Source organism: Hyperolius riggenbachi, chromosome 2 (genome assembly GCF_040937935.1).
Source record: "Hyperolius riggenbachi isolate aHypRig1 chromosome 2, aHypRig1.pri, whole genome shotgun sequence".
NCBI classification, from domain to species: Eukaryota; Metazoa; Chordata; class Amphibia; order Anura; family Hyperoliidae; genus Hyperolius; species Hyperolius riggenbachi.
In genome coordinates this window covers 30,538,996-30,596,205 of record NC_090647.1, presented here as the reverse complement: position 1 = coordinate 30,596,205, position 57,210 = coordinate 30,538,996, and the positions used below count along the sequence as shown (strand labels likewise).

Here is a 57,210-nt window from a genome sequence, read left to right as displayed (position 1 = left end):
ACTAATTACCCATCAATCACCCCCTATCACCACCTGTCACTTTTACCTATCAGATCAGACCCTAATCTGCCCCTTGCGGGCACCCAATCACCCGCCAACACGCTCAGATTGCCCTCTGACCCCCCCTTATCAATTCGCCAGTGCATTAATTACATCTGTTCTTCCCTGTAATAACCCACTGATCACCTGTCAATCACCTGCCAATCACCTATCACCCATCAATCACCCCCTGTCACTGCCACCCATCAATCAGCCCCTAACCTGCCCCTTGCGGGCAATCTGATCACCCACCCACACCATCCGATCGCCTGCAGACCCGCAGTCAGATCACCTCCCAAGTGCATTGCATCTGTTCTCTCCTCTAAACACCCACTAATTACCCATCAATCACCCCCTGTCACTGCTACCCATCAGATTAGACCCCCATCTGCCCCTAGGGCACCCAATCACCCGCCCACACCCTCAGACCCCAGCCCTGATCACCTCGCCATTGCATTACTTGCATCTATTCCCCCCACTAATCACACCTTGAGACACCCATCAATCACCTCCTGTCACTACCTGTCACCCCCTAGCACACCTACCCATCAGATCAGGCCCTAATTTGCCCCGTGTGGGCTCCTGATCACTCGGCCAAACCCTCAGATCCCCCTCAGACCCCCTTCCGATCACCTCCCCAGTGCATTGAGTGCATCTATTTTCCCCTCTAATCACCCCCTGAGACACCCATCAATCACCTCCTGTCACCCCCCTAGCACTCCTATCCATCAGATCAGGCCCAATACAACCTGTCATCTAAAAGGCCACCCTGCTTATGACCGGTTCCACAAAATTCGGCTCCTCATAGACCACCTGTCATCAAAATTTGCAGATGCTTATACCCCTGAACAGTCATTTTGAGACATTTGGTTTCCAGACTACTCACGGTTTTGGGCCCGTAAAATGCCAGGGCGGTATAGGAACCCCACAAGTGACCCCATTTTAGAAAAAAGACACCCCAAGGTATTCTGTTAGGTGTATGACGAGTTCATAGAAGATTTTATTTTTTGTCAAAAGTTAGCGGAAATTGATTTTTATTGGGTTTTTTTCACAAAGTGTCATTTTTCACTAACTTGTGACTAAAAATAAAATCTTCGATGACCTCGCCATACACCTAATGGAATACCTTGGGGTGTCTTCTTTCTAAAATGGGGTCACTTGTGGGGTTCCTATACTGCCCTGGCATTTTAGGGGCCCTAAACCGTGAGGAGTAGTCTAGAAAACAAATGCCTCAAAATGACCTGTGAATAGGACGTTGGGCCCCTTAGCGCACCTAGGCTGCAAAAAAAGTGTCACACATGTGGTATCGCCGTACTCAGGAGAAGTAGTATAATGTGTTTTGGGGTGTATTTTTACACATACCCATGCTGGGTGGGAGAAATCTCTCTGTAAATGGACAATTGTGTGTAAAAAAAATCAAACAATTGTCATGTACAGAGATATTTCTACCACCCAGCATGGGTATGTGTAAAAATACACCACAAAACACATTATACTACTTCTCCTGAGTACGGCGGTACCACATGTGTGGCACTTTTTTACACCCTAAGTGCGCTAAGGGGCCCAAAGTCCAATGAGTACCTTTAGGATTTCACAGGTCATTTTGCGACATTTAGTTTCAAGACTACTCCTCGCGGTTTAGGGCCCCTAAAATGCCAGGGCAGTATAGAAACCCCACAAATGACCCCATTCTAGAAAGGAGACACCCAAAGGTATTCCGTTAGGAGTATGGTGAGTTCATAGAAGATTTTATTTTTTGTCACAAGTTAGCGGAATATGACACTTTGTGAAGAAAAACAATTCAAATCAATTTCCGCTAACTTGTGGCAAAAAATAAAATCTTCTATGAACTCACCATACTCCTAACGGAATACCTTGGGGTGTATTCTTTGTAAAATGGGGTCATTAGTGGGGTTCCTATACTGCCCTGGCATTTTAGGGGCCCTAAACCGTGAGGAGTAGTCTTGAAACAAAAATGACCTGTGAAATCCTAAAGGTACTCATTGGACTTTGGGCCCTTTAGCGCAGTTAGGGTGCAAAAAAGTGCCACACATGTGGTATTGCCGTACTCGGGAGAAGTAGTATAATGTGTTTTGGGGTGTATTTTTACACATACCCATGCTGGGTGGGAGAAATACCTCTGTAAATGACAATCTTTTGATTTTTTTACACACAATTGTCCATTTACAGAGTTATTTCTCCCACCCAGCATGGGTATGTGTAAAAATACACCCCAAAACACATTGTACTACTTCTCCCGAGTACGGCGATACCACATGTGTGGCACTTTTTTGCACCCTAACTGCGCTAAAGGGCCCAAAGTCCAATGAGTACCTTTAGGATTTCACAGGTCATTTTGAGAAATTTCGTATCAAGACTACTCCTCACGGTTTAGGGCCCCTTAAATGCCAGGGCAGTATAGGAACCCCACAAATGACCCCATTTTAGAAAGAAGACACCCCAAGGTATTCCGTTAGTAGTATGGCGAGTTCATAGAAGATTTTATTTTTTGTCACAAGTTAGCGGAAATTGATTTTAATTGTGTTTTTTCACAAAGTGTCATTTTCCGCTAACTTTTGACAAAAAATAAAATCTTCTATAAACTCACCATACTCCTAACGGAATACCTTGGGGTGTCTTCTTTCTAAAATGGGGTCATTTGTGGGGTTCCTATACTGCCCTGGCATTTTAGGGGCCCTAAACCGTGAGGAGTAGTCTTGAAACGAAATTTCTCAAAATGACCTGTGAAATCCTAAAGGTACTCATTGGACTTTGGGCCCTTTAGCGCAGTTAGGGTGCAAAAAAGTGCCACACATGTGGTATTGCCGTACTCAGGAGAAGTAGTATAATGTGTTTTGTGGTGTATTTTTACACATACCCATGCTGAGTGGGAGAAAGATCTCTGTAAATGAACAATTGTGTGTAAAAAAAATTAACAAATTGTCATTTACAGAGATATTTCTCCCACCCAGCATGGGTATGTGTAAAAATACACCCCAAAACACATTATACTACTTCTCCTGAGTACGGCAATACCACATGTGTGGCACTTTTTTGCAGCCTAACTGCGCTAAGGGGTCCAAAGTCCAATAAGCACCTTTAGGCTTTACAGGGGTGCTTACAATTTAGCACCCCCCAAAATGTCAGGACAGTAAACACACCCCACAAATGACCCCATTTTGGAAAGTAGACCCTTCAAGGTATTCAGAGAGGGGCATGGTGAGTCCGTGGCAGATTTCATTTTTTTTTTTGTCGCAAGTTAGAAGAAATGGAAACTTTTTTTTTTTTCTCACAAAGTGTCATTTTCCGCTTACTTGTGACAAAAAATAATATCTTCTATGAACTCACTATGCCTCTCAGTGAATACTTTGGGATGTCTTCTTTCCAAAATGGGGTCATTTGGGGGGTATTTATACTATCCTGGAATTCTAGCCCCTCATGAAACATGACAGGGGGTCAGAAAAGTCAGAGATGCTTGAAAATTGGAAAATTCACTTTTTGCACCATAGTTTGTAAACGCTATAACTTTTACCCAAACCAATAAATATACACTGAATGGGGTTTTTTTTATCAAAAACATGTTTGTCCACATTTTTCGCGCTGCATGTATACAGAAATTTTACTTTATTTGAAAAATGTCAGCACAGAAAGTTAAAAAAATCATTTTTTTTGCCAAAATTCATGTCTTTTTTGATGAATATAATAAAAAGTAAAAATCGCAGGAGCAATCAAATAGCACCAAAAGAAAGCTTTATTAGTGACAAGAAAAGGAGCCAAAATTCATTTAGGTGGTAGGTTGTATGAGCGAGCAATAAACCGTGAAAGCTGCAGTGGTCTGAATGGAAAAAAAGTGGCCGGTCCTTAAGGGGTAGAAAGCCCTAGGTCCTCAAGTGGTTAAAACCATTAAAACCAAAACTGGTGAGTACATGGAGCATTTCTAACCATATCTTCTTCCTTCTCCCCACTGTCTCAGTGATGGTTACTCTTAAAAATGATCGCCCAGCCGCAGCCTATGCAGATCACATTGGTCCACCAATCACTCTCTGACATATGTGGGCCCACCACCAGCGCACACCCCGAGGCCTCCACTCACACACTGCTATATGGCCATCAACGTTGTATGTAACCTTGTCACTTTTAAGCTGTTTCAACAAGAGGCCTCCACTCCAAAAAACTTTTGCTTTCTTAAATGTCCCAGCATGGTGTCTCTACTGCGCAGTAGTATGTTGCTAACAGTCAAACTTGTTGAGAGTCCTGTTGATTCTAGCCCCAGTTTGCTGTGAAACAACCCTCTGCATACGTCACCGCTCATCCATGGGCATCAGTGTGGCCATTTCATGAAGCAAAAGTCCTGTATATACAGCACGACAACTCTGGCAATCAAGCAGCCTTTAGCCCGCATGTGTAGGAGGCTTTGGTTGGCACTTACGTTACCGGCATTCACCGCTTCTCCTTACGGGGGAGCTCCGCTCAGGGCGCATCTCCAGAAGCTCGCCCGACCTCTTCGTCACCCCGCTGCTTGAAGCCGGTCCGTCACACAACTCTTCCCCCAGGAGTTCGGGAGTGTACGCTGATGGTTCCACTTCGTGAGCGCTCACATGACTTGACCAGGGTCCTCCCGCTGACGCGTTTTGCCCCGCCCACGGGGCTTTTTCAAAGCGTAATGGGTTACGGCTGTTTGATACACACTTCCCTTTTATTTGATCACAATCTCCTCCCTCTGTTTAACCCTCCACGGGCTGTCAGGCAATATTACAAGTTTATGGCTATAGTTAGTCCTCAGTAATCACAAGACTTCTTCATTCCTGGGGGTTGCACAGTTCACTATACAGTATATTCTATATTTTTGATCTCACCTACTACCGCACAGGCCGATGTTCCCTTGCAGAGTATATTTTATATCATTTAACTGTTTCACTCACTTTAAACATCCACGGCCCATCATTTATTTTAGGAGATACATCGTATGATCAACTTTCAGGGTATGCATAATACAGGTGATATTACAATTTTCTAATCAAGGAAATATACCATATTAATATCAGAATTTAGTCCTTGGGGGATTTTTGTACCCAAACGGTATATCCACCTAGTTTCAATTTTATAGAGTTCCTCCTCAATATCTCCTCCTCTCCTTGGGACTTTTTGTTTCAAAATTCCCTTAAAGCGCAGTCCCGAGGGGTCTCTGTTATGGTACCTCTCAAAATGTGTACCCAAGGGGCTATCTTTCTCTGCTTTTTCAATATTTTTTACATGCTCCCCAATTCTCGCTCCCAAACGTCTTTTTGTTTTACCAATATAGAGTAGATTACAGGGACACGTGATACAATACACCACTCTCTCAGAATTACAATTAATGTTCTCTCTGATTTCATAAGTTCTAGTACCCTTTGCATTCATAAAGGTTTTTGTTTTTTCAACCAGATTGCATACACAGCAATTGCCACAACTAAACATTCCAAATTTCTGGGGAAACTGTCCCAACTAGTGATGCTCAAATACCCCTTTTTAAAATTCGAGTTTGGTCGAATTCGAATAGTAAATTATTCGAGGTCAGTCGAATATTCGAGTCGAATAATTTTTACTATTCGATTCGACCTCGGACTTCGAGCTCACTATTCGAGTCGGTATTCGAGCTCACTATTCGAGCTGACTATTCGAATTGGCCTTAAATAGCTTCCAACACTTGTTTTGAGGGTGAATGATGCAAGAAACATCTTTTTTTCCAAGTAACAACAGCAAGTGATTATGTGGGGATGTTCCTTTAAAAAAAAAGGTGGAAAGAGAAGTTGTGTCCTTAATTTTGTTCAGTAGTGTTACTGTATATACTTGTTCTTCTTCTTCTTTATCTTTCTTCTTCTTCTTCTAGATCTTCTTCTTCTATATCTTCTTCTTCTTCTTCTATATTGTCTTCTTTTTCTTCTTCTTCTTCTTCTTCATCATCTTCTTCTTCTTCTTCTTCATCATCTTCTTCTTCTTCATCATCTTCTTCTTCTTCATCTTCTTCATCTTCTTCTTCTTCTTCATCTTCATCTTCTTCTTCTTCTTCATCTTCATCTTCTTCATCTTCTTCTTCTTCATCTTCTTCTTCTTCTTCATCTTCTTCTTCTTCTTCTTCATCTTCTTCTTCTTCTTCTTCTTCATCTTCTTCATCTTCTTCTTCTTCTTCATCTTCTTCTTCTTCTTCATCTTCATCTTCTTCTTCTTCATCTTCTTCTTCTTCATCTTCTTCATCTTTTTCTTCTTTTTCATCTTCTTCTTCATCATCTTCTTCATCTTCTTCTTCATCTTCTTCTTCATCTTCATCTTCTCCTTCTCCTTCTTTTTCAATATCGTCTTCTTCTTCTTCACGTATTTCTCTTTTCAATTTTTTTTTTAAAGAAATGCAGCTATTTTTGAGCGTAACAAATAGCTGGTGGGCGCACGCATGTTGGAAGCGCCATTGTATGTGCTCCCTGGCAGTGGAAACACAAAGACAGCAGGAGGTAAATTCAGCAGCAGGAGGAGGAGGATGAGTGTGTGGCAGCAGGCAGTCAATGAGGCAGGCAGCTCGCCGTGACATAATAGCCCTGGTACCTAGCGGTGATACCAGGGCTGTAAATAAACACAACAGGAGGTCCCAGACAGCGGTCGTGCAGCCCACATTGTGTCCAATACACAACTGGGACAACACAGTTTTCAACCCGGGCACCTCAGAAAAATTAAACCTTTTTTTTTTTTTTTTTAATGGTTTGTTTGGTTTTGGTTTTGCAACCAATATAGCTATTGTTTGACGTAATAGCTGGTGGCAGAGTGGCAGCAGAAGGTAATTCTGTGTACCCTGGCAGTGGGAAACACAGACAGACAGCAACAGCAGCAGGAGGAATGGAGGAGTAGGCGAGCAGCTATTGTTTGACGTAATAGCTGGTGGCAGAGTGGCAGCAGAAGGTAAATCATCTGTGTAGTGTACCCTGGCAGTGGGAAACACAGACAGACAGCAGCAGCAGCAGCAGGAGGAGGTATGGAGGAGCAGTGTGAGTGTGGCAGCAGGTAGGCAGCGTGACATAATAGCCCTGGTACCTAGCGGTGATACCAGGGCTGTAAATAAACACAACAGGAGGTCCAAGACAGCGGTCGTGCAGCCCACATTGTGTCCAATACACAACTGGGACAACACAGTTTTCAACCCGGGCACCTCAGAAAAATTAAACCTTTTTTTTTTTTTTATGGTTTTTTGGTTTTTGGTTTTACAACCAATATAGCTATTGTTTGACGTAATAGCTGGTGGCAGAGTGGCAGCAGAAGAAGGTAATTCTGTGTACCCTGGCAGTGGGAAACACAGACAGACAGCAGCAGCAGGAGGAGGAATGGAGGAGTAGGCGAGCAGCTATTGTTTGACGTAATAGCTGGTGGCAGAGTGGCAGCAGAAGGTAAATTATCTGTGTACCCTGGCAGTGGGAAACACAGACAGACAGCAGCAGCAGCAGCAGGAGGAGGTATGGAGGAGCAGTGTGAGTGTGGCAGCAGGTAGGCAGCGTGACATAATAGCCCTGGTACCTAGCGGTGATACCAGGGCTGTAAATAAACACAACAGGAGGTCCCAGACAGCGGTCGTGCAGCCCACATTGTGTCCAATACACAACTGGGACAACACAGTTTTCAACCCGGGCACCTCAGAAAAATTAAACCTTTTTTTTTTTTTTTTTAATGGTTTGTTTGGTTTTGGTTTTGCAACCAATATAGCTATTGTTTGACGTAATAGCTGGTGGCAGAGTGGCAGCAGAAGGTAATTCTGTGTACCCTGGCAGTGGGAAACACAGACAGACAGCAACAGCAGCAGGAGGAATGGAGGAGTAGGCGAGCAGCTATTGTTTGACGTAATAGCTGGTGGCAGAGTGGCAGCAGAAGGTAAATCATCTGTGTAGTGTACCCTGGCAGTGGGAAACACAGACAGACAGCAGCAGCAGCAGCAGGAGGAGGTATGGAGGAGCAGTGTGAGTGTGGCAGCAGGTAGGCAGCGTGACATAATAGCCCTGGTACCTAGCGGTGATACCAGGGCTGTAAATAAACACAACAGGAGGTCCCAGACAGCGGTCGTGCAGCCCACATTGTGTCCAATACACAACTGGGACAACACAGTTTTCAACCCGGGCACCTCAGAAAAATTAAACCTTTTTTTTTTTTTATGGTTTTTTGGTTTTTGGTTTTACAACCAATATAGCTATTGTTTGACGTAATAGCTGGTGGCAGAGTGGCAGCAGAAGAAGGTAATTCTGTGTACCCTGGCAGTGGGAAACACAGACAGACAGCAGCAGCAGGAGGAGGAATGGAGGAGTAGGCGAGCAGCTATTGTTTGACGTAATAGCTGGTGGCAGAGTGGCAGCAGAAGGTAAATCATCTGTGTACCCTGGCAGTGGGAAACACAGACAGACAGCAGCAGCAGGAGGAGGAATGGAGGAGTAGGCGAGCAGCTATTGTTTGACGTAATAGCTGGTGGCAGAGTGGCAGCAGAAGGTAAATCATCTGTGTACCCTGGCAGTGGGAAACACAGACAGACAGCAGCAGCAGGAGGAGGAGGAATGGAGGAGTAGGCGAGCAGCTATTGTTTGACGTAATAGCTGGTGGCAGAGTGGCAGCAGAAGGTAAATCATCTGTGTACCCTGGCAGTGGGAAACACAGACAGACAGCAGCAGCAGCAGCAGGAGGAGGTATGGAGGAGCAGTGTGAGTGTGGCAGCAGGTAGGCAGCGTGACATAATAGCCCTGGTACCTAGCGGTGATACCAGGGCTGTAAATAAACACAACAGGAGGTCCCAGACAGCGGTCGTGCAGCCCACATTGTGTCCAATACACAACTGGAACAACACAGTTTTCAACCCGGGCACCTCAGAAAAATTAAACCTTTTTTTTTTTTTAATGGTTTGTTTGGTTTTGGTTTTGCAACCAATATAGCTATTGTTTGACGTAATAGCTGGTGGCAGAGTGGCAGCAGAAGAAGGTAATTCTGTGTACCCTGGCAGTGGGAAACACAGACAGACAGCAGAAGGGCAGTACACAGCAGCCCACTGTAGGTGTAAAATGTGTGGCTGCAGGCGACGTAATAGTCAAAGTGAACCAGGCTGGCTTAGTGAGCAGGAGCCAGGAGGTGGTAAAGGGTGGTAAGGCACATTAACGATGGTTCCGGCAGCCAGTTCATGTCCCCCTCTCGCCGACAACAGGGGCCAGGAACTCGCCTTCCACCCACGCCTGGTTCATCTTGAGAAACGTCAGTCTGTCCACAGACTTGTGAGACAGACGTGAGCGTTTCTCGGTGACCACGCCACCAGCTGCACTGAAGCAGCGCTCGGACAGCACGCTGGAAGGGGGGCAGGACAGCACTTCCAGGGCGTACTGCGCCAGCTCGCTCCAGATCTCCATGCGCTTGACCCAATACTCCATGGGATCAACAGGGGCATCGCTGTCAAGCCCGCTGTACGACCCCATGTAGTCAGCCACCATGCGGGTCAGGCGCTGGCTGTGACCGGAGGAGGATGCTGCTGCATGCATCTCCTCTCTAGTCACTGCTGCCGGAGCCTCTACAGTCCTGTAGAGCTCGTGGCTGAGAGACAGCAGGTCTGTGGGGCGCTTGCTGCTGCTGGATGCAGGCACCTGCTGCTGCCTCTGTGCTGGCTGCTGGACAGTGGGGGTGGAAGGCTGGGGGAAGGCTTCCTCCAAGCGCTCAACAAGGGCCTGCTGCAAGCTCCTTATTTGTTGCGCTGGGTCTCCTCCTGCAGGCGGCAGGAACTGGCTCAACTTCCCCTTGAGGCGTGGGTCCAACATCATGCTGATCCAGATGTCCTCCCTCTGCTTCATCTGGATCACCCTGGGGTCCCTGCGCAGGCACGTCAGCATGTGCGCTGCCATTGGGAAGAGGCGGGCCACGTCTGCTGGCACATCGACGTCAGTGCTGTCCTCATCCTCCTCCTCTGCCGCCTCATCCTCTCTCCACCCCCGCACCAACTCAGCTGCGCTGTGCTGATCCCCCTCATCAGCAGCCAGGTCAGGGACCTCCACCAAGTCCTCCTCCTCCTCCCCCTCAGAGGTGGACTGCGCAGCTGGTTGCCGCTCCTGCTGGTCCAAGGCTGCCGCTCCCTGTTCCAGCAAAGCATCGAGGGCCCTGTTCAGCAGAGAAACCAGGGGCACCCACTCGCAGACCATAGCATGGTCCCTGCTCACCATGTTTGTGGCCTGCAGGAAGGGAGCCAGCACTAAGCACACCTGCTGCATGTGCCTCCAGTCATCATCGGGGACGATGGACGGGATGTTGCTGGTCTTGTCCCTTCTCTGAGCTGCGGAAACAGTGGCCAGGGCAAGGTACTGTTTGACAGCGTGCCTCTGTTCAACCAGACGCTCCAACATCGCCAGGGTGGAGTTCCAGCGAGTCGGAACGTCAAGGATCAGCCGATGGCGTGGCAGATCCAGCTCCTTTTGCACGTCTTCCAGGCTCACACAGGCTGCAGCCGAGCGCCGGAAGTGACGCACAACATTCCTTGCCGTTTCCAGCAGTTCGCCCATCCCCTGGTAGGTGCGCAGGAACTTCTGCACCACCAGGTTCAGCACGTGGGCAAGACAGGGGATGTGGGTCAGGTTTCCCCTGTCTATTGCGGCAACCAGATTGGCCCCATTGTCGGCCACCACCTCTCCGACTCTGAGGCCTCTGGGGGTCAGCCAAATCCTCTCCTGCTCCTGGAGTTTGGCCAACACATGGGTTGCCGTCAGCTTGGTCTTCCCAAGGCTGACCAAGTGCAGCAGCGCTTGGCAGTGGCGGGCCTTCACGCTGCTGCTGAGGCGGGGGGTTTGGCCAGGTGTGCCGGAGGATGGCAGAGGATCGGAGGAACCTGCTGCAGTTCCCCTGACCCTGCGGGGTGGCACCACCCACTGTGTTGCTGCTGCTGCTGTGCCCGCTGCTGCTCTCCCATCCTCACCCCCTTCCACCAAGCTGACCCAGTGGACAGTGAAGGACAGGTAGCGGCCTGTCCCGAAGCGGCTGCTCCAGGAGTCCATGGTGACGTGGACCCTTTCACCAACCGCGTGCTCCAGCCCTCGCTCCACATTGGCCATCACAAAGCGGTGCAGTGCAGGAATGGCCTTGCGGGCAAAGAAGTGTCTGCTGGGGAGCTGCCAGTCTGGGGCTGCGCAAGCAAGCAGCGCACGAATGTCGCTCCCCTCCTGCACGAGCGTGTACGGCAGGAGTTGGGAGCACATGGCCCGTGCCAGCAAGCCGTTCAGCTGCCGCACGCGACGGCTGCTGGGAGGCAGAGCCCTAACCACCCCCTGGAAGGACTCGCTCAAAAGGCTCTGGCGTGGCCTTTTGCTGACACGGGAATCAGCAGACACAGCAGAGGAGGCCACTGAGGACTGGCTGCCAGAACAGGCCTCAGTGTCGGCGGCAGGAGTTGCAGAGGGGGGAGGAGCAGTGCGTTTCCGCACTCCTGCTGGTGCTGCTGGAGGAGCAGGAGGGCGGGTGGCTGCTGTTGCTGCTGCTGCTGCTGAAGGCTGTGCAGTGATGGGTGTGGTGCCACTGCCAGCAGCAGATGCCTTCAGCCTCTGGAACTCCTCATGCTGGTGGAAATGTTTAGCCGCAAGGTGGTTGATGAGCGAGCTGGTGCTGAACTTTAAGGGGTCTGCACCTCTGCTCAACTTCCGCTGACAGTGGTTGCAAGTGGCGTACTTGCTGTACACAGTGGGCATGGTGAAAAACCGCCAGATTGGTGACAGAAACTTCCCCCTACGGCATGGAAGCGCTGCTGCCTGTCTCCCTGTGGTGGTTGGGGGGGGGGGGCTTGGGTGCGGCTGGTGGTGGTACTGGCTGATGCTGCTGCTGCTGCTGCTGAGCCTGAGACACCAGCAGGCTGTGGGACGCTGCCAATGCTTGCAATGATGCGCCTCCTTGCAAGGCCCACAAGCGCATCCTCCTCCTCCTCCCCAGAGCTGCTGAGGACGACATCCCCTGGAGGTGGTGGCACCCAGTCTCTGTCTGTCACCGGGTCATCATCATCCTCCCCCTCCTGAAACATGTCCTGCTGGGATGAGGACCCCCCAAACTCCTCTCCTGATGCATGGATGGGCTGCTTGACTGTCGCCACAGTCTTGCTGTCCAATCCCTCATCCCCCAAAGTGCCCATCAGCATCTCCTCCTCAAGATCGCCAACAACAGCAGACAATTTACTCATGATGCCTGGGGTCAAAAGACTGCTGAATGACAGGTCGGCGAGTGACGGTGAACTGGCCTCCTCCCCAGACCCTGCTGGGCGGCTGCTGCGAACAGGGGTGGTGGTGGTGGTGGTGGTGAGGGTGGAGGCCTCGGATGCAGAGCTGATGGCGGGCTGCTCATCCTCCGTCATGAGTTGCACCACAGTGTCTGCATCCTTTTCCTCAATGGGACGTTTCCGACCCGGCTGGAGGAAAATGGGAGCAGGTGCTACACGCTGCTGCTGCTGTGTCTCTGCAGCGTGAGTTGCAGATGCTCCTGCTGGGCGGCGCCCAAGGCGTCCACGGCCAGTGGCTATGGGAGGAATGTTAGCCACTGACGCTGCTGCTGCTGCTGCGGAACTGTGCATGGTGGCGCGCCCGCGGCCGCGGCTTGCCACAATGCTGCTCCCTCTCCTCCTGATTCCCTTGCTGCCCTTCCCCTTGCCCAAACCGCGCTGGCTGCCACTTCCAAACATCTTCAATGTTTTGGGCGTATAGACAAAAGTTTTTTAAAAGGGCGGGTGAAAAGTGGGGTACTTTAATGGAGTGGGTTGGTTGGTGAGGTGACTGAGTGAGTGTCCCCTAGTACAGTAAGTAAGTAGTAACAGTCAGGAAGTACAACTAGCAGTTACAATAATCAGTAGTAATCACAAGTAAATTTAGTGTGTGTACACTCAGACAGTGAGTGCACGCACGCAGGAGCTAGTAGCCTATGAACACAGTGACTGAGTGTCCTAGACTCCTAGTACAGTAAGAGTAAGTAGTAACAGTAAGTAGAACTAACTAATTACAATAATCAATCAGCGATCAGAAGGAAATGGAGTGTGGGTGTGTGTACACTCAGACAGTGAGTGCACGCACGCAGGAGCTAGTAGCCTATGAACACAGTGACTGAGTGTCCTAGACTCCTAGTACAGTAAGAGTAAGTAGTAACAGTAAGTAGAACTAACTAATTACAATAATCAATCAGCGATCAGAAGGAAATGGAGTGTGGGTGTGTGTACACTCAGACAGTGAGTGCACGCACGCAGGAGCTAGTAGCCTATGAACACAGTGACTGAGTGTCCTAGACTCCTAGTACAGTAAGAGTAAGTAGTAACAGTAAGTAGAACTAACTAATTACAATAATCAATCAGCGATCAGAAGGAAATGGAGTGTGGGTGTGTGTACACTCAGACAGTGAGTGCACGCACGCAGGAGCTAGTAGCCTATGAACACAGTGACTGAGTGTCCTAGACTCCTAGTACAGTAAGAGTAAGTAGTAACAGTAAGTAGAACTAACTAATTACAATAATCAATCAGCGATCAGAAGGAAATGGAGTGTGGGTGGTGTGTGTACACTCAGACAGTGAGTGCACGCACGCAGGAGCTAGTAGCCTATGAACACAGTGACTGAGTGTCCTAGACTCCTAGTACAGTAAGAGTAAGTAGTAACAGTAAGTAGAACTAACTAATTACAATAATCAATCAGCGATCAGAAGGAAATGGAGTGTGGGTGTGTGTACACTCAGACAGTGATTGCACGCACGCAGGAGCTAGTAGCCTATGAACACAGTGACTGAGTGTCCTAGACTCCTAGTACAGTAAGAGTAAGTAGTAACAGTAAGTAGAACTAACTAATTACAATAATCAATCAGCGATCAGAAGGAAATGGAGTGTCGGTGTGTGTACACTCAGACAGTGAGTGCACGCACGCAGGAGCTAGTAGCCTATGAACACAGTGACTGAGTGTCCTAGACTCCTAGTACAGTAAGAGTAAGTAGTAACAGTAAGTAGAACTAACTAATTACAATAATCAATCAGCGATCAGAAGGAAATGGAGTGTGGGTGGTGTGTGTACACTCAGACAGTGAGTGCACGCACGCAGGAGCTAGTAGCCTATGAACACAGTGACTGAGTGTCCTAGACTCCTAGTACAGTAAGAGTAAGTAGTAACAGTAAGTAGAACTAACTAATTACAATAATCAATCAGCGATCAGAAGGAAATGGAGTGTGGGTGTGTGTACACTCAGACAGTGAGTGCACGCACGCAGGAGCTAGTAGCCTATGAACACAGTGACTGAGTGTCCTAGACTCCTAGTACAGTAAGAGTAAGTAGTAACAGTAAGTAGAACTAACTAATTACAATAATCAATCAGCGATCAGAAGGAAATGGAGTGTGGGTGGTGTGTGTACACTCAGACAGTGAGTGCACGCACGCAGGAGCTAGTAGCCTATGAACACAGTGACTGAGTGTCCTAGACTCCTAGTACAGTAAGAGTAAGTAGTAACAGTAAGTAGAACTAACTAATTACAATAATCAATCAGCGATCAGAAGGAAATGGAGTGTGGGTGGTGTGTGTACACTCAGACAGTGAGTGCACGCACGCAGGAGCTAGTAGCCTATGAACACAGTGACTGAGTGTCCTAGACTCCTAGTACAGTAAGAGTAAGTAGTAACAGTAAGTAGAACTAACTAATTACGATAATCAATCAGCGATCAGAAGGAAATGGAGTGTGGGTGTGTGTACACTCAGACAGTGAGTGCACGCACGCAGGAGCTAGTAGCCTATGGACAGTGACTGAGTGTCCTAGACTCCTAGTACAGTAAGAGTAAGTAGTAACAGTAAGTACAACTAACTAATTACGATAATCAATCAGCGATCAGAAGGAAATAGAGTGTGTGTTGTGTGTGTACACTCAGACAGTGAGTGCAGTGCGCACACGCAGGAGCTAGTAGCCTATATGAACAGTGACAGTGAGTGTCCCTACGGGTACAGTAAGAGTAAGTAGTAAGTAAGTACAACTAACTAACAATAATCTATCAGTAATCAGAAGGAAATAGAGTGTGTGTACACACAGACAGTGAGTGAGTGCACACACGCAGGAGCTAGCTAGTAGCCTATAAACAGTGACAGTCAGTGAGTGTCCTACTCCTAGTACAGTATAACTACAATACTATTAGTAAAGGACAGCAGAAATACTGGTATAGATGAGAGAAATAAACAGAGGACAGCTGCCCACAGAGGCAAGGCCCCCCTGAGGCCTAAACCTGTAAGCTTGCAGCAGCTGCCTGTCTCTAATGTAACACACAAGCTACTAACTAAAATACAATGTCTAAATAACTAACAACAATATAGGTGTGTATAGGAGGTGTATGTGAGCAAAAACGCTAGGTAAATGACCACAATAGAGCTCTTCCTAAGCCAAAGCACAAAGGAGCAACTCTCTCTCTGTACAAGTCTCAGGCAAGCACGGAGAAACGGAACATGGCGGCCGCTATTTATAGGGTAGGGGCTGGCCAGGGTCCCCCTCTGTGATTGGCTGCCGTCAGAGGGCCTGGGAGCCCTCTGATTGGCTCTAAGGACATCAATCTGGGCTATGACGCTATTCGAGCTCGGTACCGAGCTCGAATAGCGCCGGGTTGCTCGAATAGCTCGAATAGTGAATGGGCTATTCGAGTGTACTCGGATAGCCCATTCGAATAGCTCCAGCTATTCGGAGCTCGAATACCGAGCTCGAATAGCTGAAAAAGAGCTCGAATATTCGAGCTACTCGAATATTCGAGCTCTGCTGAGCACCACTGGTCCCAACCATGTTTCTTTCGGAATACTATTGAACTCAGATCTCACTAACAAGTTTTTTAGATTTTGTACCCTTTTGGCTGTCATATACGGTCTGTCCCCAACAATCCTGGCAATTCTCTGATCTAACAACAGTATGTTCCAGTGTTTCTGCAATACTTTCTGTAGACTATACCAGTGGGATCCATACATAGTCACAAATCTAATTGGGTCCTTTTTCCCAGCAACATTCCTGATCTTTTTCTTTGGTGAGCGTCCCCCACGGACCTCATCCCTCTCTTTCTCTCGTATCTTTTGAAATTCTTGTTCAATTAGTTCCTCTGGGTACCCCCTTTGTTTCAATCGCTCTCCCAACTCTCGACCCTCTCTTTCAAAATCGCTATCCAATGTACAATTCCTTCTGTGTCTATAGAACTGGCCTCTTGGTACCGCTTTCTTTTGGGACGCTAAGTGATGGCTACTGTAATGCAACAAGGTGTTACCCGCCGTGGGTTTCCTATAAGTCATTGTAACCATTCTGTCTCCCTCCTTTTTAATCTTTAGGTCCAAAAAAGTCAGTTCCCTCTCGTCCACATCAAAAGTGAACTTCAGGTTCCTTTCATTTCTCCCCAATTCATGCATGAACTGGTCAAGCTGGTCCCTGGTCCCCCGCCAGACCAGGAGCACGTCATCTATGAACCTCAGCCACAGGCGCACATGCCGCTGGAAGAGACCCATAGGGTAGACGTCCTGCCGTTCCCACAGCCCCAGGTGTAGACAAGCGTAGGCCGGGGCACAAGACGCCCCCATCGACGTGCCCCTGGTCTGGCGGTAGAACCGACCATCAAACACAAAGCAATTGTATTTCAAAACACATTCCAAGGCTTCAATCAGAAACTCATTGTGCAAGGGGGAGTCTGGGTAATGCTCCTTTAGGAAGAAGGCCACAGCTGCCAGTTTTGGTTTTAATGGTTTTAAGGGGAGGGTTCCATGTGACAAATTGCTGGGGAGTTTTTGTATGTCATCAATAAAGTATATTTTGTAATAGCACATGAAGAGAGGAAGGTTTTTTTTTTTGTGGTGGTTACTGGAATTGTATTACCAGAATCTCTCCTCAGAAGACTAAGTGGTGCTACAATTGAATTGGTTGGCCACCCGATCCTAGTTGTTGTGTATATAATAAAAAAAAGTGCTTAATTTTTACAATAATTATGTATAAATGATTTAGTCAGTGTTTGCCCATTGTAAACTCTTTTAAATCCCTGATTTACATTCTTACATTTATCACAAGGTGACATTTTTACTGCTGGCAGGTGATGTCAGTGGAAGGAGATGCTTTTTTGGTGGTTGGAAACAGCTCTATGCAGCTATTTCCCACAATGCAGCAAGGTTCACAGACAGGAAACTGCCAGGAGTACCACGGTCCTCAGAGTGTCTTGTGGGAGGAGTTTCACCACAATATCAGTCATACAGCGCCCCCTGATGGTCTGTTTTTGAAAAGGAATAGATTTGGGGGTATCAGCTACTAATTGGGATGAAGTTCAATTCTTGGTCGGAGTTTCTCTTTAACTCTCTATGGAGGTCACTAAAGTGTCACAGATTGCCCCTGGAATCCTCTTCCACTCCTGCATGATGAAGCTGGTGGATGTTAGTGACCTTGTGCTCCTCCACCTTCTGTTTGAAGATGCCCCACAGAGGCTCAATAGGGTTTAGGTCTGGAGACATGCTTGGCCAGTAGTCCAGCACCTTTACCCTCAGTTTCTTTACCAAGACAGTGGTCATCTTGGAGGTGTATCTGGGGTCATTGTATGAAAGTGTATCACAGTGTCACATCTTCTGTGTTGTCCCGTAAACATTTATATTAAAATATTTACAGATATGTGAGTGGTGTACTGACCCTTGGGAGGAACTGTACATATCTGTGGTGTACTGTATTCCAGCAGTTGCTGGATGACTGTTAGTGCTGGAGGGATTTGTGCTGTTTATCATTAGGCAGAGGACAAAAAAATTATCTGCGTCGGACATTTTTAGCTGTAGGAATTGAGCTGGTTGATAGAATTGAGAAGAATTTCTCCCAATAAGAGGATGGCAGAGAGTATGAAGTCTAGAATTACTAAGGGCAGGGAGCGTAGGTTGCCATTTATCACCTTAGTGCTGCTGTTCTTGCCCAGGCAATAAGCGAACAGCAGCGAAAAGCCAAATCTGCAAGCTATCGCACTTTAGGAATAGTGGCAAGCTGCTATTGCAGCGAACATGAAACCAGGAACCAGTACATGTGTTATTATACATCCCCAACCATAGGGGGCAGCCTGCTCACCTGTTCACCAAGTAAACCTGTGGAGGTCGGACAGCGTAGCAGGTTTGTGGACTCTGCTATTAACAGTGTAAGAATGGCAGCAATTTAATTCCTGGTATTCTCCTTGAAAATCAAAAGGTGAATTTTGATTGACTGTTGTAGGCTCCTCCCACTTATCTGCCTATTAATCTCAGTCATGCAGTGACCAACTGTGCCAAGTTTGGGGACTATTGTAAGAATGGCAGCCTTTTAAAATGTTCCCATTCATGTGAATGGGTGAAATCTGATTGGCTGTTTGTGGTTACGCCCAGGTGTGCAGGGGGGACGCGAGACCCCCAGAACATATCTTCCCAGGTAGTAAGGGATCTATCTGTATACCAAGTTTTGTTTAAATCGGTCAAGGCGTTTTTGGATCACACATGAACAGAGCACTTATATAAGATCATGTAACATTCCTCCCAACTGTCCCTTTTTCAGAAGGACAGTCCCTCAGGAATCAGTTCCCTCCGTCACTCTCTCTTCTTCATTTGTAACTCTTTTGGGACTGATCTACACAGATGCAGCTATGCAAATATTTCTCATTGACAAGAGTTAATATGAAGAAAAACTAATGATGATTGAAAAAAACTGTGTGGTTTCAATTACAGTATCTAAATGAGGCAATAGTGGCAATAAATGAGACAGGGTACATGTAATGGGATGTATATTGATGGACAAGTGTCTGCAACAGACAACACAACTAATGGACTCACTATAGAACACTATTATTATTGACAGGGCCGGATTTGCACTTTTTACTGCCCAAGGCCCACTATCACCAGCTGCCCCCTGATAACAGTATCCAACCCCCCCCCCCCCCCCCCCCCCAACACATCAGGGGTTAGATTGTAGGCTCCTCAAAGACAATTAGTGAAGTGATAGCAGGGATTACATTATAAGCTCCTCTGAGGACAGTTAGTGACATGATGGCAGGGACTAGATTGTAAGCTCCTCGGCGAGTGGCACATTCAGTGAGTGCCAGGCAGTTCAGAAATCACTGTAAGTGTCTGTTCGCTGCCCCTTCATCCCCTGAGTGCCAGTTCCAACTGTTGGTAGCCGCCCACCACTATGTGCAAACTCTATGTAGCAGGATGAATGTTTAGCAAGCTAATTGCTACTACCACGCTGCTGCCCACAGCCCGCCCCTCACTTTCCTGGTGCCCTAGGCCATGGCCTATGTGGCCTTGCCTGAAATCCGGCCATGATTATTAATTTATAAAGCACCAACACATTCCGTGGCGCTGTGCAAAGTAAACATTCGTAGCGATTACATGTTGATGCCATCTCTACAACCTAGTGGGCTGGTCTTGTGCTGGTCTAGTGATTGGCCAATCAAAATTGAATGTGTGTACACACCCTAAAGGTGCCCATGGACCTGACGATTATGGGCAGAATCGACAAAGAGACAACTTTATCTCAAATCGATACCTGCCCATACACTACAGGCCGATTCTCGTCCAATTTTAGCATGAAATCTTCAGGGAATCAGCTGAGCCTGCCGTGTCCGCACCGCCGCCGCCCCTCAATGTATAATTGTGCCCCCCAGTGTGTGCATTTATACATTAGGTGTCCTGTAGCAGCCTCCTTGTGGTGACTGTCCATGCTGGGTAACAGCCACGTACACGCTAGCGTCAGACACTCTCCACCGCTAGCGTGTATGAGTGTATGCGGAACCCGGCGAGATGGACGGAAACCGCGTGGAGGCTGACACTGGAAAGGTAATGCATAAATGCACACACATTTATACATTGTGGCGGCAGCAGCAGGGGTTTCATCATTTCGGCGCTTGTTCTAAAATCGGCCGCCGTACCGACTAACCAATTTCGGCCCAAAATCTTGCAGCATGCGCGATTGACCATGCGACCAATTGCCGTCCGCGAAATGAATCGCTTTGTCGGTTGGGCATGCACTTGGCGGCACCAACTTTCATCCAATTCGATTATAATAATCGAATTGGATGGTCGATCGGCCACCAATTCGCCTGATGTATGGCCACCTTAAGATTGTACAGCCATTAGTGGGCAGCTTAATGGTGAAATAAACAGAAAGAACAATCTGTGAGGCCCAGTGCACACCAAGCGGTTTTTGGAGCGATCCGCCGGCCGCATCCGCCTGTAAAAACGCTTGGCTAAGGTATTGCAATGGGATGGTGCACACTGGCGGTTTGAGGTTATTGACAAGCCGCAAACGCGCCTCCTGCTGCACATTTGCGGTTTTCGGAAGCGTTTCGTCCTCAATGTAAAGTATAGGAAAAACGCAAACCACTCTGAAAAACGCTACTTCAGAGCGATTTGCCAGGCGTTTTTGTTACAGAAGAAGTTCAGGAACAGCTTTTACTGTAACAATATGTGTAATCTGCTACACAAAAACGCACCCAAAACCGCTAGGTATGTTTAGAAAACCTCTCTAAACATACCTAGAATCGCTCTGAAATCGGCTCCCAAAACCGCTAGCATATTGCGGATCTGCTAGCGGTTGTGGTGTGCACTGGGCCTTAGGCCTGGTGCACACCAGAGGAGTTTTTCTGAGCGTTTTGAGTTTTTAAATCTGCTGCTAATGTTATCCTATGTGTCTGTGCACACTGGAGGTATGAGGTTTTGTGAAAAAACCCCATAGCATTACATTGGGAAGAGCTTTTGAAACCTCTAAAAGCTCTTCCCAATGTAATGCTATGGGGTTTTTTACAAAACCTCATTGCTTCAGTGTGCACAGACACATAGGATAATATTAGCAGCAGATTTATAAACTCAAAACGCTCAGAAAAACTCCTCTGGTGCAGAGCCGGGACAAGGTCCTTCAGCACCCAAGGCTGAGACCCCAAAGTGCGCCCCTCCATCCCTCCCACCAGTGGTGCTCACCGACAGGTCGTGATCACGCTTACGCGTGGATTCACGACCATTTTGACGCATTCCGCCTCGGACACGCTAAGCCGTGAATAGATTTTCAACCACGAAAATCTGCTTCGGCTTCGCGTGAATGCGGACAGAAATCCGCATTCACGCTCGTGAAACCCGGTGCTGAAGTCGTGGTTTGCGGAAATGCGTCAAACTATGCGGAAGTGACACATTGCAGGCCAATCAGAGTGCCCCAGCCAGGCCCTAGCAACCAATCACAGGAGGGGAGCTATGCCCTCCCCTCCTGAATATAAAGCGGTGGCCATGATGGAAAAGCTCTGTCCTTGCTAGACTGTGGTGCTGAGAGAATTATCTCCAGGCCATTGTTGTTTGAGCAAGTGCATTTATTGTGTTAAAAACAAAGCGTTTTTTTTGCTAACACTGCTCTTATACTGTACACAGTTAGCTAGTCAGTGAGTGATTGCTGTAGTTAGTTGTAGTCAGTGTAGTGTAGTGGGAGTGTGGGAGTCTAGTGATTATTTAACTGTGTGTAGTGCAGGCAGGTTCAGTGCTGCAGTGTAGTCAGTGTAGTGGGAGTGGGGATTATCTGTGTGTAGTGCAGGCAGGCAGGTTAGTGCAGCTGCAGTGTTCACTTGCATATTCCAGTGACAGTTATACACTTGTACTATTTGCAGGCAGCCAGTCACACCGCCGGCGCCGCCACTCTCTGCCAGCGCTGTTCATTCATTCTGTCAGTGACCTTGTGCCGTGCCCAGTGCCCACTGCTCGCTCGCTGGCATATAAGCATCTCATTACACACTTGTATATTATTTCAGTGACAGTTACACACTTCACTTGTACTATTTGCAGGCAGCCAGTCACACCGCCGGCGCCGCCACTCTCTGCCAGCGCTGTTCATTCATTCTGTCAGTGACCTTGTGCCGTGCCCAGTGCCCACTGCTCGCTCGCTGGCATATGAGCATCTCATTACACAGTGTGACATCCTTGTGTGCCCACTGCATCCTTCAGTGACCTAGTTGTATATCCAGTGCCCACTGCTGTGCCCACTGCATCCTTCAGTGACCTTGTACTGTGCCCACTGCATCCTTCAGTGACCTAGTTGTATATCCAGTGCCCACTGCTGTGCCCACTGCATCCTTCAGTGACCTTGTACTGTGCCCACTGCATCCTTCAGTGACCTAGTTGTATATCCAGTGCCCACTGCTGTGCCCACTGCATCCTTCAGTGACCTTGTACTGTGCCCACTGCATCCTTCAGTGACCTAGTTGTATATCCAGTGCCCACTGCTGTGCCCACTGCATCCTTCAGTGACCTTGTACTGTGCCCACTGCATCCTTCAGTGACCTTGTACTGTGCCCACTGCATCCTTCAGTGACCTAGTTGTATATCCAGTGCCCACTGCTGTGCCCACTGCATCCTTCAGTGACCTTTACTGTGCCCACTGCATCCTTCAGTGACCTAGTTGTATATCCAGTGCCCACTGCTGTGCCCACTGCATCCTTCAGTGACCTTGTACTGTGCCCACTGCATCCTTCAGTGCCGTTGTACTGTGCCTGGTGCATCCTTCAGTGACCTTGTACTGTGCCCACTGCATCCAGTGATTCATTACTAGCAACATGTCTGGCAGGGTTTCGCGGGGTGAGAGGAAAGGGAGTTCAATTGCCTCAGCCACTTCTGGGACTGCTCCACGTCCAGGGAGAGGACGCCCAGCTGTACGTGGTCGTGATGCAGCAGAAAGGGGGGCAGCAAAGCCTGGGCCGAGTCAGCGGACGCCATTCTCCAAATATTTTAAAGTTTCTGGTCCCCGTGTGGTGGTTGAGCAAATGGAACCTGACGTACTCATGGACATCATGACTTCCTCCCAGACCTCTACTGTGAGCACCACTCCAAGCAGCAGCAGCAGCAGCCAACGTCCCACGCTTGTTGTGACATCCACCCCAGCACCCACTGGTCAGCAGCCCTCCCAGGATGACAGCGTTCTGTCCCTCAGTCCGGCTTCTGGGAACCTGCTGATGCAAGAAGCTCAGGACTTACTGGGGACTGATGTGGCAGAGATTGAGATCGGGCCACAATCACAAGCGTTGTTGAGTTCTGGTGATGAAGAAGAGGGGTCTGTGTCTGGGGATGTAGGGACAGAAGAGGAGGCGGGGGAGTCAGAGGAAGAGCTGGATTATGATGATGCTGCTGATGATGACGACGTTGTGGACCCTAACTATGTGCAGCCTGCTGAGTCCGTGGAAGAATGGTCAGAGGCAGAGCAGGATGACGAGTCACCTCGGCCTAGGCAAGGATATCGCCATATGTCAGGCAGGGGCAGGGGCATCGGCAGCAGTGGGCGTGGAGGAAGTAGACAGGACACTGCTTCAGCCGGCACCACCACCATGCAACCCCCGGCAACTACTACCACACATTGTTCCGCTGCACCCTCTGCTAGTGGGGGCCGCAGTAAATTAAAGTCACCAGTGTGGGATTGCTTTGAGGAATGTACTGATGACAAAAGGTATGGGGTGTGCAGGTTATGCAGCAAAAGATTGAGCAGTGGGAAAAGTCTGAGCAAGATGGGTACCTCATCCCTCCAGGGCCACCTGAGAAGCCGCCACTGCCACGAGTATGCGGAGTTTAAGAGGAAGCAGGCACTGCTGGCAGGGGTTCCTGAGAGCAGAAGGCCCACCAGCGCAGCAGCATCATCCCTCCCTCAGGGTCGTGAATCTCCCACAGCAGCAGAAGTAGTAGCACGCAAGCGCTCTTCCACCTCGGCTACTCAGGACACAGACATTGAGGCTGGCAGCCAGTGTTCGTCTCTCTCCTCTGTCTCCCCTGCATCCCAGCGTCGTCAGACCCTGCTGAGCGACACCTTTCAGGGTCTGACCAAGCCTCTGCCTCCAAGCCACAGGCGGATCCGCAAACTAAATGGCTTGCTGGCCCGGGCCATGGCATCACAGCTGCTTCCCTACTCCCTGGTGCAGGAGGGGAGCGCCATGCGGACGCTGCTCCAATTTGGCATCCCCGAGTGGCAAGTCCCCAGTCGCCACTATTTCAGCAGGAGCGCGATCCCAGCACTCCACAAGTTTGCGGTGGAAAACGTGGCCCGTTCCCTGGACTACTCTGTGGGCAAGCGGGTCCACGTGACCATGGACTCGTGGAGTAGCAGATTTGGGACAGGTCGCTACCTGTCCTTTACGGCCCACTGGGTGACACTGATGGAAGGGAGGGAGGACAAGAGTGCATCAGCCCAGCTAGTGGTGCCACCACGCGGGATCAGGGGGGATGCAGAAGGGTCCTGTCACGACACTCCCTCTGCACCCGGAAAGCAAGCCCGCCTCGGCAGCAGCAGCGCCAAGCCTCGGCACTGCCAAGCCCTTTTAAAATTGGTGACCCTGGGGAAGGAGAGGCTTACGGCCACCAACGTCCTGGCCGCCCTCAGGAAGCAGGAGCGGAGGTGGCTGACCCCCAGAGGCCTGGAAGTGGGGTATGTGGCAGCCGATAACGGGGCCAACCTGGTGGCAGCAGTGCAGCAGGGAAACCTCCAGCACATCCCCTGCTTGGCCCACGTGCTCAATCTTGTGGTGCAGCGCTTCTTGCGCACCTACCAGGGGAGCTGCTGCAGGATGCCCGGGCGGTGGTACGCTTTTTCCGCCTGTCAGCCACTGCCTCTGCACTCTTGTCCACCTTACAGCAGCAGTATGGAAGGCCACAACACCGGCTGATCATCGACATGCCAGTTCGCTGGAATTCGACTCTGGCCATGTTGGAGCGGCTGTGTCAGCACAGGCTGGCTCTTAGGGCCTACATGCTAGACCCAAGTGTCCCCAGCAACCAGCAAGTCCCCATGATTACTGCCACTCAGTGGACACTGATGCAGCAAGTATGCCTGGTGCTGAGTCCCTTCCTGGAGGCAACCAAGAAGGTCAGTGAGGAGCGGGTCTCTGTGTGCCAGTGGGTGCCCTTGGTTTGTCTACTGGAGCAGGCAATGGACAATTTAATTGAGCGTGGGGATGAAGCCCTGAGGCAGTTGGAAGAACAGGAGCAGATGGCAGCCCAGTCCAGCCTAGAGGAGGGCTCACAGCAGGTAGTGGAATGGTTGGAGGTCCCTAACCTGAATGAGGAGGAGGAGGAGGAGCAGAGTGCAGCAGGCGTTGTACGTGGATGGCGGTTTGAGGAGGACAACGACATGGCACAGGAAGAGGACAGGCATGCGTTATGGGACAATGGCGAGGACGAGGAAGATCTTGCTGGCAGGGCCCACTTGTTTCCCATGGCTGTGCACATGTTGCGCTGCCTTCGCAGGGACCCCCGGGTGATCCAGATGCGTTCAAGGGAGGACATCTGGATTACCTTGATGCTTGATCCCCGTCTGAAGGGGAAGCTGGGAGACTTAATGACACCATCCACCACCGAGCAACGCACAAGGGAGTTGAAGGAGGCCCTTGTGCGCAGACTACTGGAAGCATTCCCCCAGCCTTCCACCCCCACTGTAACTGCTCTGCCAAGCCAGCAAGAGGTGCCTGCCATTGCCACTAGCAGCACAACAACAACCACCAGCAGCAGCAGCAGCAACTGGCGCCCCGGAGACCTGAAGAGCCTAAGCAAGAGCCTGTATGCAGTGCAGCAGCCCAGAACAGAGGTGCCCGCCACAGCATCCACCACCAACCAGCACAAGCAATGACTGACCACCATGGTGTCTGACTATATGGGGTCATCCAGTGGGCTCAATGACACCGACAGCCCCGTGGACCCCTTGGAGTACTGGGTCAAGAGACTGGACATCTGGAGCGAGCTTTCCCAGTACGCCCTGGAACTCCTATCCTGCCCTCCTTCCAGTGTCCTCTCAGAGAGATGCTTTAGTGCGGCCGGTGGCGTGGTCACAGAAAAGCGCTCTCGGCTCTCCCACGCCTCTGTGGACAAACTCACCTTCCTGAAAATCAACCAGGCTTGGGTGGAAGGTGAGTTCCTGGCCCCTATTGTCGGACACAGGGGGACATGAAGTGGCTGCTGCATGTGCTGTTGTTAACTATGCCTGCCTTTATAAAGACAGGTACTACCTGCCTAGTGCCTACCTTGGTTAATTTTTTGGTGTTATGGTACTACTACCAGTAAGTTGCCATGGTCCTCCTTCTGAGCTGCTGAACTGACCGCCCGCTTTGTCCTCCTGACTCAGTCGCTACTACACTCTGCGTTCACACTGCCCGGGTCACTGGGTGCATTTAATTTTTTGGCCAGCACTATGACGCTGTGCTGCTACTACTAGCACCAGTATGTTACCATGGTCCTTCTGTGCTGCTGCTGCTGAACTAAACGCCCGCTTTGTCCTGCTCCTCCTCCTGACTCAGTCGCTACCACGGTACCACCAATGTACTCTGTCTGCGTTATCACTGCCCGGGTCACCGGGTGCATTTAATTTTTTGGCCAGCACTATGATGCTGTGCTGCTACTACTACCACCAGTATGTTGGCATAGTCCTTCTGTGCTGCTGCTGCTGCTGAACTGAACGCCCGCTTTGTCCTCCTCCTCCTCCTGACTCAGTCGCTACCACGGTACCACCAATGCACTCTGTCTGCGTTATCACTGCCCGGGTCACCGGGTGCATTTAATTTTTTGGCCAGCACTATGACGCTGTGCTGCTACTACTACCACCAGTATGTTGGCATGGTCCTTCTGTGCTGCTGCTGCTGAACTGACCGCCCGCATTGTCCTCCTCCTCCTGACTCAGTCGCTTCCCGCTGCTGCACTCTGCGTTCACACTGCCCGGGTCACCGGGTGCATTTAATTTTTTGGCCAGCACTATGACGCTGTGCTGCTACTACTACCACCAGTATGTTGCCATGGTCCTTCTGTGCTGCTGCTGCTGAACTGAACGCCCGCTTTGTCCTCCTCCTCCTCCTGACTTAGTCGCTACCACGGTACCACCAATGTACTCTGTCTGCGTTCACACTGCCCGGGTCACCGGGTGCATTTAATTTTTTGGCCAGCACTATGACGCTGTGCTGCTACTACTACCACCAGTATGTTGCCATGGTCCTTCTGTGCTGCTGAATTGACCGCCGGCATTGTCCTCCTCCTCCTGACTCACTCGCTTCCACCAATGTACTCTGTCTGCGTTCACACTGCCCGGGTCACCGGGTGCATTTAATTTTTTGGCCAGCACTATGACGCTGTGCTGCTACTACTACTACCAGTATGTTGCCGTGGTCCTTCTGTGCTGCTGAACTGACCGCCCGCATAGTCCTTCTCCTGACTCAGTCGCTACCACCACTGCACTCTGCGTTCACACTGCCCGTGTCCACTGACAACTCTGCTGCGATGTCATTGCTAATTGCTGCAAAAAAAACAAAAAAAAATTACAAAAACCTCTCTGGGGCCTTTTTGGCGTCAGCCACTCATCCTCCTCCAGCGGTACCTTCGCCGCCAAGTGCCATTGGAACTCGCCTTCACCTCTTTGACTGCTTAACGCGTATATCCCTTTTTAAAACCACTTATTACCAATTAATAGCCCCATTTAAAGTGTTGATTTCACTTTAAAATCCATTTTCTCTAGAAAAAAAAAATTGGGGGGAATTTTTTATGTTGAAGTTATGTTGCCCCTTATCACCTCGATAATCCATGCAATTTGGGGGATTGTAGCATGTATGGGGGCTTTGTTATTAATGTTAAAAGAAAATCCGCCTCCGGGCGGGAATCCACGCGTGATTACGCCATTCACGGCAGAAAATCCGCGTGGTTGCGTGGATGCGGACGAAAATCCGCATGCGGCGGGGCCGAATGCGGATTTTTTTTGCAACCACGCGGATTGCCGAATTCGTGGATGAGGCACATCCGAGCATCCCTGCCTCCCACCCCAGCCGTCACACACTAATTGCTATTAGCCTAAGAGGTGCCCCAGGGCCCCCAACACCTTAATCTCTATCTGGCTTGCAGTCACTGCCATGTACCCCCTTTTCTTATTTCTTTGTGCTTCAAACACAATTAGGAATGACAGCTGAATGAATTGTGCGCCCCCTCCTACACTGCGCCCTGAGGCTGGAGCTTCTTCAGCCTCTGTCTCGGCCCGGCCCTGCTCTGGTGTGCACCAGGCCTTAGTGGTTATAATCCCATTTTACAGCATGCCCCTCCCCTCCTCGAAAACAAATGGGTGGGTGTTAGTAACTTATGAATTATGAGGGGGAAGTGAGGTAAATATGGGAGTACCTGATGAAACGTTGGGGGTATGGAGAGAGCACCTAATAAAGTAAGGGGGAGAAGTTAGGGAGCCCACTGGGCAGGGGTCACACTTGCAGGATGGTAAGCGCATGCGTTTTTATGTTAATACGTTTTCCAATGTGTTTGCGTCCAATGTGCATTTTTCAAAATATTTTTGTCCAATTTGAATGCGTTATGTGCAAATTGCGTGTGATTTGTGAGTGATTCACAAACGCAAGTGAAAAGCAGAGCACGTTGCCCTTTTAAAGGTTCCTCAAATGTATGAGCAGATCGACCAAGAGACGAGACAGATCGCTCTCTGATCGGAGAGAGATCTGTTGGCTGCCCATACATTGCAGGCCAATTCACGATCGATTTCAGCATGAAATCCCTCAGGAATCGGCCTTGTGATGCCGCCCCCCAATGTAAAATGGCACTCATGCAGTATACGCAAAACGCCCCGCAAACGCCCCAAATGCTGGCATAATGTTGGCACGTGTATGACGTCACACCCACGTTACGGCAGCAACCACGTAGAGCATTTGCGGGGGAGGGGAGGCGGAGCTATTTGCGGGGAAGTTTTGCGTATACTGCATGAGTATACGGACGAGGCCGAAATTAGTCGCATTCCTCAATTGGGCATGCTCTTGGCGGCACCGAATTTTCATTCGACTCCATTATAACAATCAAATTGAATGGTCAATTGGCCACCAAGTCGCCTGATGTATGGCCTGACCTCCCTGGCGGTAGAAAAAATTGCCCAGAGTGGTAATCCCGAGCTCAGGTTAGGGAAATTCCTGTTTTCTTTTTCTGTTTGGATTCCCGTGCGATCGGCACTGCGCAGCGGGACTCCAGCCTCTCTCCCCGGCTCTTAGGGCCTGTTTCCACTACATGCAGATTGGATGCAGAAAAACTGACTCCAATGAATGCCTATGGGCCTGTTTCCGCTAAACGCAATTTTTCTGATGCAGATTTTCCCATAGGCATTCATTGGAGTCAGTTTTTCTGCATCCATTCTGCATCCAATCTGCGTGTAGTGGAAACAGGCCCTTAACGTTTCTCAGTGCGGCGGTGGCAGCGTGACGTCATGGGGGCGCTGCACAAATTTGTGGACTTTTACACAGGGCAACTGTAAAACGCATGAAAAACGCATACAAACCGCAAACGCATTAAAACGCATGCAAAACGCTTGGAAAACGCATCTGCAGTAAAAAACCACTAGCAAAAGCGCAGTAAAAACGCACAAAAAAAAATATGCCATGACATAAAACGCAGCTTTTTATGTTATATTATGTGTGTACCTACTACCCTCACTGTTACCGATTTTTTGCAGCCTGCACCGACCTCTGCCTGGATTTTGACTATTCTCTGCCGGCCACTTGCACCGACCTCTGCCTGGATTTTGACTACTCTCTGCCTGCCGCCTGCGTCGGCCTCTGCCTGGATTTTTACTACTCTCTGCCGGCCGCCTGCACTGACCTCTGCCTGGATTTTGTCTACTCCTGTGTATTAGGTACATATGTACATACTGTATAATAATCTGCTGCCTTATTTGTATGGTTGCTATTTTTGCAATTTATTGATAAATTTAATTATTTCAACAATTTTGTGATCCAGTCTTTTATTTATATGCAGAATGTATATCAGGCCTTTAGTCTGATATACTTTGGGGAGTTATAACTTAAAGGATACCTGAACTGACATGTGACATGATGAGATAGACATGGGTATGTACAGTGCCTAGCACACAAATAACTATGCTGTGTTCCTTTTTTTTTTTTTTCTCTGCCTGAAAGAGTTAAATATCAGCTATTTAAGTGGCTGACTCAGTCCTGACTCAGACAGGAAGTGACTACAGTGTGACTGATAAGAAATTCTCCTTTTTATCTCTTTGTTGCCCTCAGAAGCCATTTTCTGCTAGGAAAGTGTTTCATAGTTGGAATTTCTTATCAGTGAGGGTCACACTGTAGTCACTTCCTGTCCTGTCAGGACTGAGTCAGCCACTTACATACTTGATATTTAACTATTTCAGACAGAGGGGAAAAAAAGGAACACAGTATAGTTTTTGTGTGCTAGGCACTGTACAAACACATGTCTATCTCATCATGTCACATGTCACTTCGGGTATCCTTTAAGAACTGGAGGCCTGAAATTCTTTAAAAAAATGTACCGCTTTTAGGCTCCCTGCAAATCTGTTTTCTGATTCTGATTCTGTTTCCGATTTGCAATTCCGATTTTCCCTGAATGCAATCAACAGAAAAACGGAGTCAAAAATGCAGCAACAATTCAAAGTCGGAATCGGATGTAAAAACCGATTAAAAATCGGAACCGGAATCGCATGCAGTGTGCCGGGAGCATGCGATTCTGATTCCGCTTTTTAATCGGTTTTTACATCTGATTCCGATTTTTAATCTTTACTGCATGCTGCAATTTTTGATTGAATGTATTCTGTTGAATGTATTCAGGGTAAAATCGGAATTGAAAATCAGAATCAGAAACGGAATCGGAAAACGAATCTGCAGTGTGCAGGTAGCCTTAGACCCATAAATCCAGACAGAAATGCACCGCTAGGGAGGTTAATACATAAGGCCCAGTGCACACCGAGCGGTTTTAGCAGTGATCCGCCAGCCGCATCCGTCTGTGAAAACGCTTGGCTAATGTATTTGCATGGGATGGTGCACACCAGCGGTTTGAGGTTTTTTCCAAACCGCAAACGTGGCTCTTGCAGCACTTTTGCAGTTTGCAGAAGCATTCCTGCCTCAATGTAAAGTATAGGAAAAGCTCAAACCGCTCTGAAAAACACTAGATCAGAGCGGTTTTCCAGGCGTTTTTGTTACAGAAGCTGTTCAGTAACAGCTTTGCTGTAACAATATTTGTAATCTGCTACACAAAAACACTACAGAAAACGCTAGGCATGTTTAGAAAACGTCTTAGGGCCCGTTCTCACCTGAGCGGGAATCGCACGATTCCCGCTCATGGCAAACCGCTAGCGTTTTCTAAAAACCGCTATACATTGTAGCAAGTGGCAGTGTTCTCACTGCCGCGTTTGCGGTTAGCGATAACCGCAAATGCGCTACATGCATCGGTTTGGCGGCGATTTGCGATCGTGATTAACGTGCAAAGCAAAGCACGCTAATCGCGATCGCTCCAAAACCGCCGCAGTGTCCAGTGATTTTTCCGCGTTAATCGCGGGAAAATCACTCCCGCAAAACGCTGGAGGTAATCGCCTGCGTTTTGCGATTATAAGTGTAAACGGGCCCTAAACATGCATAGAATCGCTCTGAAATCTGCTCCAAAAACCTCTAGCGTTTTGAGGATCTGCTAGCAGTTTTGGTGTGCACTGTGCACTTTAACAAGTGTCTGAATACAATTTGCATATAGCTTGGCTTGGAACTAGTTATCAGCCAAACAGATGCAAAAGCCATACCATGTATAGGAAAGTATCCATTATCCAACCTGTGGCTGCAAACAGGAATTATTTGCATTTGGCAGCTCTGATGACTATTATCTCTTGTCAATCTCAGCCAATCTGCATCTTCCCGCCACACTACATCTCCCATGAATCCCCGCGAGCGCTTCTCCGCTTCCTTTGAGCGCTGACCCTATATAGCCATTTCCGCCGGAAGTGCTCTCTCTTTCCTGTCAGCGGCGCGGAGGAAGATGGCGGTGCAGATCTCCAAGAAGAGGAAGGTGAGCGGCTGAGGTGTGTCGGTAGCGGGTAATATGGGCGGAGGGAGGTAGCGGGGACTGGGGAGTGTGCGGGGGAGAGCCGGGCAGAGGGTCAGGCGGGAGGCCCGGGGAGGATGGAGGCGGATTGGCTGCGGGCTGTCATGGCGGCCTGAGAGGTGATGGAGCTGCAGCGCTGGCTGGTGTGGCTGCTGAGCTCCCCTGTGCGGGGTGCCTATGCTGATCTCCTGTAATACATGGTACAGGGCTGGCTGCCTATCTCCCCTGTGCTGGGCTGCCTGTGTTGATCTCCAGTAATACACGGTACAGGGCTGGCTGCTGAGCTCACACCTAACTCTGGTGCCCCCCCCCAGTCTCTGCAGCTCATATGCTGTCCCAAACCTGCCCCTTGTCACCCCAGCTCTGCCCCCCTCCAAGTCATAGCATCTCAGATGTTGTGTCCTCAGCCTGATTCTTGTCCCTCTACCTCTGGTGCCTCCCAAGCCTTTGCAGCTCAGAAGTCCTGTATACCCAGCCTCCGTCTTGTATCCTACCAGCCACCTCTGGTGCCCTCTAGGCTCTTCAGCTCAGGTACTCTGTCCTCAGCCTTATCCCAAACAGCTGCAAACACCACCACCAGTCTTTCTCCAGCTCAAATGCTGTCCCCAGCCTGCTTGTTGTACGCACACCTTTGGTGCCCCCCAAGTCTCTTTGCAGCTTAGGTGCTCTGTAATACCAGCCTCATTGCTCACCTCTGGTACCTCCCCCCCAGTCTCTCTGCATCTTAGATGGCTGCTCTGTATCCATAGCCTGCTTCTTACACACACACTTCTGGTGCCCCCATGTTTCCGCTGCTCAAATGTGTTCCCAGCCTCACCCCCCCCCTCACCTCTGATGCCCCCCAAAGCCTCTCTGCAGCTCAAGTCCACTGTGTTCCCAGCCTCCTCCCCTACTTCTGCTATCCTACGTAGCTCAGGTGGTCTGACCCCAGCCTGCTTCTTACCCCTATCTCTCTGAAGCTCACAAGCTGTGTCCCCAGCATGCTTCATGTCCCCCGCCCCCCCCCCCCCCCCTATTTCTTTGAAGCTCACAAGCTTCCCCATTCCCCAACCTCTGGTACCCATCAGGTCTCTGCAGCTCAGGTGCTCTGTGTTCCTAGCCTGATTCTTGAACTTCCCAAGTTTCTCTATCTCAGATGCTGTGTCCCTAGACTGCCTCTTGTCTCTCTGCAGCTCAGGTGCTCTGTGTCCCCAGCCTTATCACCCGACCTCTGTTAGTCTACTGCAGCTCATATGCTGGCCCCCTTTGTCTCTATAAAATACAGAACCAGGGGGGCCAGTATGGAATATAGATGGTACCCTCCATATCACTCTCATTGCAGGTGCAATGGCAAACAGTGCTGTCATCAATTTCTGCTGCTACGCATGCACAGTACAGTTCTTATTTGGAGCCTGAACAATATCAAAATTATTAATGCAGCGGGGGAAGTTGATGTTGAAAGTGTCGGAGAGTGTGAAGGTGGATTTAGGCGCAAGAAACATCATTTTGCGTGTTGGGTGAGTGGGCACAACAGTCTTCGAGTCTTTTCGCCAGGGGGGGGGGCTTGGGGCTGTATGCGTGTTATTCTCAGCAGAGGCGGACGTTGACCGCCTTTGCCATTTCAACTTGTGTGTATGTAGCTTAAAGAGACTCTAATAGAAAGAAAATGGGCCTCTGAGGGGTACTTGCCTTGGGAGGGGGTAAGCCTCTGGATCCAATCCAGGCTTCCCCCGTCGCCCTCCGTCCCACTGTGGACTCACTGGGTCCCTCTGAAAGCCACAGCTGACAATTTGTCAGGCTGTGGCGCAGTAGCGGCTGCAATTTATCTTCCCCCTGACTCCAGCGCAGGTGCATTAGCGGCTCGGGATCAGGCGGAATTAGCCGATCCCAGTCTGGTCCGCTCCTGCGCAGTAGAGCAGACCCAACAGGGATCGGCTATTTCTGCCTGAGCCGTGGTGGTGCCGGGGAAGGTAAATATTTACATGGCCGGCGTTCGTAGGGGCCCAGCGAGACCACCGTGGGGCGGATGACGATGGGGGAAGCCTTGATAGGATCCAGAGGTTTCCCCCCTCCCGTGGTAAGTACCCCCCACAGCCACTTTTTTCTTTAAAGGTGATTTTGAGGAAATCCTGTTTTAAGTGTTTCTGATTACATGATTATTCTTATAGAATAAATCACTAGTGTCATAGTTGTCCTGGGCTTGAGCTGGTCCAGTAGTAACTGATGTATTTATCGCTTGGTCCATGGCATTTTGAAGATTACTTTAACACTTGTCTATTCTAACAGTTTGTCGCTGATGGCATCTTCAAAGCTGAACTGAACGAGTTCCTGACCCGTGAGCTGGCTGAAGATGGCTACTCCGGTGTGGAGGTTCGAGTTACCCCAACCAGGACTGAGATCATAATCCTCGCTACCAGGTGTGTTGCCCGTGCTGGAGGCTTAGCATTTTGTTTGTCACATGGGGTCATGTGTCTGAGAAAAATCAGGCTGATGGTTTTAAAAGGAACCTGAAGCAAGAGGTTTATGGAGACTGACATATTTTCTACTTTTAAACAATACCAGTTGTCAAATGGCTACACACACACTTAGCGGTTAGCTGGTAACATGGTTTTTGCCTGAATGCCTCATGTACAGTTTGAGATTAGGCTAGGTTGCAATGATATTGGAGTGGCTGCCACTCTCTGAGTGATTCCAGTGTATAGAACCTTCTGGAGTTCTGTTAAGGGTCCCATACAGTGAGCTGATTTTCGGCCGATCGCAAATCAAATGACCAATCGATCGGTTTGCAGCCGATTTCAATCGATCTGACATGCTGGAAAATCTAAGTCGATCTGTTTTTAAATTTCTTATCATTTTGCTTTGGACCTAATGGAAATCTGATGGCAAAAAAATGCCATCAGATCGATTTTTCAATAGAAATCTGTTCCTAGTAAAAAATGTTCCTAAACACGCGGCTGAACAGGGGTCCCTTCACCCCCAAACACCCCCCCCCCCCTGCAAAATCTACGACCAACTTGGTCGTAGATTTTGCTGCTCTTGAGGCAGGGCTAACGGCTGCAGCCCTGCCTCTCAGCGCCGTCTATCAGCGGCGCATCGCCGCCTCTCCCCCGCCCCTCTCAGCGAAGCAAGACTGAGAGGGGCAGGGAGAGGCGGAGATGCGCGCTGACAGACGCGCATGGAGGCAGGGCTGCGGCCATTAGCCCTGCCTCAATGCGGAAGAGATCCCCGCAAAGAACGGAGGGGATTTGGGAGGTAAGGGACCCCCGTTTTAGCCCCTGCTGAATATAAGCGGCTTCAGTGTCTCCAAGTCTCTTTATTCACCTGTTTAATGAATATATGCTTTGCTAAATATTGTACAGTAAGTGCATTTTTTTCTGCACATGTGAAAAATGTAATTCAGAAATGTTACCTGTTAAGAGAAGATAACTTCACTACATAATACTGGTATTTTTATAGCGCTTTTCTCCTGTCAGACTCAAAGCACTTGCGAGGCAGCCACTAGAGCGCACTCAGTAGGCAGTAGCAGTGTTAGGGTGCTTTGCCCAAGAAACTCCTTACTGAAAAAGGTGCTGGCTTACTGAAATAGGAAGAGCTGAGATTTTAACCCTGGTCTCCTGTGTCAGAGGCAGAGCCCTTATCCAGTACACTATCCGATTGTATTCTAATTTGTTTATTCTGAGGCATGCGACCTCCCACTTTCCACTATAGCCAGACACTGAATACTGCAGGGTCTTAAAAAAAAGCAGGTTTACTATAGCAGACGTTCTGTTATATCTAGAGTTATTATTTATGAGGCGTCGCTGTATATGGAGTGTATAATGCAGTGTAATGGTGCTTGGCAGGGACCTGGATGTTTAGTTTACTATATCCGTTTACCATAATACTGCATCTTTGAATCTCATGGTGCTTGATGTGTTGAATTGACATTGTTAGAGAATACCTGATTACTGGAAGTCCTGTCCAGCTTTAAATGCTATATTGGGCAGCACAATTCCCCTGCAGCTTATGATAGCATTGATGCTCTTTGCCGAGTACTAATGTCTTCTCTCCCTGCAGGACCCAGAATGTCCTGGGCGAGAAGGGGCGCCGGATCCGTGAGCTGACTGCCGTCGTCCAGAAGAGGTTTGGTTTCCCAGAGGGCAGTGTGGAGGTGAGTTCTGCACAGGTTCTACCACTTCTGGTGTCCCTTTACTACATAACTTCTGTGATGATTCGATGACGAGTCCAACCTCACTGCTAGCTGTACCAGCGGTATGGAGGGGCAGCGTTCTGCTGCTCGCCATCGCTGCTGGGACATGTGACCCGGGGAGGCGTGACGACTGATTCGAGGCATTTGTCTGAGAAGTAATCATAGAATATGCTAAACCTTTCTGCCAGATTACTGGGGTACCGTAAGCCAAGCTGCTGGTATAGACTACAATAGTTTTACCTTCAGTGAGATCGTTAATGTAACGCTCACCTAAATTCTCGCTTAGCTGAATCTTCACGTGAGCAAAGAACGTTCTAATTGTGACTAAAGAGTATCGCATGCTGGGCGGAGTTCCTGTTACTTGAGCCAGCATGTATCCCAAATCCACTTTGGCTCACTTAGGCCTCTTTTCCACAAGCAGTTGATGGGCAATGAAATGCCACTCAAACGCTCACTGCTGCCTGGCAACTTCTTGCTGAACACAGTTCAACTGCTCATGGAAAAGTGGCCTTATTGTCCTCTGGATGCAGCTGGGGAACTGGACTGTCAGGTTTTACCAAGTAGCACCTGAACTAGGCAGACTAAATGCCCACCTAATTTCCCAATAAACTTTCAAATTCTGAAGTGTTCTGAGTGCTTTGGATAAGAACCTCAATCCTGAAGTGTGGGGCAATGATTAACTCACCCTTGTCTCTGCTTCTGGCCGTTCCGTCGCATTGCATTACTCCGATACTTTTTCCTTTCTGCTGGATTGCTATGTGGAGTGCATCGGTAAAAGGGAGCAACTAGGGTGCCAGAGTCCGCCTATGTAAATATTCGGGTTCTGATCCAAAGCATCCGGAGTGCCATTATGAATTTGATCACTTATCCCTATTTCTCCATTATTTGCATTCTGGCCCTGTGTTCTTTACTGGAGGATGCAGACTTATGAGTGTCCAGGATTATTTGGCCATATATCTGCTCGGGAAGCTCCTCAGACACTAGCAGTCCTAAGCTTGTGTTGATTGGCGCACGGACGGCTGCAAGTAAACATCTGCAATGATTTTTTTTATTATTATTATTTGAAGTTACAAAAGTTGCAGCAGTTAGGTCACTTAACTTGTCGCACCTTATCACTGGCAGCTTTAGTTACATGCATTGGTCTGGTTGCAGCTACTTGTAGCACTGGCGGTTGCCCGTGTGACCTGGCCCTAAAAAGCTCTGTTTACAATCAACACAGAAGAATGTATAATTATATAGTCCTGGACAGTCACTGGGTCTGACCTAGAAATAGATGAACATAAGCCCCCCACCCATGATAGCTTAGAGAACTCATGACGATCCTAAAGCAGTCAAAATTAGATGTTAAAGTGAATGGGAACCCATATTTAAAAAAAAAAAAAAAAATTCAGATACTCACCTAAGGAGAGGGAGGCTCTGGGCCCCATAGAGCTTTCCCTCTCCTCTCCCGTTCCCCGCTGTTGCGCAGGCTCCCCTGTAGCAGTATGCGACCATTTCGGTCAAATACCGCTGTCTCCTGGCTGAAGGGAGGCTTTGGGAATGCTTTGGGAGCCCGAATGCTCCCGAAGACGGGCCGCTCTACACTGCGCACGCTCGCGCCCTCTATGACGCGTGCGCAGTATGGAGCCGCCTGTCTTCGGGGGGGCTCTGCTCTCGAAGACTTCCGAAATCCCCCTTGGCGTGGGATGAGAACGGAGAAGCCAGCGCAGCAGCGGGAGAGGAGAGGGATGGCTCATTAGGACCGAGCCTTCCCTCTCCTTAGGTGAGTATCTGACTTTTTTTTTTATTTAAATATCTATTCCCATTAGCTTTAAGTCTCCTTCAGACCACTGCCACTACCTGGGACCAGTGTCCGCTCCGTCATTTGTCAGCAGACTGTTGAATTGTACAGCGCTGCGATCTACGGCAGATCTGTACTGGGGACAGCCATGTCACTCTGCAGTCGCCTGGGGAGGCTCAGGAGCAATCAGCTCTCATAGGCTGATGCGCTATATCACCAATAAAATTATAGTTCTGTTCCACCCCTAAATGCTGCAGTATACAGTTTCCAGACAAACGAGAGAAAGTGGGGTTTTAGCTGAACAGTGTCTCTATTCTTCAATCAAAACAAATCTTCAGAGTTGCGGACAAGACGTATGGATGCAATCTCAAGGTTCCAATTCACATAGAAAATGCCTGACACAGGTTTCGTGGCCTAAAAGCCGCTTCCTCAGAGGCACACCAGATACAAACATCTGTTAAAAAAACAAACAATATAGACCAAAAAGGTCAGATACATGCCATTGTAGAACTATGCGCATGTCAGAGAATAACGGCCAATGTGTAATAAAGAAATGATTGATCTCGCCAATTGTAGTTCAATCAGCAGAGGTATAACCGTTAATCTGCAAAAACGCAAGTATGCTATAAGCCCCAATATTTCAATATAAGAAAAAAGGACACCATCCCTAAATATTATACAACCAAACAGCGAAGTGAAAAGTCCACAAGGGACACCATAGCCCCATCAACAGGGTGTGAGACAGCACCAGAAAAATACCATCACAGCATAAGTAATAGACAGCAGTGCCAATATCCTGCATCAAACCTGTAACATGCTAATAAGAATTATATATAGCATGCACTGGAGATAATTAATGCCCAGTTGTATATACCATACACTAAGTGCATAAGTATCAGCAAAGTTCAGGGTCCATAGGACCTAATATAGAGCATAATTTACCCATACACTGTATGGAATGCACAGGGAGTATGTACACACTGTTCAGATAACCCCCATTTTCTCTTCTCATGGGCTGATGCCTGTGACAGCCGATCGCGGTCATTGGCCTACTACCCCTCACAAGTGCTCTAAACCCACAGCTGAACTCTGCTCCCCTACCTTTAGTGTCCTTACCTCTCCCTCTAGATTGTAAGCCTTTGGGCAGGGTCCTCCTCCTTTTGTGTCCTACCTGATCATGCACCTCCATTACTGTACACCCATGCTATGCATCTGAGTGACTTGCCTAATCTCCATGCTCCATCCAGTGACTGACTAAGCATTACCTGGTACTCTTACTGTGCTGCGTAATCTGGTCTTTCTTGTATCTCTGTATTGTCATATTGCTGTATGTCACCCCTAAATATTGTCTGTAACCTAAACTAATGTACAGCGCTGCGTAATATGTTGGTGCTTTATGAATACAATAAATAAAATTAGTTGAGGGAGGGAGAGAAAGTAAAAAAAATGCACACTTAATAAAAAAAATATTAAACATACATGGCAGCAGTGATCAGTGCCCACCAACAGAAAGCTCTGATGGTGGGCAAAAAAACGGGGGGGGGGGGGGGGGGGGGGAGGAATCACTTGTGTGCTGAGTTGTATGGCCCTGCAGCGATCCCTTAAAGCTGCAGTGGACAGAATTGTAAAAAAATAGCCTGGTCACTAGGGGGTGTAAGCCTACGGTCGTCAAGTGGTTAAGACCTTGTTCTGACGTGGGAATGCATCGAATCAGTTTGGATTGTAATGCTAAAGCTGCCTGCTGAATTAAAACAGGTATTTTAAATCTCTTCAGACTCTTTAAAGGATACATGCAAGCTGAAAGAAAAATCAAAATCTACTTACCTGGAGCTTCCTCCAGCCCCTGGCAGCTGTCCTGTGCCCTCCCCGCAGCTCTGCTCAGTGCCAGTGTCCTCTGCTGAGGAAGCAGACCTCGCCTGGTCGGCTTCTTGTGCGCACCACGGCACGGGTCACGTGGTCCCACCGACGTCATCTGGTTAGTACTGCACAGGTGCAGTACATACCTGATGGCGTCAGCTAGACCACGTGACCCGTGCCGTGGTGCGCACAAGAAGCCGACCAGGCGAGGTCTGCTTCCTCAGCAGTGGACACTGGCACTGAGCAGAGCTGCGGGAAAGGCACAGGACGGCTGCCAGGGGCTGGAGGAAGCTCCAGGTAAGTGGATTTTGATTTTTCTTTCAGCTTGCATGTATCCTTTAAGGAAGAATAAAAGAACTGTGAATTTGTGCTGCAGATATTTCTTTATTTTTGATAACTGCAAGGTTATGCATCTATAGAACAAGTATACATCCTCTGTAGATTCATTATAGGCATACAAAAACCGTGGAGTGGATATTGCTTCAGTCATAGATCAGTAGTTTTCATGGCCTGGTGGGGAGGTTTTGCTGCTGTGTCCCCTTTGATTTTCGTTCTGCATGAAGGATTTGTGCTGCTGCCCTTCACACAAAGCTTCTATTCTTGTTTTCCAGCTGTATGCAGAGAAAGTGGCCACAAGAGGTCTGTGTGCCATTGCTCAGGCTGAGTCCCTGCGCTACAAGCTGCTAGGAGGGCTGGCCGTGAGGAGGTAAGGATGCCCATCTGCCTGTTCTGTGTCGCTGTACATCAGTGTTATTGCGGCCTCTTATCACGGCACTGAGTGACAAATCTTTGGTGTACCTAACCTGGAAGTCTTGTCCTTGTCCCCGTCAGGGCCTGCTATGGTGTCCTGCGCTTCATCATGGAGAGCGGAGCCAAGGGCTGCGAGGTGGTCGTGTCCGGCAAGCTGCGAGGTCAGAGAGCCAAGTCCATGAAGTTTGTGGACGGCCTGATGATCCACAGTGGAGACCCCGTCAACTATTACGTGGACACCGCAGTGCGCCACGTCCTCCTCAGGCAAGGTGAGACCCCCTCCCCCTAACATGTGAATGATTGAGATTTTTCTACACTTAAAATTTGGATGGCAGGTCCATGTGCAATTCTTACTTTGATACTGGTCAATGGGAATGCAGGAAAATACAGTTTTTACATGGGAATTTGCAGGATTTTTCTTTTCTGTTTAGTGAGATATTTTTTTTTTTCTTTTATGTAAATTAACTTCAATGGTATACATAAAAATTTTTCATACAGAAATGCACACGAGTTCTTACATAGAAGACAAAAGTCGATAACACAAGTCGAAAAACCCCGAATAACATTTTAAATAAAAAAAAAATTACAATAAAGTTACCTAAGGGTCTGAACTCTTTTTTTTTTTTTTTTTTTTTTTTTTTTTTTAATATGCAAGTCAAGCGAGTATATTCCTATACTTTTGTTAAATTATAAGCTTGTAAATAGTGACGGATGCAAATTGAAAAAAATGCACCTTTATTTGCAAATAAAATATTGGCGCCATACATTGTGATAGGGACATCATTTAAATGGTTTAATAACTGGGACAAATGGGCAAATAAAATACGTGTGTTTTAATTATGGTAGCATGTATTTTTTTAAAGCTTTAATGGCTGAAAACTGAGAAATGATTTTTTTCTTAATATTCCTGTTAAAATGCATTTGGAAAAATAATTCTTAGCAAAATGTACCACCCAAAGAAAGCCTAATTGGTGGCAGAAAAAACAAGATATAGATCAATTCATTGTGAGAAGTAGTGATAGTTATTGGCGAATGAATGGGAGGTGAATGTTGCTCGGATGCATAAGGTGAAACTACACTGTAGGCTGAAGTGGTTAAAGGGCACCTAAACTAAACTTTTTTTTTTTTTCCTTTCTTTCTTTCTCCCTTGAGGCTTCTACCAGCACCTTGCGCCATCGCAGAGCAATCCTCTGGTCCCTCGCATCAGCTCAGTTTCGTTTTTGTGGACTGGGCCAGTTCATGGCACCTGGGCTTGAGTCCACGATCGTGTCGACGAAGGCTTCCTGCGCAGTGGCCATCCACTTGGCTGTGTCGCTGAAAACAAAACTGAGCCGCTGTGGGGGACCGGAAGAACGTTCTGCAACAGCGCAGGCAGAGGGCAGCTGCAAGGTGTTGGTAGAAGCCCCTTGTAAGTTGCACTCATATAATTATTTATTTTTAAGTTCAGTTTAGGTACCTGATGTAGTACTGTTAAATACTGCACTAGCACATTTGATTTACAACTTGTGTTCCTGAGAGATGTTTATGGCAGCCTAGTTTGTCTGCGATTCTTTAGCAGGTTGTGGGGTGTCTGAGAGATGTTTTACAGCCACATGGTTTGTGCTGCTGTTCTTGTGCCCTTCAGTGATGATACGATGACGAGTCAGACTTGGATGTCTCCGGGGGAGATTCCTGCACGGGGCCACGTTCTGTGTCTCTGTGCCCGGTGTCTCCTGCAGGCAGCCGTCCGATCTCCTGATTGACATAGAGGCATTTGTCTGAGAAGGGCAGTAGGGATGCAGGTCGGAGGGTTTATACATGGAGTATACTCTGAGATTGTAATGCTAGAATGGTTACCCCTGCAGGTGTGCTGGGCATCAAGGTAAAGATCATGCTTCCATGGGACCCCAGCGGCAAGATCGGCCCCAAGAAGCCCCTCCCTGACCACGTCAGCATTGTGGAGCCCAAAGAAGAGATCCTGCCAACAACTCCCATCTCTGAGCAGAAAGGCACCAAGCCAGAGCAGGCGCAGCCCCCCACCATGCCCCAGCCTGTCCCCACCGCATAATGGTGAGTACCTGGAGAGACCCGACCACTGGGGGGAGACTGAGAGCCTTCTGTGATGATCCGATGACGAGTCTGAATAGGCACATCTGGTCCAGCGGTCAGTGTGCTCGGCACGTTCTGTACTGTGTGCGTTGCACCACTGAGGCCAGACTGCCCATCGCTTGATGTCCTTGAGGCATTTGTCTGAGAAGGCTGAGAATACAATGTGCTTATATTTAGCATAAGGGGCCTGTTACAGATGGTGTTAATCTTATGAAAAATGCTCATCTTTGACAATTCTTCCAAAGTTGCTTTGAACAATTTTTTGTGTAGATTGCTAGGGATTGTTAGTTACATGCTAGTAATGTGTTTATATAGCACTGTCATCCTTTGCAGAACTTTACAGAGTACATAGTCATGTCACTGACTGTCCTCAGAGGAGCTCACAATCTAATCCCTGCCATAGTCATAGTCTTATGTTCTGCCATATTATTATTATGTATTTATATAGCACTGACATCTCCTGCAGCACATTACAGAGTACATAGTCATGTCACTGACTGTCCTCAGAGGAGCTCACACTCTAATCCTACCATAGTCATGTATTTTGCAGTCTAGGGCAAAGCCAATTAAATTATCGGTGTATGTTTTTGGAATGTTTGGAGGAAACCCACGCAGATGTGAAGAGAACATACAAACTCTGTGCAGGTAGTGCCATGGCTGGGATTTGACCCGGGACACAGCACTGCAAAGGCTATATTGCTATCCACTATGCCACCATGGACTAGTCAAAAGCTGTAACTTCTGTACTGCTTTTCCAGATTGCATATATTTGCATAAAAAAAAAAAAAGCATCAACTTTAACGGCCTGAGCACACTAATGCAGGTGTCTGCTTTTCAGCTTCTGTAACATTGATGTGTTGCTGAAAGGCGGACACAACTGCGTTAGTGGGTTCAGGCCCAAAATTATTAGCATTTGTCTGTCCCTGTGTTCAAATGTAGGTCCTAGATTCTATTCCTGGCTAGATGTTATGCATGGAATGGTTTGTGTTCTTCCCATGTTGTGTGGGTTTCCTTCAAACACTAGCTTCCTCCCAGCATCTCAAAAACATTCTATTTGTAGGTTAACTTGTCTCCTCATTCCCCCCTTCATATTAGCCCCCGGCTCTGGTAGTGATATTAGACTGGTTGTGCAAAGGAAATTGGAGAGCTTCTTTGAGGGACGGTTAGTGACTAATAAACTGCTTAGCATACAATAACATTTCTATAGCGCTTTTCTCCCATAGGACTCAAAGCGCTTAGGCTCTCTGATTCTGCTCTGTAGTTCACTGCTGAAGATGCTGGTGCTGCATAAATGCATATTGGCAATGTCCATTGACCTTTTTCATCGCCGTGATGGGCGTCTCGCAATGATGTACCCACCAGCAAACACGCCTTGCAGCACTAGTTTTAGGTTCAATATTCTGCATTGTTAGTAAGCTCTCCTGATATTTGGGTGGGGTTTCCTCCAGGCAAGGTTTCTTATTTCAAAATTCAACATTTTTCTTTGGTTCAGTCTTAAAGAGGACCTGGACTTCTGCGCAGGACAGAGGGAAAACATAGAGAAATGCACCCTGTATGTATTTAGAGAGTTTAGCCTGTCTAATTCCCCCTCATCTGTGACTTAAGTGCAACTGTAATTTGATCTCTCAGCTGTCAGCTGGCTTCCTTGGCAGAGCAGCTAGTTTGTAGACAAAAGATCGATGTTAACCTTACGGTGTCTTCCATGAAAACAGGAAGTAGACATTGTAGGATTTGTATCGGCTGTTACAAAGAAATATTTTTGTTAGCGGTTATGTTGCTTATTTTTTTTAGAGAGGAAGTCTCTCAGGTCCAAAGTTTTTTTTTTTTTTTTTTTTTTTTTCCACTCAATTTTTACGATTGGAAGGCAGTGATTCATTGATTTTCGCCACATACTGCAGTTCTGTGCAACTTGATCATACTGATGGCGGCATCTGATGAAAAAATTGTACTGTTACTGGGCACCTTGTACAATCTTACCACTTCTAATATGAGGTGTTCTACACTCACCTAAAGGATTATTAGGAACACCATACTATAATACGGTGTTTGACCCCCTTTCGCCTTCAGAACTGCCTTGATTCAACGTGGCATTGATTCAACAAGGTGCTGAAAGCATTCTTTAGAAATGTTGGCCCATATTGATAGGATGGCATCTTGCAGTTGATGGAGATTTGTGGGATGCACATCCAGGGCATGAAGCTCCCGTTCCATCACATCCCAAAGATGCTCTATTGGGTTGAGATCTGGTGACTGGGGGCCATTTTAGTACAGTGAAGTCATTGTCATGTTCAAGAAACCAGTTTGAAATGATTCGAGCTTTGTGACATGGTGCATTATCCTGCTGGAAGTAGCCATCAGAGGATGGGTACATGGTGGTCATGAAGGGATGGACATGGTCAGAAACAATGCTCAGGTAGCCCGTGGCATTTAAACGATGCCCAATTGGCACTTAGGGGCCTAAAGTGTGCCAAGAAAAGCAACTGCCATGTAATTGGTTGATTAGATAATTGCATTGAGAAATTGAACAAGTGTTCCTAAACTTTTAGGTGAGTGTGTAATGTATCTGTTAAAAATATATACTTAGATTAGCCTTCTACAGCGTTGATTTGGTAAGATTGTACAATTTGTATGATTAGTAAGTACATTTAAAGAGAACCCGAGGTGTGTTTAAAGAATGTTATCTGCATACAGAGGCCGGATCTGCCTATACAGCCCAGCCTCTGTTGCTATCCCAAACCCCACTAAGGTCCCCCTGCACTCTGCAATCCCTCATAAATCACAGCCATGCTGTGAGGCTGTGTTTACATCTGTAGTGTCAGTCTCAGCTGCTCCCCCGCCTCCTGCATAGCTCCAGTCCCTGCCCCCGTCCCTTCCCTCCAATCAGCAGGGAGGGAAGGGATGCAGGCGGGGACTGGAGTTCTGCAGGAGGCGGGGAGAGCAGCAGACTGACACTATAGAGATAAACACAGCCAGCTCTGACAAGCTGTTTGTCAGCAGCGTGGCTGTGATTTATGAGGGATTGCAGAGTGCAGGGGGACCTTAGGGGGGTTTGGGATAGCAACAGAGAATGGGCTGTATAGGCAGATCCAGCCTCTGTATGCAGATAATAATCTTCAAACCCACCTCGGGTTCTCTTTAAGGTTGTGACAGGTAACATATTGAGGTACTGCAGATGTATGAATAATCTGAGCTGTGCAGTAGTGATACTTCTAGTCCTGCCATTGTAACATACCCATGGCAGAGATTCACATTTATAGTGCCCTTTTAAAGGACAACTGACCTGAGGGATATGCAGGCTGCCGTGTTTCATTTTAAACAATGCACATTGCCTGGCAGTCCTGTTGCTCCTCTGCCTCTAATTCTTTTAGCTGTAGACCTTGAACAAGCATGCAGATCAGGTGCTCTGACTGAAGTTTGACTGCATTTGCTGCATGCTTGTTTCAGGTATGACTCGCGCTACTGATGCAGAAAGGAGACCGGGGAAAATGGCAGCTTCAATATATCTCTCAGGTCAGTTGTCTCAGTTCTGTCATGATAATGAGAACATTTTCTATCATCCGTCATTCTAATTGGTATAATCGGTTTTCTTCTCTTCCTCAGCACTTCTTGAAGACCAGGATGTGAGGTTTTGGATACCAGCTCAAATCTTGTAAAATAAAAAACACCATAAAAACCATCCTGTCTTTTTCCTGTGTTCATGTCAAGCACTTGTTGTACATTGAAGCTTGTCTCACTAAGATGAGGACATTGGGCGTTGTGAAGAACAGTATAGAAGCGGATTCCATATGCTCAGAATCTGATGAAGGAATTCGCTCTGGAAAACGAATCCTTGAAGAAACGATTAGAGCAAATGAGCAGTTTCACTAAGGCCTGGTTCACATTTGCGGTTTTGCCAAAAAGGATCCGGTGAGCGGATCCGGTCTCCGCTTCACCAGATCTGGATGGCTCAGTCCGTGGCTCGTTCACATGATCTGATCAATGATTGATCAGATCCATTTTCACTCAGCAAATACATACCTTATCTTCATAGGCAGCTGGCGGTAGAAGCTTCCGCGTCATGTGACTACACAGCGTGTTACGTGACTAGTCACATGACGCGGAAGAAGATGGAAGCCTCTACTGCCGGCTGCCTATGAAGATTAGGTATGTATAAACACTCCCTCACACACCCGCCTGGCTGCTGCACCCACCCGTTACTAGATTCGCGTCGGCACATACACCGTGGAACGGTCAGTTTCCCATTGCCCCAATGCTGCAGTATTTTTGTCAGGATCCGTTCCGCGATGCAGAACAGTCCGGGAAATTGGGGCCTGCGACATTTTTCAGATCCGGGGATTGGAACGTATCCGTATCAACGGATGCATGTGAATGAATCCATAGGTCAGGGGTCTGCAACCTTTAAGACATAAAGAGCCACTTGGACCCGTTTCCAAAAAGAGAAAAAAAACTTGGAGCCGCAAAACCATTATAAAACAAATCTAACACTGCATATATTTTCTTACCTTAGTGCTATATACAGGATCAGATATGACCCCAATATGCACAAATTGTTAGCAGATATGACCCCAACATGCACAAATCCTTAGCAGATATGACCCCAATATGCACAAATTGTTAGCAGATGTGACCCCAATATGCACAATCCTTCAGCAGATCTGACCCCAATATGCACAATCCTTCAGCAGATCTGACCCCAATATGCACAATCCTTCAGCAGATCTGACCCCAATATGCACAATCCTTCAGCAGATCTGACCCCAATATGCACAATCTTTCAGCAGATCTGACCCCAATATGCACAATCCTTCAGCAGATCTGACCCCAATATGCACAATCCTTCAGCAGATCTGACCCCAATATGCACAATCCTTCAGCAGATCTGACCCCAATATGCACAATCCTTCAGCAGATCTGACCCCAATATGCACAATCCTTCAGCAGATCTGACCCCAATATGCACAATCCTTCAGCAGATCTGACCCCAATATGCACAATCCTTCAGCAGATCTGACCCCAATATGCACAATCCTTCAGCAGATCTGACCCCAATATGCACAATCCTTCAGCAGATCTGACCCCAATATGCACAATCCTTCAGCAGATCTGACCCCAATATGCACAATCTTTCAGCAGATCTGACCCCAATATGCACAATCCTTCAGCAGATCTGACCCCAATATGCACAATCCTTCAGCAGATCTGACCCCAATATGCACAATCCTTCAGCAGATCTGACCCCAATATGCACAATCCTTCAGCAGATCTGACCCCAATATGCACAATCCTTCAGCAGATCTGACCCCAATATGCACAATCCTTCAGCAGATCTGACCCCAATATGCACAATCCTTCAGCAGATCTGACCCCAATATGCACAATCCTTCAGCAGATCTGACCCCAATATGCACAATCCTTCAGCAGATCTGACCCCAATATGCACAATCTTTCAGCAGATATGAAAAGAAAAACCCATTTACTCACCTAGTCAGAAGACCTCCTGTCACGATTTCCTCCCACGATCCTCTTCCTTCCCGACGTCACGTCCTGCCTGCATTACACTGCAGGGCTACGGGAAAATGGCCGCCCGAAGCCCTGCACTGCACCGGTCCGGCGGCCTCTCTGATAGGCTGCCGGCCAGCGGCAGCACACGTCACGTGCGCCGCAGCCACTGACACACACCACCGGAGCCGCGGCCTAGGAGCCGGGGCAAAGGTGAAAGCCGCATGCGGCTCTGGAGCCGCGGGTTGCAGACCCCTGCCATAGGTTAACATTGGTTCCTTTCACATCCATTCCGTTTTTACAGTATACGGTCCAGGAAAAAAAGGCTGATGTGAAAAAGGCCATGAGATGCTACATGTGTGCGAACATGCTTACAACTCTAATGTAAAGGGAACTCAAAGTGGAATAAAAGTGGCCAGTTGCTTACCTGGGGCTTCTTCCAACCCCCTGCACTCCTGTACCCTTGCTGTCATTCCGCGCTCCTCTGTTTAGCTGCAGCACCCTTCTGAGAGACCTTAGGCCATACTCCTGTTTGCACTACTGTGGAGTGGCCTGTTCTGTGCTTGTGCTGTTACACGCAAACTGCACGACTGAGAAAGCAGTGTGTGTGGAGTAGCCTGCAACTTTCAGAGGTGCATAGGATCGTGGAATGATAGGGAGGGCACAGAGAGAGACTGCAGGAGGCTGGAAAAAGCCTAGACAAGTTGGCTACCCACTTATATTGCACTTTAAGTTTCCTTTAACTACTTTAGCTTTTAGGACCGTAGCTCTTACGTTCAAAAATGCATGCTGGACGTAGGAGCTGCACCCATGAAAAAAACTGAGCCGCACGGGTTCGCAGGGCCGTATAGCTTCTATGGGGAAGACCCATTGTTCTGTACCACAGGGGTCCCCAACCCGGGGGGGGGGGGGGGTGTTGGGTGCGGCAGCATGACTAGTTGCCCCAGTATAGGGAGTTTAGTTGCCCCAGTATGGCTAGTATAGTAGTATAGTTACCCCAGTATAGTGCCCAGCATGGCTAGTATAGTGCCCCAGCATGGCTAGTAAAGTGCCCAGTATAGGGAGGTGGTGCCCCCGCGGCCGCCGCTTCTCTTACCTTATGAGCGGGCGGCCGCTTCCGGATTCCCCCAGGCGCCGCTCTCCTTCAGTATCTCCGATACAGCAGCAGCACGTCTTGCGGAGGAGGGAAGGAGGCGGGGCAGCGGCTTCCTGTAGCGGCGATATGCTACGCCGCTACCATGGCAACCGCTGCCCTGCCTCCTTCCCTCCTCTGCAAGACGCGCTGCTGTTATCGGAGATACTGAAGGAGAGCGGCGCCGGGGGGAATCCGTAAGTGGCCGCCCACTCATAAGGCAACAGGAACGGCGGCTGTGGGGGAGAGGGGGGAGATGACAGACCCGCCGCGGCCCAGCTGGAAACTGCCAACGGGCCGGCAGTGGGCTGTGGCCCGGTGGTTGGGGACCCCTGCAGTGTACCACATCCCCCTCTTCACTTCCTGTAAGCTTGCAGGAAGCCAAAAAAAGACTGAGGCCATCTTGTGGCCAAATAGTAAAACTACATCTACCTAATTTTTTTTTTTTTTTAATGGACACCTTTTTACATTTAAAATTAATGGTTTATCTCACACACCCAAAAATACAAATAAGTTTTTAATTAAAACTAAAAAAAAACATAGTTGCCTAAGGGTCTGAACTTTTTAATATGCATGTCAAGGGGGTATATTACAATTTATTTTTTAAATTATAAGCTGGTGAATACTGATGGACACAAAACTGAAAAAATGCACCTTTATTTCCAAATAAAATATTGGCGCCATACATCGTGATACGGACATAATTTAAATGGTGTAATAACTGAAACAAATTGGCAAATAAAATGCGTGGGTTTTAATTACGGTAGTGTGTATTTTAAATCTATAATGGCCAAAAACTGACACATTTTTCCATTTTTTTTCTTAATATTCCTGTTAAAATGCATTTAGAATAAAATAGTTTTGTGCCATCAGCAATAACTGCCACACAGTCACGGATTAGCTGCCCCCATATACCAGCAACAGCCACTGATTAGCAGCTGCCACTGTGCCAGTAACAGCCACTGATTAGCAGCTGCCACTATGCCAGCAGCATTACCAGCCACTGCTTACCAGCTGCCACTATGCCAGCAGCAGTAACAGCCACTGATTAGCAGACACCACTATTCTAGCAGCAGTAACAGCCACTGATTAGCAGCCACCACTGTGCCAGCAGCAGTAACAGCCACTGAATAGCAGCAACCACTATGCCAGCAGCAGTAACAGCCACTGATTAGCAGCCACCACTGTGCCAGCAGCAGTAGCAGCCACTGATTAGCAGATGCCACTATGCCAGCAGCAGTTCAGCCACTGATTAGCAGCTGCTACTGTGCCAGTAGCAGCCACTGATTAGCAGCAGCCACTGTGCCAGCAGCAGTAACAGCCACTGATTAGCAGATGCCACTATGCCAGCAGCAGTTCAGCCACTGATTAGCAGCCGCTACTGTGCCAGCAGCAGTATCAGCCACTGATTAGCAGACACCACTATTCTAGCAGCAGTAACAGCCACTGATTAGCAGCCACCACTGTGCCAGCAGCAGTAACAGCCACTGAATAGCAGCAACCACTATGCCAGCAGCAGTAACAGCCACTGATTAGCAGCCACCACTGTGCCAGCAGCAGTAGCAGCCACTGATTAGCAGCAGCCACTGTGCCAGCAGCAGTAACAGCCACTGATTAGCAGATGCCACTATGCCAGCAGCAGTTCAGCCACTGATTAGCAGCCGCTACTGTGCCAGCAGCAGTAACAGCCACTGATTAGCAGACGCCACTATTCTAGCAGCAGTAACAGCCACTGATTAGCAGCCACCACTGTGCCAGCAGCAGTAACAGCCACTGAATAGCAGCAACCACTATGCCAGCAGCAGTAACAGCCACTGATTAGCAGCCACCACTGTGCCAGCAGCAGTAGCAGCCACTGATTAGCAGATGCCACTATGCCAGCAGCAGTATCAGCCACTGATTAGCAGATGCCACTGTGCCAGCAGCAGTAGCAGCCACTGATTAGCAGCAGCCACTGTGCCAGCAGCAGTATCAGCCACTGATTAGCAGATGCCACTGTGCCAGCAGCAGTAACAGTCACTGATTAGCAGATGCCACTATGCCAGCAGCAGTTCAGCCACTGATTAGCAGATGCCACTGTGCCAGCAGCAGTATCAGCCACTGATTAGCAGATGCCACTGTGCCAGCAGCAGTAGCAGCCACTGATCAGCAGCAGCCACTGTGCCAGCAGCAGTAACAGCCACTGATTAGCAGATGCCACTGTGCCAGCAGCAGTAACAGTCACTGATTAGCAGATGCCACTGTGGCAGCAACAGTAACTGATTAGCAGCTGCCACTGTGCCAGCAGCAGTAACAGCCACTGATTAGCAGATGTCACTGTGGCAGCAGCAGTAACAGCCACTGATTAGCAGATGCCACTGTGGCAGCAGCAGTAACAGCCACTGATTAGCAGCTGCCACTGTGCCAGCAGCAGTAACAGTCACTGATTAGCAGATGCCACTGTGGCAGCAGCAGTAACAGTCACTGATTAGCAGATGCCACTGTGGCAGCAGCAGTAACAGTCACTGATTAGCAGCTGCCACTGTGCCAGCAGCAGTAACAGCCACTGATTAGCAGATGCCACTGTGCCAGCAGCAGTAACAGTCACTGATTAGCAGCTGCCACTGTGCCAGCAGCAGTAACAGTCACTGATTAGCAGATGCCACTGTGGCAGCAGCAGTAACAGCCACTGATTAGCAGATGCCACTGTGCCAGCAGCAGTAACAGTCACTGATTAGCAGATGCCACTGTGCCAGCAGCAGTAACAGCCACTGATTAGCAGATGCCACTGTGCCAGCAGCAGTAACAGCCACTGATTAGCAGATGCCACTGTGGCAGCAGCAGTAACAGCCACTGATCAGCAGATGCCACTGTGGCAGCAGCAGTAACAGCCACTGATTAGCAGATGCCACTGTGGCAGCAGCAGTAACAGCCACTGATTAGCAGATGCCACTGTGCCAGTAACAGTCACTGATTAGCAGATGCCACTGTGGCAGCAGCAGTAACAGCCACTGATTAGCAGATGCTACTGTGGCAGCAGCAGTAACAGTAACTGATTAGCAGCTGCCACTGTGCCAGCAGCAGTAACAGCCACTGATTAGCAGATGCCACTGTGCAAGCAGCAGTAACAGCCACTGATTAGCAGCCACCACTGTGCCAGCAGCAGTAGCAGCCACTGATTAGCAGCAGCCACTGTTCCAGCAGCAGTAACAGCCACTGAATAGCAGATGCCACTGTGCCAGCAGCAGTGCAGCCACTGATTAGCAGCCGCCACTGTGCCAGCAGCAGTATCAGCCACTGATTAGCAGATGCCACTATGCCAGCAGCAGTAGCAGCCACTGATTAGCAGCAGCCACTGTGCCAGCAGCAGTAACAGCCACTAATTAGCAGATACCACTATGCCAGCAGCAGTATCAGCCACTGATTAGCAGCAGCCACTGTGCCAGCAGCAGTAACAGCCACTGATTAGCAGATACCACTATGCCAGCAGCAGTATCAACCACTGATTAGCAGCCGCCACTGTGCCAGCAGCAGTAACAGCCACTGATTAGCAGCCACCACTATGCCAGCAGCAGTAACAGCCACTGATTAGCAGCCACCACTGTGCCAGCAGCAGTAACAGTCACTGATTAGCAGCAGCCACTGTGCCAGCAGCAGTAACAGCCACTGATTAGCAGATGCCACTATGCCAGCAGCAGTATCAACCACTGATTAGCAGCCGCCACTGTGCAAGCAGCAGTAACAGCCACTGATTAGCAGCCACCACTATGCCAGCAGCAGTAACAGCCACTTATTAGCAGCCACCACTGTGCCAGCAGCAGTAACAGTCACTGATTAGCAGATGCCACTGTGCCAGCAGCAGTAACAGTCACTGATTAGCAGATGCCACTGTGCCAGCAGCAGTAACAGGCACTGATAAGCAGATGCCACTGTGGCAGCAGCAGTAACAGCCACTGATTAGCAGATGCCACTGTGCCAGCAGCAGTAACAGTCACTGATTAGCAGATGCCACTGTGGCAGCAGCAGTAACAGCCACTGATTATCAGATGCCACTGTGCCAGCAGCAGTAACAGTCACTGATTAGCAGATGCCACTGTGGCAGCAGCAGTAACAGCCACTGATTAGCAGATGCCACTGTGCCAGCAGCAGTAACAGTCACTGATTAGCAGATGCCACTGTGCCAGCAGCAGTAACAGTCACTGATTAGCAGATGCCACTGTGGCAGCAGCAGTAACAGCCACTGATTAGCAGATGCCACTGTGCCAGCAGCAGTAACAGTCACTGATTAGCAGATGCCACTGTGGCAGCAGCAGTAACAGCCACTGATTAGCAGATGCCACTGTGGCAGCAGCAGTAACAGCCACTGATTAGCAGATGCCACTGTGGCAGCAGCAGTAACAGCCACTGATTAGCCGCTGCCACTGTGCCAGCAGCAGTAACAGTCACTGATTACCAGATGCCACTGTGGCAGCAGCAGTAACAGTCACTGATTAGCAGCTGCCACTGTGCTAGCAGCAGTAACAGCCACTGATTAGCAGATGCCACTGTGCCAGCAGCAGTAATAGTCACTGATTAGCAGATGCCACTGTGGCAGCAGCAGTAACATTCACTGATTAGCAGATGCCACTGTGCCAGCAGCAGTAACAGCCACTGATTAGCAGATGCCACTGTGCCAGCAGCAGTAACATTCACTGATTAGCAGATGCCACTGTGCCAGCAGCAGTAACATTCACTGATTAGCAGATGCCACTGTGGCAGCAGCAGTAACAGCCACTGATTAGCAGATGCCACTGTGCCAGCAGCAGTAACAGTCACTGATTAGCAGATGCCACTGTGGCAGCAGCAGTAACAGCCACTGATTAGCAGATGCCACTGTGCCAGCAGCAGTAACAGTCACTGATTAGCAGATGCCACTGTGGCAGCAGCAGTAACAGCCACTGATTAGCAGATGCCACTGTGCCAGCAGCAGTAACAGTCACTGATTAGCAGATGCCACTGTGGCAGCAGCAGTAACAGCCACTGATTAGCAGATGCCACTGTGCCAGTAACAGTCACTGATTAGCAGATGCCACTGTGGCAACAGCAGTAACAGCCACTGATTAGCAGATGCCACTGTGCCAGCAGCAGTAACAGCCACTGATTAGCAGATGCCACTGTGCCAGCAGCAGCAACAGTCACTGATTAGCAGATGCCACTGTGGCAGCAGCAGTAACAGCCACTGATTAGCAGATGCCACTGTGCCAGTAACAGTCACTGATTAGCAGATGCCACTGTGGCAACAGCAGTAACAGCCACTGATTAGCAGATGCCACTGTGCCAGCAGCAGTAACAGCCACTGATTAGCAGATGCCACTGTGCCAGCAGCAGCAACAGTCACTGATTAGCAGATGCCACTGTGGCAGCAGCAGTAACAGCCACTGATTAGCAGATGCCACTGTGCCAGTAACAGTCACTGATTAGCAGATGCCACTGTGGCAGCAGCAGTAACAGTAACTGATTAGCAGCTGCCACTGTGCCAGCAGCAGTAACAGCCACTGATTAGCAGATGCCACTGTGCCAGCAGCAGTAACAGCCACTGATTAGCAGCCACCACTGTGCCAGCAGCAGTAGCAGCCACTGATTAGCAGCAGCCACTGTTCCAGCAGCAGTAACAGCCACTGAATAGCCGATGCCACTGTGCCAGCAGCAGTGCAGCCACTGATTAGCAGCCGCCACTGTGCCAGCAGCAGTATCAGCCACTGATTAGCAGATGCCACTGTGCCAGCAGCAGTAGCAGCCACTGATTAGCAGTAACAGCCACTGATTAGCAGCCACCACTATGCCAGCAGCAGTAACAGCCACTGATTAGCAGCCACCACTGTGCCAGCAGCAGTAGCAGCCACTGATTAGCAGCAGCCACTGTGCCAGCAGCAGTAACAGCCACTGATTAGCAGATGCCACTGTGCCAGCAGCAGTGCAGCCACTGATTAGCAGCCGCCACTGTGCCAGCAGCAGTATCAGCCACTGATTAGCAGATGCCACTATGCCAGCAGCAGTAGCAGCCACTGATTAGCAGCAGCCACTGTGCCAGCAGCAGTAACAGCCACTGATTAGCAGATACCACTATGCCAGCAGCAGTATCAACCACTGATTAGCAGCCGCCACTGTGCAAGCAGCAGTAACAGCCACTGATTAGCAGCCACCACTATGCCAGCAGCAGTAACAGCCACTTATTAGCAGCCACCACTGTGCCAGCAGCAGTAACAGCCACTGATTAGCAGATGCCACTGTGCCAGCAGCAGTAACAGCCACTGATTAGCAGATGCCACTGTGGCAGCAGCAGTAACAGTCACTGATTAGCAGCTGCCACTGTGGCAGCAGCAGTAACAGCCACTGATTAGCAGATGCCACTGTGGCAGCAGCAGTAACAGTCACTGATTAGCAGATGCCACTGTGGCAGCAGCAGTAACAGTCACTGATTAGCAGATGCCACTGTGGCAGCAGCAGTAACAGCCACTGATTAGCAGATGCCACTGTGGCAGCAGCAGTAACAGTCACTGATTAGCAGATGCCACTGTGGCAGCAGCAGTAACAGTCACTGATTAGCAGATGCCACTGTGGCAGCAGCAGTAACAGCCACTGATTAGCAGATGCCACTGTGCCAGCAGCAGTAACAGTCACTGATTAGCAGCTGCCACTGTGCCACCAGCAGTAACAGCCACTGATTAGCAGCTGCCACTGTGCTAACTGCAAACAGTATGGGTTATTTCTCGTGGAACTTTTTAATTGACAAAATGTCACAGGCATAGTGTACCAAACGGCAAAATGTTTTGATTTTCTTCGATCCCCTAGCTTGGCCCCCTAGCACTCTAAAAGGCAACCTTAACTGAGAGGGATATGGATGTTTCCTTTTAAACAATACCAGTTGCTTGGCAGTCCTGCTGATCTCTTTGGCTGCAGTAGTGGCTGAATCACACACCTGAAACAAGCATGCAGCTAATCCAGTCTGACCTCAGTCAGAGCACCTGATCTGCATGCTTGTTCAGGTGCTGTGGCTAAAAGTATTATGCTGTGTACACACTGAGATTTTCTGGCCGTTTTACTGTCAGATTGATTATTTCCAACATGTCAGATTTGCTTTCTGATGTGGGATGTGGGATTCAGCCACCACTGCAGCCAAATAGATCAGCAGGGCTGCCAGGCAACTGGTATTCTTTAAAAGGAATCATCCATATCCCTCTCAGTTTAGGTTCCCTTTAACCACTTCACCACTCAGGGGTTTTAACCCCTTTAGGACCAGGGCAATTTTCACCTGTCAGCGCTCCTCCCATTCTTTCACCATTAACTTAAACATAACGAAATAATCTGTATCTTGTTTTTTTTTTCGCCACCAATTAGGCTTTCTTTGGGTGGTACATCATGCTAAGAATTATTTTATTCTAAACGCATGTTAATTGGAAGAAAAAAAATTGAAAAACATTTCTCAGTTTTCAGCCATTATAGTGTTAAAATAAAACGTTCTGCTGTGGATAAAAGCCGCACATTTTATTTGCCCGGTTATTGCAACGTTTAAAAAACGTCCCTAGTACAATGTATGGCTCCAATATATATAAAATATAAAATAAGGGCTGGAACCCACAAGAGCGTTTTTTTGAGCATTTTGGCAGCACTGCGATACGCTAGCAGTTTGCCAAAACGCTCAGCTGATGTTAATGGATGGGGCAACTTCCACAGGAGCGTTTGCGTTTCCCAGAAACGCAAACGCAGGACGTGCAGCATTTTGGGAGCGTTAGCGCTTCAATGTAAAGTATTGAAACGCTAGCAGAAACGCTCAGCAAAACCTAAACTGAGCGGTTTTGCTAGCGTTTTGCGGTTCAGCACACTGTAACAAAATTAAAAATAATTCACAGGACCAATCAGAATAAAAACGCGAAACGCAAAACGATACACAACCGCTGAGCAAAAATATACACTGTTGCAAAACGCGACCGAAAACGCGCATGAATCCGCTTGCAAACCGCTCAGACAAAACGCTAGCGGTTGCGTTTTGCGTTTGCGGATTTCAGTGGGTTCCAGGCCTGAAGGTGCATTTTTCA

The 57,210-nt window shown here is 48.6% G+C and overlaps 1 protein-coding gene and 2 non-coding genes across 4 annotated transcripts; all 3 read left to right on the top strand.

Moving 5' to 3' along the window:
- Window positions 1-31,739: 31,739 nt before the first annotated feature.
- RPS3 (ribosomal protein S3) lies at window positions 31,740-46,201 on the top strand. Of its 2 annotated transcripts, XR_011026029.1 has the most exons (8): window positions 31,740-31,846; window positions 34,148-34,278; window positions 35,918-36,011; window positions 40,299-40,393; window positions 40,519-40,706; window positions 42,282-42,486; window positions 45,970-46,035; window positions 46,126-46,201. XR_011026029.1 is itself a non-coding variant. In XM_068266591.1 (7 exons), the coding sequence occupies exons 1-6, from the start codon at window positions 31,817-31,819 to the stop codon at window positions 42,482-42,484; spliced, it is 741 nt and encodes a 246-aa protein (XP_068122692.1). In that variant the 5' UTR covers window positions 31,740-31,816; the 3' UTR covers window positions 42,485-42,486; window positions 46,126-46,201. The 2 variants fall into 2 exon arrangements, 1 of the variants encoding a protein (XP_068122692.1); XM_068266591.1 differs by lacking the exon at window positions 45,970-46,035.
- On the top strand, window positions 42,056-42,203 carry LOC137555096 (small nucleolar RNA SNORD15). Its single transcript, XR_011027795.1, has one exon. It is a non-coding gene; the product is annotated as a small nucleolar RNA SNORD15 (small nucleolar RNA).
- On the top strand, window positions 42,531-42,675 carry LOC137555097 (small nucleolar RNA SNORD15). The gene has a single exon (XR_011027796.1). It is a non-coding gene; the product is annotated as a small nucleolar RNA SNORD15 (small nucleolar RNA).
- Window positions 46,202-57,210: the final 11,009 nt, after the last annotated feature.

Coding starts and splice junctions, on each gene's coding strand:
- RPS3 (XM_068266591.1), top strand. CDS start 31,817: ATGGCGGTGCAGATCTCCAAGAAGAGGAAG. Junction 34,279..35,917: donor ATCATAATCCTCGCTACCAG/GTGTGTTGCCCG, acceptor CTCTCCCTGCAG/GACCCAGAATGTCCTGGGCG. Junction 40,707..42,281: donor CCACGTCCTCCTCAGGCAAG/GTGAGACCCCCT, acceptor TTACCCCTGCAG/GTGTGCTGGGCATCAAGGTA.